The sequence below is a fragment of the Trachemys scripta genome, chromosome 13 (genome assembly GCF_013100865.1).
Source record: "Trachemys scripta elegans isolate TJP31775 chromosome 13, CAS_Tse_1.0, whole genome shotgun sequence".
Lineage (NCBI taxonomy): Eukaryota > Metazoa > Chordata > Testudines > Emydidae > Trachemys > Trachemys scripta.
In genome coordinates, this window is record NC_048310.1 from 5712618 (window position 1) to 5780499 (window position 67882).

The 67882-nt window shown below is 57.7% G+C and overlaps 4 protein-coding genes and 1 non-coding gene across 8 annotated transcripts in view; 3 read left to right on the plus strand and 2 right to left on the minus strand.

Moving 5' to 3' along the window:
• Positions 1–15492: 15492 nt before the first annotated feature.
• On the plus strand, positions 15493–15585 carry TRNAR-UCU. The gene is made up of 2 exons: positions 15493–15529; positions 15550–15585. It is a non-coding gene; the product is annotated as a tRNA-Arg (tRNA).
• Positions 15586–19189: 3604 nt separating this feature from the next.
• Positions 19190–31285, plus strand: MVD (mevalonate diphosphate decarboxylase). Its single transcript, XM_034788749.1, has 10 exons — positions 19190–19408; positions 20414–20484; positions 22291–22405; positions 23372–23518; positions 23875–24074; positions 24756–24830; positions 27041–27259; positions 28554–28669; positions 29304–29412; positions 30567–31285. The coding sequence occupies exons 1-10, from the start codon at positions 19339–19341 to the stop codon at positions 30645–30647; spliced, it is 1203 nt and encodes a 400-aa protein (XP_034644640.1). The 5' UTR covers positions 19190–19338; the 3' UTR covers positions 30648–31285.
• Positions 31286–33840: 2555 nt separating this feature from the next.
• On the plus strand, positions 33841–43857 carry LOC117886699 (cytochrome b-245 light chain). Its single transcript, XM_034788721.1, has 6 exons — positions 33841–34100; positions 38986–39055; positions 39878–39952; positions 41198–41281; positions 42390–42471; positions 43221–43857. Exons 1-6 carry the CDS (start codon positions 34043–34045, stop codon positions 43410–43412), a joined length of 561 nt encoding a protein of 186 aa, XP_034644612.1. The 5' UTR covers positions 33841–34042; the 3' UTR covers positions 43413–43857.
• Positions 43858–49894: 6037 nt separating this feature from the next.
• Positions 49895–53353, minus strand: IL17C (interleukin 17C). The gene is made up of 3 exons (XM_034788746.1): positions 53166–53353; positions 52128–52453; positions 49895–50874 (listed from the first exon to the last, which is right to left on the minus strand). Exons 1-3 carry the CDS (start codon positions 53181–53183, stop codon positions 50625–50627), a joined length of 594 nt encoding a protein of 197 aa, XP_034644637.1. The 5' UTR covers positions 53184–53353; the 3' UTR covers positions 49895–50624.
• A 6552-nt stretch (positions 53354–59905) lies between these two features.
• ZC3H18 (zinc finger CCCH-type containing 18) overlaps positions 59906–67882 on the minus strand; it is a 62500-nt gene continuing 54523 nt past the window's right edge. For 2 of the 4 annotated variants that reach the window (XM_034788456.1, XM_034788459.1), the window contains 5 exons: positions 67464–67618; positions 66611–66810; positions 65089–65185; positions 63280–63376; positions 59906–60843 (listed from right to left, as the gene is read on the minus strand). In XM_034788456.1, the coding sequence (XP_034644347.1) occupies positions 60639–60843; positions 63280–63376; positions 65089–65185; positions 66611–66810; positions 67464–67618 (754 nt within the window). In that variant the 3' untranslated portion in view covers positions 59906–60638. The remainder of the gene's footprint in view (positions 60844–63279; positions 63377–65088; positions 65186–66610; positions 66811–67463; positions 67619–67882) is intronic. The other 2 variants (XM_034788458.1, XM_034788457.1) reach the window with 2 other exon arrangements.

Genomic DNA, 67882 nt, shown 5'->3' on the forward strand with positions numbered 1-67882 from the left:
TGGAATAAATATTGAGGAGATATATATACACACATACAGAGAGCATAAACATCTCCTCAATATATGTTCCATTCTATATGCATCCGAAGAAGTGGGCTGTAGTCCACGAAAGCTTATGCTCTAATAAATTTGTTAGTCTCTAAGGTGCCACAAGTACTCCTGTTCTTTTTGCAGATACAGACTAACACGGCTGTTACTCTGAAACCTTGTTTCTGTAGGCCCTACTGCCAGTGTGTCATGCAACCCCTGCTGTTGCTTCACTGGCAGTTGTGCTGCATTCACAGCTATGCTCGGAGGTAGCCTCCCAACCATAGCCAACCTGGCACCCCACCTCTACCGTGATGAGGGAGGGGCTCACTCCCTTGTACCTCTTTCGTGCCTATAGGGCCAGATTTCCAAGGGCTCGGTGCCCACAACCAGCCCCATCTTTCCAAGCTGCTCCGCTCTTGTCGTGATATTTTTATAGCCAGATCTGTCTGAACTTCTGCACCCAGAGCTGTCTTGAAAAACCTTCAATACTCTCTGATCTTTTCTTGGAAAGAAATCCTAAAGCCAGGAGTGCTGCAGAAGCCCCTCAAAGGGGCTGGGGCTCTTTCTTTTGTATCAATTTTCCTCTCTCTCCCTGTGACTTGAGCACATGAGCCTTTCCCTTGGGGAGGAGCAAGAGAATGATCAGGTGTAAATTCTTCAGCTAAACTCTCAGCATTCAGAGGGGCTGTCAGGGGTCAGCCATCCTGAGTATAATTTGTTATAAAAGTTTACCGACTGGGAGAGGGGGAATGGGTCCTAGGCAGGGAGGGATTTGCTGCAGCTGTGCACCAGGGATGGCACATGGAGTCCGAATGCATTATATTGTTTTGCCCTATTCAATGTTATGTCTTCATCTCTTAATTTTTTAAACAGGAAGCAGAGGGCCTGGCCCTGAGGCCGCGTCCACGCGGGCAGTATAAATAGACACAGGGGTGTTCGTTTTTGCTGATCACTGAATGTAACTTGAGCGGGAAGGGCTCTCAAATATCAGATTCCTGGCCCTGTTTTCTTTCCTCCCAAGCTGCATGCGTCCCTCTGCCCTGCCCCAAACAGGGGCCTGACACAGTTGCTGCTCGCTCTCTGGGGCTGGATGAAGGCAGAGGCCCTATATTGCCACTCAGGGTCCCAGCTCCTGGTGTCAGGATTGCACCACAGTCTGTTTCATTTTTTAAAAAAGTGTCTCGCCCTTGTGGTTGCAAAGAAAAGCTTGAAACTGGGGGTAACGAGAGCAGTGATGTCTGCCTGTGTCTGCAGAGAGCCTGAAACAATAGCTCCAAGAGCTGCTGACTGCCCTGGGCATCTCAATGGGTGTTCACACCAAGTCCTGCTGCTCCAGCTCTACCCCAGCAGAGGACTCTCCATAAGAACGGCCGTACCGGGTCAGACCAAAGGTCCATCTAGCCCAGTATCTCGTCTACCGACAGTGGCCAATGCCAGGTGCCCCAGAGGGAGTGAACCTAACAGGCAAGTGATCTTTCTCCTGCCATCCATCTCCACTCTCTGACAGACAGAGGCTAGGGACACCCTTCCTTACCCGTCCTGGCTAATAGCCATTAATGGACTTAACCTCCATGAATTTATCCAGTTCTCTTTTAAACACTGTTATAGTCCTAGCCTTCACAACCTCCTCAGGCAAGGAGTTCCACAAGTTGACTGTGCGCTGCGTGAAGAAGAACTTCCTTTTATTTGTTTTAAACCTGCTGCCTACTATCCATGTGGCAGCAGGCTCCGCCCACCCTCTAGCAGATACATCTTGACTGCTGGGGTATGTACTGGGGCTCCCCTGCTGTCCCTCTGGCCTCTCTGACGATGGGCAGGGGACCCCCTGCTGCTGCTTCTGTGGGGCAAGGGGGCCACGTGCTACTGCCCCGGTCTGTCTGGGAGCAAGGGAGTGGTGACTCCTGCCACGGCCACTCCAAGTGGGGGTAGGGCTGTGGGGCAGGGGCAGTGATGGGGGCCTACACTGTGTGCATGGGGCCCCAGGCATTTTGTATCCTTCAGCTCCTCCTCGCGTCCTGCTCAGTCAGGGCGGCATGACGCAGGGCTGTAGCCCTGTGGGATTTCTGGGGGGCTGTGTGGAAGCTGCATGTGGGAATGCCCCAGAGATGAGCAGGTGTTTGGACTGGCTCTGGACTTACCTCTCTACCCCTTGAGCAGGTCAGGGCAAGCTTCCCCCCTTCTCCCCAGGAGCTAGGGAGGGCGAATCTCTCTGTAGCCCTGTTCCTAGCCCGTCTGCCTGCTCCTCCTCTTCCCTGGGGTAGCTGTAAGCTCTGCAGGGCAGGGACTCGGCTTGTGTTGGACACAGCTGAGCGTGCTCTCGGTGCTGGTCGCTGCTGGTTTCGGAGCCTTGTGCGGCTGGTTAAACTTCCAGGCCCCTGGTGATCCTAGTCAAAAGTTCCCCCAAGCCAGTGGCTCATGGGGCTGATGCAGTTATGGCACATCAGTTTCATAGCCAACGGCCCACAAGCAAGTCCGGTGGCCAGCATCACGTCCACCCACCTCTGCCTGCCCCTAACCCGAGGGATCAGGTCTCCGTTTTGCAGCTGGGTGACCTGGCACTGTGAGGTGGACAGCACCTTCAAGCTGCTGCGGGTGGATGATCTGAGCCAGGCAAGTCCCCCCCAAGCGCTGGGAAGAACAGGGGCCCGGGTTACATTGTTTCAGCACAGACAGCAATGGGCTGGGCACTGCATGCAGTGCCGGAGAGGTATCTTCCCCCCCGGCCCCGCGCACATCGGAGATCTCAGCTACCCATCCCTAGCTGCGTGTGGCTAGATGAGACTTTGGCGCGGGGGGGGGGAAGCTGCTTCGGCATTTTCACGGGTCTGGGCTGCTCCCTGCCCCGTTTGCTCTGCTGGTGGCAGAGAACGGGTTTGAGACCTGCCCGGTGCCAGCTGTGGAGAACATTTAAAAGCCGAGTGGGTAGCTTGTCTCCAGGGGCCTGTTCTGTCGTCCAGCCAGGGCCCGTGTGCTAGGTGCTGTACGGACTCTTCAAAGGGCAAACCCTGCCCCAAGGAGCCTATAAGCGCCATGAAAAAAGGAACTCAGGGCTGTGGGGAGCGGACGTGACGCAGGCAGCAGTGAAACAGGCTCGGCTCAGCTCAGGGCCATGTCGTCATGGGATGCTTCTGGGTGCAGAACCCTGCGCCCCCCTATAGCGGCTATGTATAGCTCCTTATGAAAGAGCCCGCTTGTTTCCTAAGTGGAGATGGCAGCGTGTTTGGGTGAGCAGCGGGATGGCGGGGCTGCTGATGTCACCTTCCTGGCCCAGCAGAAAGGCAAAGCAGAGCTAATATTTCTATTTTGGGCACCAGGAGGTTTGGGGGGGGGTTATAAATAGAGCCCAGAGGCCTAAAGGAAGCTATATTATGAATTGTGTTCTATTTCCAGAGCCCAATGTCTAAATATGTCCATTGCACCTGTCGCCAAGCAGGGCAGTGGGGGAAAGAATCTTACAGGCTCTAAAATAAACCCGAATGTTTTCCCTTCTCCTAACGGTGCATGGAAAATACGTATAAATATATCACCGGGCTGGGGGGAGCGGAGCAGACGGGGGCCCTGGCAGCCAGCCAGCCCTGGGCACAATGAGGGAGAGCGGCAGCGGAATGAATGAATGAGATTTTCCACTCTGCGGTGGTTAGGCTGAAGCTGTAAACAGCACGTGGGGCCTTCTCCCCCCCCACCAGCTCTGGACCTCCTGCACCCCCAGCCCATCCTCCCCTTGGGGCCTCTGGGGCCCCACTCCCCCTGTTCTGTTCCCCTCTATTGCCTCTTTCCTCTGGGCTATCTGCCCTCCACCCCGAGCTGCTAGATCTTCCTCGGGGCTTGGGAGGGTAGTGCCTCGCTGGGCCATGCGGGTCAACACCTCTGCACTTCCCTCCAAGAGGACAAAATCCGCCATCCTGGGGGTTCCCTCTTCTTTTTCAGAGGCTGGGTGGGAGACGCTGGACCTGTGCCAGCCGGCCAAGCAGAGCCTGGGACCAACCCATGGGCGCCACAGAGCCCACGGACCAAAAACGTTACCAGAGCCCATTGCTGCAGGAGCCATTGTGCCCGTGCTCAGCACTTTATACCTTCTTCCTCGCCAGTGCGCCCACACTGCCCCTACTTTCCCCATCTTACAGCTGGGGAAACTGAGGCACAGCCAGGCCTCAGAAAGGGCACAACAGCTGGGCTGGGGCTAGGAGCCAGGACTCTCCTCTGCTGCTCCTTCCCCGTCCAGCCCATTTCTAACCCCCAGGACCCCCGTTAGAAAAGCGATGCCTTGCACTGAGGAGCTAGCAGCGTCACGGCTGGGCCGCGTGGAGCCAGGGGGTGGGGTGGTCTCTGTGACGGGGCGCTAGCACGGCTGGGATTCTCCTTTCTATCACTCCCAAGCCAGGCTGAGCGGGGCACCAGCTGATTGCTGGGCTCGCAGCTTGTGTGTGCGAGAGGAGACAGAAGCAGCTTGCGGCCTGCAGACGGAAAGCCAGCAGCTCCGAGATGTTTCCTGAGTGAGGTCACCAGGAACATACAGTGTCGCAGGGCCAAGTTCTGCTTTCGACGGCGCTGCACGTGTCTAGGCCGGGCCTCCTCCCTGCCCCCCAGCGGCAGAGCGGTGACTGTCTCATGGTACGGGAGGGAAGGGGAATGAACCAGGGCTGGGTTGCCCAGTGCAAGGAGGAGTGGCTCGGCCCATGCCTCCCCATGAGCTGGTGCACCCGCAGTCACGCGTGCTTCCTCACGGGGCGTTGCATGACTCGTCAGGGCCGGATCTGGCATGTGCACGTTAATCAGGAGCAGAGCCCGTTGTTCTGGGGGCTGGGAGCACTGGTCATTGATAGCCTGGAGCCATTTCTCTGAGTTTTATAGTCGGACAACCTGCCTGGCCCGTTTCACCCCCCGACACACCAGTCACCCACTTACAGTTTTCTGCAGCTTCGCAAAGCAGATGCCCGCTGCCGCACTCCTTTGGGAGGCAAAGGAATTCAAGGAGGGAGTCAATTTACGCACTGTGGCAGGAACAGGCAAACCAGTGGGGCTGCCCAGAAGGAATCCGGCAAGGTGGCCGCTGCACTCACCAGCTTAAACAAGATTTGATCATTAACCAGCTACACTTTTAAGACCAAACCACAAACCTTCCAGTCCGGGGTTTATCTCCACCTTACCCTATGGAGGTGAAAGCTGGAAATCCACCAAAGATTCAGAAAACACTTGGAATGCCTTCAGCGGCAAATGTCTTAGGAAAACACTAGTTATCAAATGGACTTTATAGCAAATGCCAAGATTCATCAGAGTTCAACAGCGCCTTATCTCTAAAGAATCAAGCCCGAGCAGTTGTGCTGGGGGGGCAGCTGGAGGAATATGCAAAAGGGATTGGCCAAAAGTATCCAGCTGCCAAACAGTGCTCAGAGGGAGAACTTGTGGGACTTAACCCAGAGAACGTGCAAAGAGCAGCCTGGGCTAGCCAGGGAAGGCGAGCCCTGTTCGTGCCCCCCATGATGTCTGACGGGGCGAGAGGGGTTCTGATCAGGGCCGGCTCTGGCTTTTTTGCCGCCTTAGGCAAAAAAGCCACTCGCTGCCCCGCGCCGCCCCCAGCGCGGCAGGGGAGGGCGCCGAGCCCGGCCGCGGGCCCGCAATCCCTGACCCACTGGAGCACCGGGAGCAGGCCGGAGAGCCCGGCTGGGGTTCTCCGCTCTCCCCGGCGGCCAGAGCGCCAGGGGGAGGGCGGAGAGCCCCCAGCGGCCAGAGTGCCGGGAGCAGGGCGGAGAGCTCCCAGCGGCCAGAGCGCTGGGGGGAGGGCAGCGAGCCCAGTCGCGGCCCCGCTCTCGGGCCGGAGCGCCCCGCCGCGTCGCCTCCCTCCAGGCGCCGCCCCAAGCACATGCTTGGTGGGCTGGTGTCTGGAGCCGGCCCTGGTTCTGATTCAAAAAAGATTTCTCCCAATCTGGCAGACTCTCCCCAGGGAGGGTGTGGCCCAAACTGCAGCAACCTGTCTTGAAATAACCAAACGGGAGTGTGGTGTGTCTAGGGGGAAGTCTGGCCCCTGGCGTCTTGCACCAGAGTGCACAATTACACCTACTGCCTGTAAATTATGCACTAATTGCTTGTGCAGATCCTCTCTCCTGAGGGTGAGTGGCCGGGGAACCGCCCCGTCTGTCTGCCTCACTCTTGTCAGAGTTCAGTAAATCTGCCCTTCGGAGCTGGTATTTCATTTACACATGAGCAACAATCCCGTTACTGTCCCATTAAGTGGGTGGCTAGTTTTGAGGGTGCTCCAGTGATGGTGACACTGCCCCATTGGGCGTTGAACTGACATCGGTTCAGACAGAGTGTTTGGGATCTAGAGGGTCGGGTTCAGGGCTCTGCCCATTGGAAAGAGGAGGTGAAAATTGCAGCTCCCTCCTGGCTCTGCACCAGCAGATCGGTGCGTGTCCCTTGAAATTGCCTCTCCCGGGTGCCTTGCGATGGGAGGTGCTGGTGTTATTTGACGAGAGTCTCAGGTTGGCGGAAATGCTGGGTGCAGAGCCCTGGGGAGCTGGAACAGGCAAAGCAGTGGGGAAGAGGGGTGTTTGGTCCCAGCACAGCCGAGACCCCCGCGCCCATTCCCTGGCCGTGCCCCCTGCCCCTCTACACACGCATGGTGGGATGGGGGGTAAGTGGCTAAAACCTAGGAGTGGAAGCCCGCGGCTCTCCTTGGCACTGGCACACTGGGCTGTGAAATAGGGACTGTGCGAGCAGGGAGGGAAGGGGCCGACCTGCCAAGCTCTTTCAAATGGTCGGCTGGATCCTCCTCCATCTAAGCCTGGCTGTTTTCTGGGACGAGATGCTGTAGCCAAGCCCAGGTTGCCGGGTTCGGGCCCGGGGTAACTGGGGGGAGCTCTGGGGTTACACGGAGGGCAGCCGGGTGGAGCTCATGGTCCCTTCGGCCCTTAAACCCAATCTATGCGAGGAAGGGTCTGGGAAGGCCAAAGTCACGTCCTCGCTGCACTGGCTCTGGGGCCAGGGGGAAGGCGGGGCAGCGCAGCTGCAGGCTGCAATGATCCGCTCGGGGGTGGGAGGGGGAGGGACTGGCACAGGGCTGGGACGGTTGGAGAGGCAGCACGTTTTGCTCCTGTGCGCCCCAAAGCACCAGCCCCTCGATCAACATCCCCTGCAGCGGAGCCTGGTGGGGGGAGGGAGGGGCTCCTCGGGCGAGTGTGACGACCTGTCTGAAAATAGCCACGCCGTTCCTATCTATAGCCAGCTGCCCTGGGCTGGGCCTGCCCTCCATGTACTATCTATAACCAGCTGGCAGGCCCCAGTGGAACCACACAAGTTTCCAAGGCTCTGTTAGCACATTAGTGGAAGCGGATCAGATGCCAGGGAGAGCACCTAGGAGCTGGTGAGGCAATCGCCGGCTGGTGCTGGGTGGTTTGAGCTGGATCACAGCGGCGGGCTATGCACCCCCACGCTGTGCAGGGCAGCAGGTCCCCGGCTGGGAACACCGGCTCCTCTCCTGGGTGCTCAGGGCCAGTGCTGGGCGTAGCCCTGAGCATCGTCCACCCTGTGCTGCCAGCTTTACTGGGTGTTCCCGGAGCCGGTGCAGCAAGTGGGTGAGGGGATCTGGGCTCTCTCCTGCCCTGCCAGCCCCAATGCCAACTCCTGCTGCTGTCTGGTGTGACCGGCTGGATTCCCAGAGCCCGGGGCAGGTAGTGGCACAGCCTTTTGGTTTGCAAGTTGCACGTGTCCGATCTGGGATCGTTCCCAGGGAACTGGGCCGGCGCTCCCCCACGCCAGAGCCCAGGTGGTGGCAGGGAGGGCTGGGTCCGGGACTGGCCCAGTCTGTTGGCAGTCCTTCATCAGGATCAGTCTGGATGGGTACCAGGCACCCGGGTCTGAGTCAGGCCTGTCTCCTATTGCCCCCCTGCAGCTTCTCCAAAAGCGAATCCTGAAAGCCTAAGGCAACGAGGGCGTATGGGACAAGCCACAGCTGCCACTGAATTCAGAGTGTGGATTGGTTGGGGGGAGGGGTCTACACTGCTGATGCTGGGGCTGAATTGGAGCCTAATAGAGAAACTGACCTCGCTAGCCGGGTGCCACAGGTGGCTTCTATTCCGTGGGTCAGGGCTGAGCCTAGAACTCCCCATGACAAAGCCCCGGGGTGTCAGGCTGGGCCGGCCCTAGTGCCTGCAGGGAAAGGCAGCCCTTCACCCCCTCCCCAAGACATAGAAACCCCTCTCCCCCACTGCACTGATCAGCAGCAGCTGCTGGGCGGGTTGCAGCTGGAGCGGGAGTGAGGCTGCTGCAAAGCTGGTGGGCTACCTGGGAGAGCAGAGGGCAAGGCTGGGGGGCCTGAACTCGCGTCCCCACCCAGGCTGTAGGAGCCTTGCAGAGAGGCAGGGGGCCAGCTCCCCCGCTGGGGTAAATGGCCTGGCTCCACTGAAAGCAGCAAAGCTCTGATGATTTACCGCTGCCCGTTGCCCTGGAAGGGGGCAGGCTGAGATGGGACAGCGACAGCCTCTTGAATCCTAGCTAGCCCACGCAGTTCTGTGGCCTTGGACTCACCGGCTGGGGAGGGGGCACCAGAAATGAAACCACATTTCTGGAACTCTTCAGTGCCCAGACACCACGGTGATGGGCTTGTGCCTTCGGGACGGAGCTGCGGCGGAGCCCAGCTGTAGCTCAGCGCACAGCGAATATCAGAGCTCCTGTGCCCCCCGCCAGCGAGAGATTGGTGGGTCCACCCTTAACTGCGAATCCGGAGTCGTGGGTGGGGTCCAGACGAGGACAAGAAAGGAACGGCCAAGCTGGCAGATTCAGAACCCACGCAGCGAATGTGTCTTCACACCACACGGAATTAGGCTGTGGAACTCACCGTCACAGGGAGCTGAGGCCAAGAATTTAGCCTGGCCATGTGTCCAGCTCTCGGGACTAGATGAGCCAGAGTTGTTATGATGAGTGATGATAATACTGGCAGGGAGATTACACCTCCCGCTTCAGGGCTTGAAACGATTTCTAACTATCCGAGACCAGATTATCCCACATCTGTTGCTGCGACACCTGCCTTTGGTGCTGGGACGCGGATCAGATGGCCCTTGGCTCTGATCTGGTCTGGCAGTTCCTACATTCCATACATTCTGCTAGGAAGGGCAGCAGAGAACCTGTGAACGAGTCACTCCAGGGGCAGGCCCGCAGGTTTCCTTGGCACTCCCGGTTCTGCCTAACCCGTAGGACAACGGGGCATCAGTCTGGAGGGATGTGGGGCTACCTGCAGGGCTCTGCTGGGACCAGCTTTGCTTCTTCAGTGGTTGTTTTACCACCTACACCAGGGTTTCCCATTCTGCCTGAGTGGGGTCAGCGCAGCGCTAACAAGTGCCCCAGCTATTAACCCACCAGGCAGGTGGGTGCTAAGCAAGGCTGCTATTTTTAGCCCGCCCCAGTGAATCAAGGCTGGGATATATTTATCCTGGGGGTTGGGTGCATGTGTGTGTGTCTCTCCTAGGGCTGGGATTTGCTGAATACTTTCCACTGTGAGTGACTGGCCGATAAAAATACGGGGGTTGGCTGGGTGAATGAGGCTTTCATGCACTTGTTGTCTGCATTTCTCTGCTAGCTTCATGTAAATATGGGGGCAGGAGGTTGTAGCTGCTCGGTTTGGAAATTCGTTAAGGATGCAGAGCGAGCCGGGCTCCTCAGAAGGTGGCCGGGGCAATCTCCCATCCCCCCATGACGCGGGAGCTTTCTTCATTAAAGGGGGGCAAGGACTGAATTTCAGCTGTTGCCCGGGGCATGGGGTATCTGCTCTTTCTGGGGGATGGGGGGAAATTTGGAGCTAGCCCTAATTGTCTTCCGTCTAGCTCTGATCAGCCGGCGGCTGGAATCCCATGTTCCTCAAGGCCAGGAAGATGTTGCAAAAGTCAAGGGAATTCAGAAAGCAAGTAAAAGATGCCGAAGAGATGAAGGCAGAATCAAGTGATCCTGTCTGGCATGGCCCGATGGTGACCGAGGGGTGTGATCACCCTGCGAGCTGCAGGAGCAGAACCCGGCTAGCTTGCTCTAAGGGACGGACAGTTGGGATTCCCCGAGCCGTCAGTTCCCCAAGAAGTCAGTCCGACTCCAGTCTCGTCACTCAGGTCCATGGGTGGCGGGTGAACCCCCCCCCCAGAGAGGCTAGCCCCTGGCCCCGCCCCTTCCACCGGAGCCCCGCCCCCTGGAACCCCGAGGCCCCGCCCCTGTGGCTGGAGGAGCCCCAGCTGGCCCACAGCAGCTGCACCGGCCAGCCCGAGTACCGGACCACCAACTGGAGCAGAGCCCCTGCCAGCTTCAGGGGAGAGGGGGAGCGAGGGCGGGGTGGAGTGTGGGCAGGGCTACAGGCCTGGCTTAGGGAGGCCTTTCTCTGGCATACAGCACTGCTACGCTGAGTTGATCAGACAGTGTACGGTGAGTACAGGGTACCCCAAGCAGCCAGAGTTACACAGCAAACCTCTTCCTTCGTATACATTTACACATCACATGGCATCTGCTGTGCACTGCATCACACGTGTCGGGATTGGCACGGCCCCTTGTGGGAACCAATGCCTGGACAGCACGTTCCGTTCACGCGCGGGCCGGGCACGCCTTACTCACATGCCAAGCTTATGTGATCCTCTGGAAATGGGTCCCTGGGTGTCCTCCCTTGTCTTAGCTCGTACAGACGTTCTGCTTCCATTGACCTCCCTAATTCTGTCTCCCAAGAAATGAGGCCGTGCCCGTGACCCATTACTCATGTCAGCCCAGGCCTACATGTACCCGGCTGTGATGGGATATTGGAAAAAAGGAAAATATGATAGGAATATTCATCATCGCTCAGGACTCTCCCCACTGGCCTGGACAGAGCCTTGGAGATCAGACAGTGGGGAACGAGGGCTAGAGCGGCCGGGCGGGAGCCATGACTTAGGGATAATTATTAGCATCCCCAGTGGATGGAGAGGAGGCAGGGGGTTGGTTCTGTGCTTTGCTGTGGACCCTGAACGTCATATAGAGACTTACCAAACCAACGGATCGTCTCACCGGGAATTACCCCCGTGTCAGGCGAAGTCCCTGGTGCTGCGCAACTGGAGAAAAGGTTCTAAGCTGTCCCCCTCCGGCAGGTCCCAGTGCAGGGATGGGGCCAGGGATGGGGGTGGGAGAGAGGGGGGGGGGCTTTGCTGCTTCTATTCTGGGCTGCAGCTTGGCCCCTCTGCACCTGTGGGAGGCCAGCACAAGTTAGAGCAGCTCCTGGCCTAGGCTGCTCTAATTTGCCCCAGGGGCCAGGCCAACTCCTGCAGGGCAGCAGGCCGGAATTCAGGAGGGGCAAAGCTGGCATAAAACCATCTCACCCGTGTAGCTGAGCTGATGGGGTCAAGATTCTGGGGTGGGAAGGAGGAAACCGCCCCCTGCCCCAAGAAGGAGAGTGGGATGGGACCTTTGGGGCTGGACGACTGAGTGAAAAGGGAGCATTTGTTATCAAGGAAGCCCTGGACTTCGTAGGTGTCTGGGGCTAATGGGCAGGCACCTGCTTCCTGGAGAGGTGACAAAATTGCCGAGAGGACTGTGTGTGTGAGACTGTGAGTGTGTGTGTGAGACTGAGAGTGTGTATGTCTGTGTGTGTGTGAAAGACTGTGAGTGTGTGTACATGTGTGACTGTGAGTGTGTGTGTGTGTGAGTGTGTGTGACTGTGTGTGTACTTGTGTGACTGGGAACGTGTGTGTGTGAGACTGTGTGTACGTGTGAGTGTGTGAGACTGTGTGTACGTGTGTGACTATGAGTGTGTGAGACTGTGAGTGTGTGTGCGTGCGTGCAGTGGGCGTGAGGTTAAGGACGAGCCTCGGGACCCCCAGCGCTCACCCCCATCCTCCGCACTCCATCGGCATGTCCTTCTCTTCAGCGATGGCGTGATGGGGTGAGAACTATGCCCGGAATTCAGAGAGCTGGGGAGGTATTTAAAGTGCATAAATAAATACGGCAGCTGGTTCGTGAAGGAGCAGCGGCACCGCAGAGAGCTTAGCGGCCCCTGCCCTGCGCTGGCCCTGAGGGGCGACCTGTGCTCCTTCTGGCACCTGCAGCCGGGCGCAGCGAATATATGGGCAAACCCAGCAAAGAACACTTCCCACAGCGGAAGCGCTCTAACCAGTGGGCATCGCTGCCTGCAATGCTCTTAATGTCTTTGCTGCTGCGTCCTCACCTGGGCGGCTCTTGTCTCTTAGCATTCCACTCCCATCCCCGGCATGTCAGCGCGGGCCCAGTGCTGGCAGCGCAGCTGGTATCACCTCCCTCGGTATGCCTGGGCCTTTCAGCAGCACGGCCGGTGTCTGTGCCCGTGCCAGGCGTGCACCCAGCAGCACGGCCCATGTCTTGTGCCCGGCGTGCACCAAGCAGCATGGCCGGTGTCCTGTGCCTGGTGTGCACCCAGCAGCACGGCCCATGTCTTGTGCCCGGCGTGCACCAAGCAGCATGGCCGGTGTCCTGTGCCTGGTGTGCACCAAGCAGCACGGCCAGTGTCTCCTCTTTAGCTGTGCCTGGGTACACCCAGCGGCTGGGCGGGTGAGTGCTGGGGACACCCAGCACGGGGTAGGTGAGTGCTGGGGACACCACGTGGCAGGGCGGGTGGGTGCTGGGGACACCCAGCGGCAGGGGGGGTGAGTGCTGGGGACACCCAGCACGGGGTAGGTGAGTGCTGGGGACACCCAGTGGCAGGGCGGGTGGGTGCTGGGGACACCCAGCGGCAGGGGGGGTGAGTGCTGGGGACACCCAGCACGGGGTAGGTGAGTGCTGGGGACACCCAGTGGCAGGGCAGGTGGGTGCTGGGGACACCCAGCGGCAGGGGGGGGGAGTGCTGGGGACACCCAGCACGGGGTAGGTGAGTGCTGGGGACACCCAGCGGCTGGGCGGGTGAGTGCTGGGGACACCCAGCGGCAGGGGGGGTGGGTGCTGGGGACACCCAGCGGCTGGGCGGGTGAGTGCTGGGGGGATTGGCCGGAGGGGCTGGTGCCAGGCCGGGGAGGAGGGGACACTGCCTGGAAGTGCGTTGGCTGCAAACTGCCCAGGCCTGGAGGCTGCAGTAGGCCGGAGCTGGGCCATTTGCGCTGCAGTTTTGCTCCAGCCCACGGGGGCTGCGAGGGAAGTGAGCGGTCAGCGGTTGGGCCCCGCTGGGGAGAGCCTGTTCCACACAGTCCCCCCTCCCTGGGAGCCAGACGGGGGAGATCTCCGAAATCACCCTGGTCGGCCTCGTCCTGAAAGGTGGGGAACAGGGCAGTCCATTGTCCGAGGGTCAGTCCCTGGGTCCCTCCCCAGGCCCTCCCGTCCCTTGCATCTGGCTCCGCTTCCATCCCCCAGGGACGGTTTTGGGCCCCGAGGGTGGTGCTGGAGGGGGACCGCTGCGTCCGTTCTGTGTGTTCTCAGCCCCTGCCCCCAGGCGGCCTGGAAAACAGGGCCTGGCAGCCGCGCCCATTCGTCCCCCTCTCCCCGAATCGTTGTGGTGCTGGCGAGGCGAGAGGGGCTGTTCCGTGGCGATGGGTGGCCGCGGACAGGGCTCGCCCGCGCGGAGAATGGTAGCTCTTTAGAGCCCTGCTGGGGGCTGTTGAAGAGGCTGACCGAGCTCCCGCCTGCCTCCGTGCCCGGTACAGTCAGCAGGGAGGGTGGGCAGCGCAAGGAAGGGCGGTTGATCTTCTGGAGGGGCAGGGCAGGGCACAGAGGGGCAAGCTGAGCGGGTCGTGCCATGCTCCTTGTAAACCCTGTGACCTCCTGTACTGTCGTTCTGGCCTGTCCGACGCTTCCCCTTCAGCTCCTCCCTGTGAGTGCCATTCGGATCGGAGAGCCAGCCCCGTCGCTGCTCTGACTTCAAGCCCTGGCCCAAGGCCAGGATCTGGGCCGGAAATCCCCCAGCAAAGCAGCCCGGAGAATCCTGCTTTGCACCTCTCTTCCTCCGGCGACATCAGTGCTTCCCGGGGGAAGGAGGGTCCGTGCGTGCCCACCTGGCGGGAGGGAAGGAACCAGAGGGGTGATCCTGTGGAGATTAGAGGGTGGCTGGGAAGATGCCGGGGGAGGGAAGGGAGGATTCTTGGCCCCCTCTCAGCTGTTTCCCTTCCACTTTGCACCTCGCTCAGTCGCCAGGTGCCAAGGGAAAACATCCCTGGTTCACAGCGAAAGCTGCAGCGCTGAGCCCGCTTCCCTGGGCAAGCCAGGCCCACGCCGCCACCTGCTGGGCAATCCCTGTCATGCTGCCCCCAGTACCAGGCTGCCTTGGCCCCAGTGGGGACCGTGTATTTGATACAAGGCAGCGTTTGCTATTCAATGCGCCCTGTAAGGCAGTGGTGTAGCTGCAATGGTGCAAGTGATGCAGGCGTACCAGGGCCTACGAGGTTACGGGGCCCCACCAGAAGCAGCAATGCTCCGGCACGTCTCCTGGCCCGTGGGGTCGTGACGCCACTCGCTCTCATTTGGCCCCATCGCACCCGTCGTGACAGAAGGGGTGGGCTGGGCCAAACCTGACCAGTGGCGTGACCCTGGCAGCAGGTCGCCATGCCAACCATCTCTCAGATTTGGTTTGTGTTGTGTGAGCGTGGGGCGGGTGAGGGGAGCAAGCGGAGCTGCTGGGCACCCGGGATTGGGAAGCGGTGAATGGCGTGCTGAGTGGGAGGGTGGGGAGGGGCGGCAGTGCTGGTGTCTGGCTAGGAAGTTCCCGGGCCTGTGGCCAAGTTGCTAGTGGGCTGTGGAGTGGAGCGTATTGGGGGCTGCAGGGCGAGGGGTTGGGGATGATGGGGTAGGTGGGGGGGCCGTGATGTCGAGAGTAAGCAACATTTTAGATTTCAGAATCAGGAAGGGGGCCCATAGCCTTGTCTTGCCTCAGGGCCCTCTGGGGCCATGTTACGCCATTACTGTAAGGAAGGGGACTGGCATCTCAGCTCAGAGCCTTCCTGTGGTTAACAGGAGCCAGGCGATCTGGGTTGTATTCTCAGTTCATTGCGTGAGCAGGGTGAGAACTCCGTGCCTCAGTTTCCCCATCTGTAAAATGAGGATAATGCTAGTGACCTGCCTCCCAGGGGCATCTGCCTCCCACTGATAGGGTGACCAGAGGAGATGAAGAAAATATCAGAACAAAAATTGCGTCCCGACCAGAGATCGGTCGGGACGTGGGACAAACAGCTCAAAATCGGGACGGTCCAGATTTTATCGGGACGTCTGGTCACCCTACCCACTGAGCTCCTTAATGTCTGTAAAGCCCTGGCAGGTACTAGACAGGTGCAAAGCATGCATCTAAGAAACAGCATGTCCCTGGCTTCCTTTGCCCAGCCTCCTGCCAAATAAGTCCTGCTGAAGAAATACATCAAGGCTGGCAGAGTCCAAACCTCCACCAGGATCTTTCTTCTTTTTCTTCGACTGTCCCTCCATGTGAGGGGCATGTCTGCCAAGGGGGTTCACTGGTGAGTTTTTAGGGGCTGAGGAGCCCAATTCACATACTGCAGATTTTCTCATAGCAGCAGCAAGGGCTCTGTGGCACAATGGATAGTGCTTTGGACTTCTAGCTTGCTGACCAATGAAGTCATTCAAAGGTTGTGGGTTCGAGTCCCACCAGAGCTGTTTTACACCCCTCACAGTGAATGTGTTGAAACTGTAGGATATTCCACTCAACAGTTTGACAATCCTGGCATTAATTCAATGGAAAAGAAACGCATCCCATAACTGACAAAATTATTCCTCTGACCAAGGAAAACAGGAGTCCTGTCACTTGCTTAAAGCCAAAGTCCAAAGGAAGCTATATGACATCAGAAACAATCAGGATCTTTCTCTAGCTTCAAAACCAGTTCTTGGGAGGGACTGGTCATTGTTAATTCCTGTCTAGGCCACTGGTCGAAGGTGAGTGAAAGCTGTTACCATTTGAGGGCTGGTCGCTGGCCCACATGCCATGGATTAGCACATCAAGTCCAGTTCCCAGCAGACTCCACACAGAGAAATGACAGCGGCACTGATCAGTCTCTGCAGACAGGTGGGTGACTTGATTTCCCTGGGGAGATGGCCAGATTGGAATAGTAGACAGATAAATCCATCGTGCGTGGCAGAAACACTCCCTGCTCGCCAGTCTCAACCTCCATTTGCTCAGTTTTACACCTTGTTAATTTCTAACATGCCCACGGAATGTTTTGCAATTGACTTTGATGGAGCAGGAGCGAGCCCTAAATCTCAGCTCACCCCGTTTGAGGGTCCAGCCGGATCCCCCAGGCTCTAGGGCTGGAATCCTGCAAAGCAGCTCCAGGCTGCCTGCTCGGAGGATACTGGCCAGTGGAATCTGAAATGTAGGTAATCACTGCAAACCATGAGAACGACCCAGCAGGGTACTGGCTGGTTCAGGGATGTGCCCATGGGCTACAGACCCTCTTGCCTCTCAATGACCCATTCAAACCAGGCTGGTACTAACCTAAAACCTTTTCATCTGGTGACCATTTGGCTGCCTCTATGAAACGCAGGGTTGCCAACCGAATACCCTAGCACTGCCCCTTCCCTGAGCCCCTCCTCCCCCCGCTCACTACATTTCCCCCTCCCTCAATGGCTTGCTCTACCCCACCCTCACTCACTTTCACTGGGCTGAGGCAGGGGGTTGTGGTGCAGGAGGGGGTGAGGGCTCTAACTGGCAGTGTGGCCTCCGGGGTGGAGCCAAGGGGTTGGGGTGAGGGCTCTAGCTGGGGGTGCGGACGCTGGGGTGGGGCCGGGAATGAGAGGCTTGGGGGGCAGGAAAGGGCTCCAGGTTGGCAGGTGCGGCAGAGGGGTTCAGGGTGTGGGAGGGGTTTCTGGGCTGGGGCAATCAGTTGGAGTGCAGGAGGGGGTGAAGGTTCCGTCTGGAGGTGCGGGTTCTGGGGTGGGGTTGGGGGGTCCAGGTGCGGGAGAGGGCTGTGGGTTGAGGCAGGGGGTTGTAGTGTAGAGGGGCTCCATCTGTGGGTGCTGGGGCTGGGGAGGAGGGGTTTGGGGTGCAGGAGGGGGTTCTTGGTTGGAGGGATGCTCAGGGCTGGGGCTTGGGGTTTGTGGCATGGGCTTATCTCTGGCGGCTCCTGGTCAGCAGTGCAGTGGGAGGGTTACTATGGCAGGCTTCCTGCCTGTCCTGACTCCGCGCTGTGCCCCGGAAGCGGCTCGCAGGTCTGGCTCCTAGGCAGAGGTGCAGCAGGAGGCTCCGCTCGCTGATTTCACTTGCAGGCACTGCCCCCGCAGCTCCCATTGGCTGTGGTTCCCGGCCAATGGGAGTGCGGAGCCGGTGCTCAGGACAGGGGCAGCGCGTGGAGCCCCGTGGGCCCCCTCACCCCTGCCTAGGAACCGGACTGCTGGCCGCTTCCGGGGCGCAGCACAAAGCCAGGACAGGAGGGACTAGCCTGCCTTAGCTCCGCAGCACCGCTGACCGAACTTTTAACGGCCCGATCGGCGGCACTTTTTTGAGCAGGTGTTCCGGTCGAAAACCAGACACTTGGTCACCCTAATGAAACGAGGCCTGGATCCCTGCCCAGTTCACAGGCCTCTGTATCAGACAGACCGTTCCACAAGGCACCAATCTGTCTCTTTGCTGGCAGTTGCAGCAAAGCCGCCAAAAAGTGAATGGGAGACAAAGGCCTTTGGGGAACCTCACCCTGCTGCCGCCCATGCTGCATGAACAGAGGCCCAGATGCTCAAAGGTATTAAGGTGCCCAACTCCCATCGGAGCCAAAGGATCTGGGTCAGAGTGCTGCAGCTGCAAAGGGCCAGACACACAGTGTCTCAACGTCTCCACAGTCAGCAAGCAGCAGTGCATTTCTCGGCAATGAAGGGTAAAAGAGCCTGGGCCAGAGAAGGGGAGGAAGCCAGCTGGCTTTAATGCCCGAGGATGACACATGGACCCGCCAAGTTCACTCATTTGCCTTCTCGCCACAGCTGCCTGTAGAACAAATGCATCCAGGTGTATGAGGCTCAGAACCAGCACCAGAGCCAGGCAACCATGTTCACAGAATCTGCCTGCCCACCAGGGCTGACCCATGCTTGGCAGGAGAAAGAAGAGGAACTAAAGGGCCAGGCTGAATGTTACTTCAAGGAACTCTGGTTACACATTCCCTAGTGGCTAAACTCTTGTGACCCAAATTACAGACAGGCTTCTTCCTCAGATCTCTTTGAACTGTCCATGTCCTGCTGACATTGCTGGAAGTTACCCAGCCCCTGAGGGGTGTGTAGTACTGTGCAGGAAAACAGGGCACCAGGGCTGACTCTCCTCTCTCATTGGTGTCAATCAGGAGTGACACCCTGGTTGGCTACACAGGAATGGGGCACTGCCAACCTCAAATGTTAAAAAGCCCCTCCCACCCCCATCACAAGATTGGCTTAAAAATCTCAAGAGTTATAAAAATAACAAATGTCTGGTTCTTTTTATTTGCCTGCTGGTGCCTGATCCTTGGGGGGAGGGCGGGAAGGATATTTTTAAGCTTTCCTCTGCAACCACAAAGGCTAGAAACGTACTAGTTTAAAATGAAAGCTGTGATTTCGCATGCGATCCCCTGACTCCAGAAGCTGGGGCTTTCCGAAATCTTAGGAGGTACGTAGATTTTTACAGTGCTTGGACAAGTCAGCTGTTAACCAGTAAGAGAGTCTCCGACTTGGCTAGAGTGCACTACTGCCTCACTGTGAAAACCCCCAAAAATCCCCCCAGCCTCCCAAATGTGGTAAATATCCCCAAACCCTCCCAAAGTCACATAAGCCACCATATAACATTGCGAGAGCTGGCACCCTGGGTAGTCTGGTGTGAGTGACCCCAGGATCAGGGCCCCCAGGCTTCTCAGCTGCAGGATCAGTCCCTAATTCTGGCCGCCCCCCCCCCCCCCCCCTTGGATTTGCCTATAGTGTCATGGCCGACGATGGAACCCTAGGGCCTGAATGACGGTAGCACTAGTATACATTGCGCATGTGCACGCTGTTCCACTCACTAATATGGCACCTGGTGCACCATAGCAACATTCCCCTCTTCGTGTGACAGCTAAAACCCTCCGGGTGGTAACGTGCACCCGGCGCCACCAGAGTTCCTCCTGCTGGGTGCGGAGGGGGGCGGTCGGCGTCCATCTTCCGATCCCTCCCATTGGTTGACAGAGCCAGCCGTGGGCGGGGCGCCGGTGCTGATTGGAAGCAGCGGGAGCAGCTGGTGTTCCGCTAGCCAATCCGCTCCCGTCAGCTGATGGGTGTGTCGCGCGGGGCAGACACGTGTGGGAGGGCAGCTGCCTGCAGGGGCTTGCGGCGCCGGGCAGGACCCAGCGAGGTACACGGGGGAGCCGGAGCTCGGTGCAGTGCTGGGGCTCCCCTGGGCTCCCTCCCTGGGCCTCTGCAGCCCCCGGCATGGCTGAGGAGAAGCCCCTCACCGTGGTGACCTGCACAGCCCCTGTCAACATCGCGGTCATCAAGTACTGTGAGTATCCCCCTGCCCCTCTGGCCTGCCGGGGGCTCGGTGCCCCGTCCCCTCTCCCGGGCACGCCCCCTTCGTGCCCGGCCCCTGGCCCTCCCCGACCCCAGGGCAGCGCCCCAGAGGGGGGGGGACCCCGTATCCCTCAATCGCCCCCAATAAGGCCCTGGAGTCGGCAACGGCTGCAGTTTTCTGAGTGAGCAAACGGCTGCGTCTCTCTGTCAGACTGTGTAAGCTCCTTGGGGCAGGGACTGCGCCTTCCAGCGGGCTGGTGCTTTCCACCCCAGCCCCCTCCAGAGAGAGCCTTTCCTCAAGGGCAGGGGAGTGGGTGAGGGGGGGGCTGGGCCAGGAGAAGAGCCCTGTCAAAGCCTGTCTCGTTGAGTCTGGAAGTCTTGGAGGAGCTGGAAGTTGCCAAACGCCGTTACCCAGGTGAAGTCCCTTCCAGACTCCGTCTAACAGGACTGGAATGCTGGCCAGACCAAGCACAGGATGGGGGCATAGCTGGGGGAAAGGCCTCTACGTGGGCTATTGCCATCCTGTTCAGCCCCGTGTTCCCTGCTGGGTGGGCCGTCAGGCCTGTTTTTAGTGGGGCTGACTTTGGCTTGTTCTCTGTTCCTGAGTTTGCAGATTTTGTCCCCGTTTATTTGTCTCAGTCTCTGCAGCGGAAGCACCTCCAGTTGTCATGGCGGTACACACTGTAGGGTTTAATAAATTAAAACAGAGGCCGTGGTAACTAACCAGCCCTGGGTGAGGCAGGCAGAATGAATTCTGCAGCCGTGATCTCGTCAAACCTGTTTCTTGTATCCATTTGTCTGTGGGCTGGTGAGGATTATTTGGAAGTGACTTGTGTGGCTCTGTCTTATTGCATTATTGGGCTCCTCTGATCGGTCTCCATGTGCCTGAGGGCAACTGCTGAGGCAGGAACCTGAGTGATTAACTGTTCGATGAGAGAGAGCCCTGTTCTAACGACAGGGGCTCTCGGTGCTGATTTTGCCATCTAATCTCTTCCAGGGGGGAAGCGAGATGAAGAGCTGATTTTACCCATCAATTCCTCTCTGAGCGTCACCCTGCACCAGGACCAGGTTGGTATGAACTTGTATTAAAAACCCAGGAAAGATGTTTCTCGGGAGTGAATTGGAGCTGAGGCTGCTAGAGAAGAGAGATGGTTAATGGTGGGACCGGAGCAGAGAGGGGGGGTTCATTGGGAGTGAAAAAACAGCAGCCGCTCTTCTTCTGGGAACAATCAGGCAAACATTCAAGGAAAAAGGTGGTAACTTTCTTCCCAAAGGGCTTGGAAATGATGGGCCACCATGGGAGAAACATCTGCCCCAAAGTGTGGTTTGCTATAAACCCCATTGTAAGCTTGTCATAGAAATCTTTCCCCTCTCTACTTTCTGTGGTGTTGTCTAGTGCATTCCCCAAGGACCCGTACACGGTTGTCCCCTTTGGCTCCTGTCCCTTCCCTTGGGAGAATATTCCACAGCCTCAGGACTTGTTTCCTGATATTTTGCCAACGTTTTCCCTTTTCTTATTTTAATCTGATTTGGCCCAGTCCATCCCTTGGTTTAATCATCAACTCCCGGGAGTTCAGTGAAGTTCCCTTTGGCCCTTCATTTTTAGATCCCTGTGCACTGTGATCTGGCCCTCTGCAGTGTTTGAATTGGCATCTGTGCTTAGAGAGATGTATCCAGCCACGTATTCGCGCAGTGCTTCCCCGCAGGGCGAGGTGGGTACAGCTTGGTGGAAAGGCGGGGACTTGGGATCCGAAGGGATCTCTGGTTGGCCCGTGGCCTGTGCTGAAGTGCTGGGTAGGGTGACCAGATGTCCCGATTTTTTGGGTCTTTTTCTTATATAGGCTCCTATTACTCCCCCCCACCCCCGTCCCAATTTTTCACATTTGCTGTCTGGTCACCCTAGTCTCACAACCTAGTGATGTGTTGCGCCTCAGCCCCGAATAGACACTTCTAGGGCCTTGGGAAGGTCATGGCCAGGCTCGCTCTCATAAAGGTGAGAGGTGCCAGCCCATCTGGTGGCTGTCAGGGATGCCTCTTCCCATGTTCACCCCGGAAGGAGTATTGCCTGGTGGCAGGAACACCTGGGTTCGCTTCCCACATCTGCCACTGGCTTGCTGTGTGTGGTCTTGGGCCAGTCACTTCCCAACTCCGTGCCTCAGTTTCCCTATGTGTAAAGTGGGGATGATAGTATTTACCTACCGCTGGGGATTACGTGGCTGTGAGATCCCAGGTGAGCGGTGGTATAAATAGAAACCTTTTCTTTTATTATTATCCTAGCAAAATGTGTAAGCTGCTGCCCCATGGGCTAAGGGATTGGGGGCGCCTAGCTTTCACTTTACGTACACTTGCAGTGAGAGTGGAGCCACTCTGTAAAACAAAGTAAACTTTGCAGAGAATCCGTTCACACATTCAGCAGGGCCGGATAGCAGCCTGTGTGGGGAGGGGGTGTTCGGTGGGCAGGGTGCTGGACTGGGAGTTGAAAGACCATGGTTCTAGTCCCACCTCTGCCACTGACCTCTGCTGACCTTGGGCAAGTCTCTTCCACCTGTGTCAGCTCTTTAGGGGATTGTGTCACTCTGCCTTGTACAGCGCCTAGCACAAGGGGGGCCTTTGGGTGCTGCCATGATAGAGAGCAATCGTGATGCGTTAGAATAATTCTGGGCTTTTGTTCTTCCTCGTCATAAATAGAACTCCCTCTGGGGTGGGGGACGGGGGCTTTGTGCGGCCCCGAGGGTGGTGCGAAGTGGCCACTGCTGCGGGGTGCGGCTCAGCGCCAATCTCCGGAGCTAAATCGACGGGCAAGCACACAGTTAGCTGGAACGCCCCCTGCGGGCCCTGGCTGCAGCTCAGCGTGCTCTGATCTCTCCCTCCCAGCTTAAAACCACCACCACAGCCGCCATCAGCAGAGACTTCAAAGAGGACCGGCTCTGGCTGAACGGGGAGGAGGCCGATGTTGGGCACCCACGGCTGCAGTCCTGCCTGCGGGAGAGTGAGTTCCCTGGTGGTGGGCAGGGCGAGCGCAGCCAGTTGGGCTGGTGGGGAGCAGCTGGCATTGCCAGGGGGCAGGTACCAGTTTGAGCCCCCAGCTCTCCCTGCCTCCCTTGCAAGGGCAGTGCCATGTGCCTCGGGGGGGGGGGGACCTCTCCTGGTTGATCAGGGAACTGCACGGTCTCTCCCAGACCTGGGACTCCATCTAGTCATGGTGCTCGCACCAGGCCAGTGGCCAGAATACAGGACCGAGGGGCGTGTAGGGGCAGTGTGAAGGAGGGGGCTTGTTGGGCTCCCAAAGGAGGCAAGTCCTGTCACCTGTGGGGAGGGCAGGCGGTCGAGGTCTGTCAGTCCCTTGGGTTTCCTGTATATTTCCAAGTTGCTGGGAGCATGATCCCCACCAGGCGTGCTCAGTACCTCGGCCATATGCAAGCTGCACGTGGGACTCCTGGGGTCCATTCCCAGCCATGCCACTGGTTCCCCATGTGACCCTGCACAGGATGCCACCCGGCTCCGTGCCTCAGTTTCCCCCTCTGTCAAACTCCCCCCCCCCCCATTCTTCGGGGATCGAAGGGCTGTATTTAAAGCTTGTGAAGTGCTTTGAGACCCTTGCTGATTAGGGGGTGGAGGCTGCTTCTCTGGGACATACCCCACTCCCTGAAAGTCCCTTGTGCTACCCCAGCCCAGGCCCTCTCCTGCCCTGCCCAGAACCCATCCAGGAGAGCGAGGAGGGGCATGCAGATACCTCTGGCTGGCACCATGGCCCTGCTGCTGCCGCCGCCAAGTTTGTCATCTTCTCTCCAGCGCCCAAGGGGTTAATTCCCAACACAGGCAGCTGGTCACTGCTGGGAGGGGGTGTCAGGTGCTACCCATGGACCTGACGCCTCCAGCCCAGCCCCTGTGGAACCCACTGAGGCAGGTCCGATGCCTCCTGGACATCTAAGCCCCGCTCTACTCTGTCCTGCAGTGCGCCGCCTGGCCAGGAAGCGGAGGGGCGGCAGTGCTGGGGCCGCGGCCTCCCTCAGCCTGGCCTACAAAGTGCACGTCGCCTCGGTGAACAACTTTCCTACGGCAGCCGGCCTGGCGTCTTCAGCAGCGGGGTACGCCTGCCTGGGTGAGTGCATGGGTGTGTATGCGCTGGGCTGTCCCTGCTCCTGGCTCTTGGGAGGGGGTACCAGGCTGTCCCTTCCCCCACACACACCCTGCCCCCGGCTCTGGAGGGATTGGAGGGTGGGCTGTTCATGCCCCCCCCCCCATGCCCTGCACCGGTCTGCTGTGGCCCCCCCTTCCTCCCCTGTTGCTGGGCCGTGCCAGAGTGGGGATGGGAGAGAAACTTGGGGACCCGTCAGGGGACGGGCGACCCTGGGATAGGTCCAGGGGGCTGGATGCTGGCAGAGCCCTGGGGCTAGGCCCTGTGGGTGGGGAGCGACTCCCCCAGCCGTGCTGACCTCGCCCCGTCTTGTGTCCCAGTGCACACCCTGGCCCGGCTGTACGGCGTGGAGGGCGAGCTCTCCGAGGTCGCCCGCCAGGGCTCGGGCAGCGCCAGCAGAAGCATGCTTGGGGGCTTCGTGCAGTGGCTGATGGGGGAGCGGCCCGACGGCAAGGACAGCATTGCCCAGCAGGTGGCGCCGGAGACGCACTGGCCAGAGCTCAGAGTACTCATCCTGGTGGTGAGTGAGACCGGGGTGATGGCCCAGGGGGTCTGGTACCCCTCGGTCACGGCATCCATCCGGCCTGAACCCGGGGTTGGGGCAGGAAAAGCATTATGGGATGGCGAGGAGAGAGCGAGAGCTAGTGGCTGCTTCCCCGCTGGGACTCCTGGGTTCCCTTCCCAGCTCTGGAAGGGAAGTGTGGGCTATTGGTTAGAGCAGGGACCTTGGCATCCGGACTCCTGGGTTCTGTGCCAACCTCTCCTGCTTACTAGACCTTGGGCGAGTCTCTCCCACTCCCTGTGGCTCATTTTTCCCCTGCTCCCGACGGGGCGGGAGGTTCGTCTGCGGGGGTACGTTCCAGACGGGACTCTGGCTAATAGGGCTCTCGCAGGCAGTCGCTCTCAGGTTCTCAGGCTCAATCGGCCCAGACCTGGACCCTGAGGTTTGCTGTGCCCTCCCTTGGGAGGGAGAGCAGCGTCCGTTCCTGGGGTGCTGGGGGGCGTGGAGTCAGCGTGGTCTTGGGGGTTTAGGGGTGAGATACTCCCAAGAATGTCACAATTCGGGTGGGGCAGCTGACTGCTCCCAGGTGGTGAGATCTGCTCCCCAAGCATCTGGGGGCCGCTGCACCTTCCTCTGGGTGGGGAGAGCCCTTCGGGATGCTGATGCCAAGTGCTTTCTCGCCCCCCCCCCCCCCCCCAGGTAAGCGCTGAGAAGAAGCCAGTGGGTAGCACGGCTGGGATGCAGACAAGCGTGGACACCAGCCTATTGCTGAAGGTTTGAGGCGGGAGCCCTGTTCTCAGCCCTGTGCCACACAGGGGTGGCGGGCGGGCGGGGGCAGGGGTTTCTCTTGCTCATGTTTGAACTAGCTGCCCCTGCGATGCTGCTGGGGCAGACAGGGGCGCCGGAGTTGGGAATAACCCCCGAATCATTCAAATAAATCCCAGAGCACAGGAGGGCTGCTGCTAACGCCCCTCTCCCTTACCTGCCCTGGAGCCATGCTGGGGGGCGTTTGACTCCTGACCCTGGAGACTGGAATTGTGGAATTTGGTGGAATCTAAACTCTCCTGCTTCAGGACCTGAGGTGACCTCTAGCTAATGGCAGCTGGGAAGGGGTGGGCTATTCCGTCCATCCTGTCTGCAGAGCTACCGGGCCTGATGCCCTGCTCCCTTGCAAAGTCTGCCGGACCTTTGAGTGCATTCGTTGGTGTTTTTCCAGCTCCTTCCAGCACCATGAATCCATGTCAGTGCAACGTGGGCTCTGGTCACCAGCGTGACTGAGCGCCTTGGAATGCACTCAGAGAAACAGCTTATTGCTGGCGGGCTGTAATGCAGCGTGGCTGGAGACCCTGAGACCCGCTAGCTTTGAGGCTCCTCCTCCGGGGCTGCTGGATCCGAGGGTATGGCCTGCACGTCGGGGCGGTGACCGGGCTCTACCCACGTGGCCATGGGCTGAGATTTCAGACAGCTGCCGGAACATCACTGACTGTGTTAACAACTCAGCCAGCAGCGGCATTGTGATGTGACTGGAGACCCTTTGTAGCAGCAGCACTAATTCTATTCAGAGGGTGGCAGGGAGATTTGGGAGCCCCCCCCTCCTACCCCCGGCATCCCCTTCAAAACAGGATAAAGCAGCCCTGCACAGCCCGTGGGGAGCAGCCGTGCACTGGCCCCTGGTGGGGAGGGGCTGTTATCCGTGGTTCACAGTCATGCTGGAAGGGCATAACGAGTGGGGTCCCGCAGGGATCGGTTCTGGGTCCAGTTCTGTTCAGTAGCTTCGGCAGTGATTTAGATAATGGCATGGGGAGAACACTTATAAAGTTTGCAGACAATACCAAGCTGGGAGGAGTTGCAAGTGCTTTGGAGGATAGGATTAAAATTCAAAATGATCTGGACAAACTGGAGAAATGGTCTGAAGTAAATAGTATGAAATTCAATAAGGACAAAGGCAAAGTACTCCAGTTAGGAAGGAACAATCGGTTGCACACGTACAAAATGGGAAATGACTATCTAGGGAGGAGTACGGCAGAAAGGGATCGGGGGGGTCAGTGGATCACAAGCTAAATGTTATTCAACAGTGTAACACTGTTGCAAAAAAAGCAAACGTAATTCTGGGATGTATTAACAGGAGTGTTGTAAGCAAGACACGAGAAGTAATTCTTCCGCTCTACTCTGCGCTGGTTAGGCCTCAGCTGGAGTATTGTATCCAGTTCTGGGCACCGCATTTCAGGAAAAATGTGGACAAATTGGAGACAGTCCAGAGAAGAGCAACAAAAACGATTAAAGGTCTAGAAAACCTGACCTGTGAGGGAAGATTGAAAAAATTGGGTTTGTTTAGTCTGGAGAAGAGAAGACTGAGAGGGGACATAACAGTTTTCAAGTACATAAAAGGTTGTTACAAGGAGGAGGGAGAAAAATTGTTCTTAACCTCTGAGGACAGGACAAGAAGCAATGGGTTTAAATTGCAGCAAGGGAGATTTAGGTTGGACATTAGGAAAAACTTTCTAACTGTCAGGGTAGTTAAGCACTGGAATAAATTGCCTAGGGAGGTTGTGGAGTCTCCATCACTGGAGATTTTTAAGAGCAGGTTTGACAAATACCTGTCGGGGATGGTCTAGATAATACTTAGTCCTGCCTTGAGTGCCGGGGACGGGACTAGATGTCCTGTCGAGGTCCCTTCCAGTCCTATGACTCCTCCAGCTCTCCTGGCTCTGATCCTCTCCTGGCTCTTTTCCCGCCTTTGTAGGGGCATGTTGGTGGGTGGGGCCTTGCTGGGAGCAGCCCTCCCAGTGGTTGTGTGTTGGGGGGCAGGATTAGAGAGGGTGCAGTCCATCCCCCGTGCTGTGATGAGGTGTCCCCACTGGATGATGGTGCCGAGGAGATGGCACAGGTGCCCAACGTAGTAATGAGACTTTGTGGGTCTCCCCATCCCAAGGTAATGGGGTGCCCCCCAGCCCAACGTAACCGTCCCTGTCGCCCCATTGCAGCACCGCGCAGAGGCAGTGGTGCCAGAGCGCATGGCCCAGATGATCCAGTTCATCCAGCAGCGAGACTTTGAGGGCTTTGGCCAGCTGACCATGAAGGACAGCAACCAGTTCCATGCCACCTGCCTGGACACCTTCCCTCCCATCTTCTACCTCAACGACGTCTCCCGGCGCATCATCGCCCTGGCCCACCGATTCAACGCCCACCACGGCAAGACCAAGGTGGGCTCAGGGCGGGATATGCGGACGGAGCTGGCATCAGGGGTGCATAGCCTGGCACTTCGGGCAGGGCCTCCTGGTTCAGAGAGGGGCTTGTCCTTGTAGCAAGGCGACAGGGTCAGAGCCCCATGATTGGAGAGTGGTGTCTGTCCGCTCAGAACATGTGCCATGCACCGGTAGAGCCATTGGCCGCCCCTTTGAGATCTCCCGGGGCCGATCTGCTGTGCCAGGCACTACATGTGCTCAGGCAGGTCCTAGGGAAGCTTGGGATTTCCCCAGGAGGATTGTGGGAGTTGGGAGACTTTTTCCACGTTCTCCCCTGGCACCCAAGCGTCCCCCACAGCCATGTACAATTGCCCACCATGTGCAGCATTGGGAACTCTGGGGTATGTGCCCAGAAGATGCCGCTTCCAACCTAACGGCAGCGCGGTCAGGGGGCCGGACAGCGAACAGGTATAGGGCTGCACTGACTCATGACCGCTACGCGGGAGGTCACTTCCTAGTGGAGTGATGCCCCATTGAGGGTTCCGGTGTGTGACAAAAGGCTCCTTGCTGCCCCAGAGGACCTGCCCCTAGGAAACCAACTAAAATCGGCCTCCCCGTGTGAGTGATTTATCCTGCCCGGCTTCTGCCACCCACCCTGCAGCACCTACCCCCCTTCCCCACTGACTAGCCTTCAGCAAATCTCCATCACGCGTCCCTGACTGTTTGTGGGAAACACGTGGGATCCCGCAGCCCCGCTCCCTGGGATGTGATGGAGGCGAGCAGTTGGTGGATGAGCGGACGAGGTGCAGTCGGCTCACATGCTTCAGGGGGCCCGTTGCGCTCTGCGGGGCTCAGGAAGGGATCCCCACCCCAGATGCAGCTGTCGAGGGTGGGGAGGTGGTTCCTTCTGTGGCACCGGGCGTTGCCCATGAATACTGGATCTGGTGGACCCTGGGGCAGGATCTGTTTGCCCACCCAGCCGTGCTAGCACCAGCCCTGTTGCATGGCAGGGGGAGGGAATGTGCATCTCGCTGAGGGCAGATGAAACAGGAAGCAGCTGCTGTTTTTCACGCTGCCTTCCTCGAGCAGGTGTTTCTCTCTGGCCAGCCCCATTCACCCGCCCCCTGAACTCCCTGCTCTGGTGCCAGCGTGCTGCTGGGCACCAGACTGTGGAGACGTGCCCAGGGCCAGCAAAGGCTGCAGCTGTTGGGCCGGGTGAGCATTTAGGACCCAGGGCACTGAGCGCTGGAGCCCGCTGGGGACAGGTAGCCCTGCTCCGGGTGCTGCGCTGACCACATCCGCTCTGTCGCAGGTGGCCTACACCTTCGACGCTGGCCCCAACGCTGTGATCTTCACCCTAGCGGACACGGTGGAGGAGTTTGTGGAAGTGGTGAAGTGCAGCTTCCCCCCTGAGTCTAACGGAGACCAGTAAGTCGCACACGCCCCGTTCAGCCAACGCGGTGTGCTGGGGACTGGGGTAGCAGGGGCTGTGGGTCAGGACTGAGGGGCACCAGCAGAGGGGCGTGGGACAATGCTGCTCCGGATTGAGGGTATCGGTAGGGCTGTGGAAGGCTGGGGTTCCCAGGGCTGGGCTAACAGGGGAGGGGGCTGCAGGCTGGGACTGAGGGGCATTGGCAGTGCTTGGGGTGGGGATGCAGTGGGGCACCAGGAGCAAGTTGGCGGGCAGGGCTGTTCCCTCTGCCCTGCCCCCTTGATTCTGGTCCATCCAGGGTCTCTAGCTGCTGCTCTCAGCTCTGCCGCTGCGTTCCCGGAACCCAGGGCCTGCAGCAGCCGGAGGGTTTGGGGCTGTCAGGCAGCACTAGTGGGGTCTGCCCGCGACGGACTAAGGCGGGAGCTCTAGGAGTTTGGTCTCAGCCTAGAGTGGGCATTGGTGAGACAGAGCCAGTCTGCAGCAGATGAGGGGGCAGCCCGAGGCGTCCCGGCGCAGGGGGAAGATGACTGAGAGGGCAGCGACTCCCAGCCCCTCTTGACCCCCCATCTCCCCTCTCTTGGGGTGTGCACCGCGTACCCCCACCGATACCTCCTTTGTGCCCCCCCGCAGGTTCCTGAAGGGGCTGCCGGCCAGGCCCGCCTCGCTCTCGAAGGAGCTGCTCTCCGCTGTGGTGCTGGAGCCTGTTCCTGGGGCGATCCGGTACATCCTCCTAACCAAGGTACGGCGCGGGGCTGGGCCTGGGGCCGGTTGGGGGTGCTGTTGCAGACCCGGGCCCAGCCACGCTGTGGAGCTCGAACGTGGCTGACGCCAGGCTTGGCTGTCTGCAGTGGCAGAAAGAAACCATGTTTGCACAGCCTGGAGTGGGGAACGAGGGGGGCTGGTCTGTTTGACTCTCCTTTGGGTCTCGGGCCATGCTCTGAACCCCAGAGTCTGAATTAGGGGTGGGGAGGGGGGCTTAGGTCCTCCTCCCCCATCCCCATTGCAAAGGGCGCCTTTAAGGACAAGCCCTGTGCCATGGGAGAGCGCCCCAAGATTCATTGGGCGGGTCTGAGCACTGTGCAGATAGACTCTCTCATCGAGGCCTTGTCTACACTGCCACCTTCTCGCTCAGGGGTGTGAAAAACACCCCCCACCCCCTCCCGAGCGCTGCGAGTTTTAGCGCTGTAAAGCACCAGTGTAGACCGTGCCCCAGCGCTGGGAGCTGCGCCCCTTGAGGGGATGGGTTTTTTACAGCTCTCTCTCTCCCAGCGCTGGTGCCGCGACAACGGTTTAACATTGCTATTGAAGACAAACCCCGAGTTCTTTCCCGGCAGCTGGCCCCGCCCCATGCCAGCACCTGCTTCCTCTTTCTCTGAACTAGCGAAACGCCCAGCGGTCCCCTAGCTCATCAGCTGCGTGGAATCAGGGCCTGGAGGAGTCATGTGGCTTCCAGCCGTGGGGTTGGCCAGTGCTGGTGTGAGAGGAAAGCTGCGCGTGATGCAAGGTGTCCCCTGGCATCCCAGGGTTAAATCCAATGTACCCACCAGCGTGCAGACCTGGGGGCAAGCATCCAGTTAAGGGCAGGAGGCATTGGAGGGGGAGCAGGCTGCTGGTGCAGACTTTGTCATCCCAGATTAGACCGTGAGGTTCGCAGATCTGCAGTGGCAGGAGACAGACCAGCGGCCTGCCCATCTCTGGCAGTGCAGTACTCAAAGGGGGCTTTCTTCTAACTTCCCCCATCGATAGGGCACCTGGTCAGCTGTTTGGTGCTGTCTAAACCCTCTGCTGTGTACGTAAAGCCCTGTGTCTGGGTCCCTCGCCCATAGCACCCATGGGGTCCCAGCAGCCCTCTCCAGCTCCCCTCTGTAATGTGTGGCTTTGTTCCTCTTATAGCCAGGGCCGGGGCCTCAGCCTCTGGACGATCCCAACCTACATCTGCTGGGAGCAGATGGGCTACCCTGCCCAAGGGCCTGAGCAGCTGTCCGGCCCCCTTCAGCCTCAGGGAGACACGCTGAGCCAAGACGCTTCCAGCCTGCGGGGAACGTGGATTGTGACTATGCCGTTTCAGTCGCTGGCTCTCAGGAGAGCGGAGAGGCATTCGGGGCTTGGCCTTGGGGAATCGATCCCAGCAAAGCTGGGGGATTGCCGGTGAGGTACAGTCTGGGAGAAGGTTTTCAGGTCCTGCTGTGCCTGCTGCTCTGTCCTGGGGGATTTAATGCTGGGGAAGAGCGCTGGTGACCAAAGCCCCCTCGCAGAACACGTGCCACCTGGCCAGTGGCAGTGCCAGTGACCCATGCTGCCCAGCCAGTGTGCTGCTCCCCCCATCTGCCGGGGCCCCTCGGGAAAGGAGGGTCCCATCTCCATGGCCAATTCTGCCAGCAAAGGAGGGCAGTTTGACGAGGCCTGTTCGTCTGCTAGGAAAAGGACAGACTCCACAGCAAACCGCTTCCAGATGGGAACAGCTCCTGGCGCCAGCTGCCCTGGGCTCCTTTCTGGTGGGGCCTGATCTGGACTGACCTAGAGATGAAGGGCTCACCCATCCCCTTAGCCAGCTGGTGCCGCTCTCCAGCACAGATCACCCCATCCCAGGCTGCGCTGAGAAGCTGGTTTTTTTAAGAATGGAGCAATAGGAACAACTTTGAAGTGTCCCTGCTTACTTGTTGTTGGTTTTTCGGTGTAAATGCCCATGAATATCACTTTCTGAACCCAGAAGTGTCTGTCAGTTTTTTACATTCCTACCCTGCTTCCCTTCGATCTGTTAAGGTCCAGCGGGAGACACCCAGAGGGATGGAGGAGAGGGTGTTGTCCAGGAAGAGGCTGGAAATGAAGCAGGTAGATTAAATTCCTGCATTACATTAGCAGCACTAACCAGTCCAGTCCCACCACACATGTAGGACTGTTTCTTTCCATGGTGATTCCACAGCTACTTTATCAAACGTTTGGAATAAAAGCCTTGGTGTCGGGAGGCAAATTCTGGTTACTTTCTGCCTACCTCCCTTTCCCTTATGCAGTTCCACTTGTAGGAGTTATTCTTCACTTCCCCTCTCAAGAACGACCCCTCCACATGCTCCTAGTGGAATGCTGGTGCGGTGTGCTGCTCAACAGCTGCAGTGTTCCACCCCAGAGGCAGCTGCATTTCAGAGGTGGGTGGGTGAGTGATCACTAGTGTATACAGCAACTACAGCACTTGAAATGGAAGACACGTCGTATCCAACAGTTCTCTCAGCTGTATTCAGAATCTTTTCCTAATGTCCCATAGCTGCTCCTGGTATCAGAGCCCGCTTACTCATGAGGAATTGGCTACAGGCTGCTGGGTTGGTTTTTGTTTGTTTGTTTTTAAAAGTCTTTCCTCATAGCTCATTCCAACACCTTGGTGGCTCTTCTCTGCGGTGCTTGTGACCTATTTGATCCTGATGTATGGTGGAAGCTCTGGGCTGAGGGTTGCTAGAGAAAGTGTTGCCCATTCAGGGGGGGCTAGGGCTGTCAGTGGGGTAATGTGTGTGTGTGGGGGGGGGTTGCATCACTTCCCGGGTCCGAGTAAAAGTTGAAGGGGCAGGCCCAGAAATGTGTGTAGAAGGTAGAGCTCTGCCCGGTGCCTTTGTATGGGTATTTCAAAGGCTGGGGCGGTGGAGATCTTGCTGGCCCAGGAGGAAAGTGGGTGATCCAAGAAGGGAGGAGACAGGAAGCGTTTGCTGTAAATCAGGGGTAGGGGGATAAGACGAAGGGAGCATGGGGGTGAGATGGCTTTAGCCGGCTCCGGGGGGCAAGGAGGAACTGCCTTATGAACCCACAAGCATGAGGAAATTGATCAATTTCCTCACCAACTGATGGCAACCGTGACCCGTCAGCTGTAGTTTGCAAGCCCCAGGCTGGGTGCTGTAGCCAGAGGCTGGAGTGAAAGCATTTCAGGCCGGGCCCAAGGGTCCTTCCCCGTGCCTCACCCCCAGAGCAGGAGCAGGGCTCTGCTGGCGTCTGAGCGGGTCTGGACACCCAGCCGCTTTCCTCTCGTTCCCCACCCGGCTGGAGAAGGGGAACCGGGCAGCAGGTGCCTCTGCCTTGGGCTCCTGGCCTTCACGCAAATTGTATCTCAGCTGTCCCGGCCTGAGTGAAGTGATTCTCCCCCTGCTGCTGTGGGTGAGCAGGGCTGGGCCTGCAGAGAACCTGAGTTCAGTCCCTGCTCTGCCACTGCCATGCTTTGTGAGTGTGGGCAGGTCTCTGTGCCTCGGTTTCCCCAGCTTTAGCCTCCTAGGTGAAATGCTGCGAGATTGCCTGAGCGCGGTCGTCTTCCTACAGCCCTGCCTGCTGGGCCTTTTGCCAAGCGGTACGGCTCACGGTCCCTACGCTGCACCCGGTTTCTGCTGAATGCAAAGAGCACAAGTAACAAGGAATGTGCCCTCCAAACAACCTGCTTCCCTGTTGCGCCCTACCTGAGGAAGGTCGGCCTAAAGGTTAGATGAGGCCCTGCAAGCCCCGCGTGCTGGATCCCGTTCCAGGTCCTCGCGCTGCCTCCACGAGTGATGCTGGGTCATACGGTCACCGTGTTTAATGCCGGAAGGGACCACTGACCCCCTCCAGCCCCCCCACCCTAAATGCAACAACTGAACTGAGACCAGTGTACTGCAGGGAGGTGGGGGGGGGACAAGCGGGGACTGAGTGGGGTGCACTAGTGCCTGAGCCCACGCCCCCCCCCCCCCCACACACACACACCAGGGGCAGGAAGATGTGTGATACACCTAGATAATTCGGGCAAGTGACCCACACCCACATGCTGCAGAGGAAGGTGAAAACCACCTGCCAGTCTGACCTGGCCCTCCCCACGGTCCGTCTCCAGCCCCGGCCCTCCCTACGGTCCTGTCTCCAGCCCCAGCCCACCCCGTGTCCTGTCTCCAGCCCCGGCAATCTCTGATGCTTCAGAGGAAGGGGATTAAAACAAAACAAAACAAAACAAAACCAAAACCGGGGTGGGGCGGGGGAAGGAAATCCCCTCCAGACCCCTGCAGGTGGCTGGCTGAAAGCCTGCAGTCGCTTCACTTTGGTGCCTCAGTTTCCCCGGTGTGGCCGGGGGCTGGCTGAGCCCTGCCCTTCCCCGCGCTTAGGGCGGGTGCCCCCAGCTGGCGCCACCCCGGGCCCGCTCCCCTCTTTGAAGGCGGGTTTTAAAGCCTCCGAAGCAGCGACTCGCCGGGGACCGAGGGCCGGGGCCGCATCGCCCCCGCCCGTGGCTGGGCTGGCGCCTGTCCCCGGGCGGGGGCGGGGGTCCGGCTGCCCGGGGGTGTGGCCAGCAGCGGGGCGGGCAGAAGCCGAGCCGTGCGGGGCCAGGCCAGTTCCCGGCGGCGGGGCGCAGTGTGTCCCCGGCCGGCAGCAGCGCAGCCATGGGGCGCATCGAGTGGGCCATGTGGGCCAACGAGCAGGCGCTGGCGTCCGGGCTCAGTGAGTGGGGCGGGGGAGCCGCTCCGGGCGGGGCGCTGGGGGGCCGGGGAGCGGGGCGGGGGCGATTAGGAGAAGGGAACTGGAGGGGAGCTGGGGGCCAGGGGAGAGGGCGATTGGGGGCTTAGGAGAAGGGAGCTGGGGAGGTGGTTGGAGGAGGGGGGCAGGGGAGTGGGGCAGGAGTGATTGGGGGGTTAGGAGAAGGGAGCTGGGGGCCAGGGGAGAGGGCGATTGGAGGATTAGGAGAAGGGAATTGGGTGGGGGGTTGGTGGGGGTTGGAGGAGGGGAGCTGGGGGCCAGGGGAGAAGGTGATTGGGGGATTAGGAGAAGGGAATTGGGTGGGGGGTTGGAGGAGGGGAGCTGGGGGCCAGAGGAGAGGGCAGTTGGGGGGTTAGGAGAAGGGAGCTGGGGAGGTGGTTGGAGGAGGGGGGCAGGGGAGTGGGGCAGGAGTGATTGGGGGGTTAGGAGAAGGGAGCTGGGAGGGTGATTGGGGGGGTGGCAGAGGGGAGCTGTGGGCAGGAAGGAGATGGGCTGGGGGGCAATCAGGGATTAGGGGAGGGGAACTGAGCTGGGGGAGAAGGGAAGAGGGTGAGATGGAGAGTAGGTGGGATCTGGGGGTGAAAACTGGGCTAAGGGGAGCTGGGGGTGGGGTGGAGAAGGGGGTAGGAAGGAGAGCTGGGGAGGGGGTATGGGAGGGATGGCTGTGGGGCAGGGGTGGGGGGGTAGGGTTTAAGAGAAGGTCTGAAGTGGCTGCCTTTCCCCAGGGTCATTCCTGGGGGAGGGACCCTCCCTGCCCTGCAGGGTCTGTGATGAGCAATGCCCACTCCTCATCCTGGTATTTCCCAAGCTGCTGTGTTCCCCCCCGGAGACCCAGTCTCCTCCCCAGTACCAGCCTCACGGGGCCTGGGCAAGCATCCATCACCCTGCAGCGCGGGGCATCCCCAGTGGCTGAGGCCGAGGTTGAGGAAGTGAAAAGAATAAAAAGGGGAAGGAAGCGTCCAGGCTGTTTTTCTTCTGTTCTCCTCTTGCTTAATGAGTCTCTTCCATTGGCCTGATCAGCATCTGGTGATAAAATGTGCATGAAAACTCCCACTGCAGAGTGGGTACAGGGCTTGCGCCACCAACTTCACTTCTCTATAGAAATCTGAGTGAACTGGGTTTCTCTGGGGACTTGCTCCCATGAGAGAGCTGCTGTTCAGCCCCCTAACTTGAATGCCGTTATCCCAGGACAAAAGTGCTTGGAACCAGTATCGCTTTCCTGCGCAGGAAGGGAAAGAAATCCCCCTACTGCTACGGCACCTTTATCCTGGGATAGCAGCGTTCACACTGCGAATGCCGACACAGGGATATGGTAACACATGGCAGTGGAGCCAGGCCTCAGTTTGACACCCGGCGTGGGGCTGAGTCCCTTGGGAAGAGTGTTTGTACAGGGATTTTTTTCTTCCAAAGTGTTCTCGAGCTAGGAGCTGGGATCCCTCCAATGCAGTGGTTCTCAACCTATTTCTCATTGCGGGCTGCATCCAGTATTACCTGTCTGGCCCCGAGGATGTCACATGCAGCCCCGTCAGCACACTGCTGCGGCCCACAGGCCCCAGGTTGAGAACCACTGCTCCAATATATAAATTAACTAGATCTGCCCTGCTGGCACCCCCCAGCTGTGACGTGGTTGCAAACTTTGCGGCCAGAGAGAAGAACCTAACTACATTACAGCATCATTGTGACACTTCAATTGTTGGGGAACTCACTGGAAGGAGAGAGAGAGTGGGTGGGAGGGCTGGTGGGAAGAGAGGGATGAGCTGGGGAGCCTTTTGCTTCTCGGTTACTGGGTATTGTTACCATCAGGTGATTGTAGCCACCAAGTTACATTTACCGTCTAGTTCCCATGGACAGCTCGTCATCACAAAATCCACCGTCAGCCTGGCACCCAGGCTGGCACTGGGATTTCACCTTCAGGGTATATCTTCACTGCAGCTGGGAGGGCAGGCAGGGCTGAGCTCGCTTGCTAAAAAGAGCAGGGTGTCTGGGAAACGAGGGGGGGCGGGATCATGGGCTAGCCTCCCACGGACTGTCTCGCCTGGGCCCTGGGTACGTACCGGGGCATCTAACCCACTGCCACGCTGCTATTTGTAGTGAGCTGGTTGGGTCTAAGATAGCTCAGTTCTGCCTATGCAGACTGCCGTCCGCCTCCTGATTGGGGTGTGGTACCCTGTGTCTCCTGCCACCTCCATGGTGGTGCCGCCAGGTTGTGCCGATGGGGACGCGAGCGTGGAGCTAAGTAGCTGGGGATAAATGAAGGAGCTGGGAGCTGCCAGGCCAGCACCAGCCTGGAACTCAAACCCGCAAATGGCCAGTTGATAAATGCGAATGTGCAACGCTGCATGCAAAATACTCGCCTGGTGGGCCAGGCGCGTAGGAATTGCCAGTCTGGATCAGACGCAGGGGCCAGCTGGCCTGGGAGCCTGTCTCTGGCAGTGGCCAGCGCCAGATGCTTCAGCACAAGGTGCCTTGTAGTAGGCAGTGAGGGACTTGCCTGTCTGCAGGGAAGGCTGCTTCTCAATCCATCACTTAGGATTTGGTTTACGGCTTGAAGCCGGCGTGGTTATAGCACTTGGCCTTTAATCCTTCCACCTGCTAGCTGGGTAACTATGCGTGGCAGTGTACCTAATTAGTGATTGGCGCCTAATTAGCGATGTGTGCATGTCAGTATCTGAGTTGTGGGATCTGCTGTGGTAACTGCAAATTAGACACGCCTAACGAGTTCAAAGAAAGGCCCCAAAACATGCAATGGGGGCAGGGAGCATTGCATTTTCAGGCTCACAAGTCAGGCCAGGTTTTGGAGAGGGTTGAAGATGGGGGTAGATTAAACTATTTATTGAGCCTAGGGCCTTTTGGGCTTATTTTTTTCTGCTTAGACACGAAAAATCCCGAAGCGTCTGTTAGTCTAAAAGGAACCGAATCCAGTGACTGGATCCTGGCTGTTCGGTTTGTTCAGCTAGAAATCGCTCCCTCCAGCGGATGCTGCGCGGCAGGTTAATCGCCTCCGCTAGAGGCTTTGAGAATGTCAAGGCTGCATTTGTTTTGGTTTTTTTAAGCAAGGAAAGAATGTGATGGGCTGTGCAGGAAACAAGGAAGTTTCTTAACTTTGGGCCTGCCTCTGTGAGTAGCACATCCTCCCTCAGACCTAAACCCTCCTCTCTGGCTGGCTCTGGGCTTTCACGCCAAATATGCTGGCCCGTGTCTAGTCCAGTGAAGAAAGAGCCAGGCAACTTCTGTCCCTCTGCTCCCACTTCTGCCTGGCTGATGGGAAAGTGCAAAGTGGGCGTCCCAGGTGCACTAGCTGTGGCTTTAAAAAGCCGTCTCTGGACTGGCTTGACCAGAGCGAGAGCTGCATTCCTGCCCAGGTCACCATGGATGCGTGACCTTCACAGGGGACCACTCCTGCAAAACTGGCTCTGCTTTAGGGCAATGTGAACATGCCCTGCCAGGCTGCTGCTGTCTGGCAGATTCAGGTCCCAGCTACTGTGACAGGGCAGCTGTATCCTCGCTGGGAGTGGGGTTTTCTGCTGTGCTCTTGCTGTGTGAGTTGGCGAGGCTCTGGCTATGCTGGTGGCTTCTTGTAACACCTGGGAAAGTCCCCCCTGCTGATTCCCAGCCAGGGCGTCTGGGTAACCAGCGAAGTCTCTTCCTCCTTTCCCTGGTGAAGAATCCAGCTGGGTTCAATGCTTGGCTCTGGGCAGGACTTACTTCCGGGCAGGGGCCTATGCAGCGATGGTTACTGTAATACTGGGTTAGCGTATTGATGCGATGTGCTGCGGAGTCCCTGCAGTAACTGGGGCTGATGCCCTCTCAAGGGGCCCTTTCCACTGGTGCCTACGGCTGAGTGCTCCCCGTAACTCTCACCCATGTTCATCCTTCTTCACCCTCCTACCGCCTCACCCCAACCCTAGCTCCAGCCGAGGCCATTCGGTGTCACTTTCCCTTGCAGTGACGCGTGCCCGCCCCAGCGTGCCAGACGCAGCTACGCATGGTGCCCTCTTCCCAGGCGGCGTTCTTACCTTTAAATCCGTCCTTCAGCTTCGGTTGAAGGTGGTTTGCAGGTGATTTCTCCTGTCCGTGGTGGCTGGCTCAAGTGGAATTGAAACCAGCATAGCTGGGGCTGTGCTGAAATGCCATGGCCAGGCCAGAGGCTGGAGTGTAACTGACCAAACAGCGGCGCTTGTGGTGTCAGACTCCCTGGTGCAAAGACCAGCTCTAATGAGTGTCCAACTGACCTGGCTTGAGCCCCAGAGTGTGTTTGGATTGTTATTTCTCCTTAGGGTGACCAGACAGCAAATGTGAAAAATCGGGACAAGGGGTGGGAGGATAGGAGCCTATATAAGAAAAAGACCCCAAAATCAGGACTGGCCCTATAAAATCAGGACATCTGGTCACCCTATTTCTCCTGCTAAATTTGTCACAAGTTGAGGTGACCTCTTTTGGCGTCACCGGATGGCAAAAACCCTCTCAGGTTGGGTCCTGTTTCCAGCTCTTACCTCCCGGGGAGAGGCTTTGATTTAAAATCTTCCCCAGGCTCAGTCAGTGGCGTGATACGGGCCGGGGGAGGGAGCAGCAGCGGGGGCAGTTTGAGGTGTGCGGCGTGTTGGGGGCTGTTTCTCTAATGCATGAGAACTGTGTCTCTGTAAACAGATAGAAACGACCTGCCGTGGCGTGTGGGGCGCTCCATGAATGGCTAGACCTGGGATTAACTATCGCTCTGGAGCAGAGTACCATGGGGACAGAGCCTGTTCCGGGCTCAGAGGAGCTCAGCTCTTGGGTACCACGAGGACAGAGTGTGGGGACGTTCGCTCTGGTTTATTAACCTCCTCCCTCTCTCTCCCTTGTCTCTTAGTTCTAGTGACGGGAGGGATTGTGGCGGTAGCTGCTCAGTTCAAAGGATGGCCGTTTGCTGCCTATGCCATGTATCCTTTCCCAGAACCGCCATCTGTCCCTGGGCTCCCCAGGCGTCTTGCGGGGGAAGATCTCCGGAGGCTGCGGCGTCCTGGCTTTGCTCACCACAGCAATGGTTTAAAAGGGGACCCGGCTGTCGAGAGGTTGAGAGTTGCTGGAAAAGCTTTCGCAATGTCACAAAGTCAAAATGAAGAAATCGGGGTGGGGCATTTCAACCCCTCTCCCCCTACGGGACTAGAAACCCAAAAGCAGCCGCTTTGGGGACAGTGTATTGGAACCCAGAAGCGGAACTTACTATAAACAAACAGTGAAACTGACTAGCCGAGTTCCATGGCCTAAGCGCTGAAGTGCCCAGCCGCCGTGGCTGGGTTTGTAATGAGGCTGGGGAATTGTCCGCTGGTTGATAACCTTTGTGGTCCTGTGTGCTAAAGCAGAGGTAGCCAATCCTGACGCTTCAGGGGCAAACTCCCTTCCGCCTGCTGGGGTCAGTCAGCTGTTGTTACCCTCTGCCTGTCATTGCTTAGCTGGCCAGCATTATGGGCTTTTTCTTGTGTCCCTCTGGAACATCAGGCATTGTCCACGGCCACAGGTGGGATCATGGATTTGATGGGCTGACGGGCCAGTCCTAGGCTGCTGCAGCTGACCGCAGAAGTTCCCCAGGGTGGATGCTGCCGTCGAGGTCCCATCCAGGCAGCGGATGTGGGAGGGAGTCTGAAAAAGGCTTCTCCTGACCTTGTGGGTCTGTGCTGTACGTTATGGGCTCTCCAGATAGGCAGCATAGACCAAGGGGGTTTGGGCACTGAGAAGCTATTTTCCTTGACTGGTCCTCTTAGAGCGGCTGGGGTCTTCATCTGCTTGCTGGAGTACCCCCGGGGGAAGCGGAAAAAGGGTTCCACCATGGAGAGATGGTAAGTACTCCCCCGCCTTCGCCTCCAGCTGTCGGGGGGAGGAGGGTGATCTCACAAAGGGGATTTTCTGGCTTTCAGTCCAGGCCCAAACTGACTGTTGCGGCCCCTCCTGGCAATGGAATGGCATGGAGAGCGGAGGCAATATGCTCAAAGCTGAGGAAAGGAAATGGTGTCTTAAGCCATGGATAAGTAACCTGTGGAACTCACTGCAACATGTTACGAAGGCCAACAGCTTAGCAGGGTCCTAAAAAATGGATTTTGACATGGGCAGGCTTGGAAAGAGCATCCATGGTTAGATTAGATTGGATAAAACCCAATACATCCTCATGCTTCAGGGCATTAGCCAGCAACTCACTGACAAGGGTTAGGAAGGAACTCTCTCCTATGGACGGGGTGATCCTTAATGCCCACTATGGAGTTTCTCATCCCTTCCTCTGAAGCAGTTGGTGCCGGTGGAAGACAGGTTATTGGGCTAGCTGGACGTCTGGTCAGATCCAGTCTGGCAATTGCTATGTTCTTCAGGCCTAGAAGGGCCAAAACGTGCCTCTTCCTGCTCCAACAGCACGTCTCCAGTCTGAACTACAGGAGAATCTCCGAGAAGTATGAGGGATATGACACATGGCTGAACAGCTTTATTCCGCCAGTAGGACGGCGTGCTAGATAAGGTCTCACCCTGCCAGCAGTGGGGCGTTTCCATGGCAGTGAAACATGGCTCGGCTGGGGTTAAAAAGCTCCAAATGCAGTCGTGGCCCTGAAATTCATGGCTGGAGGGGCTCTGCTGGGGTTTTGGAGAGGAAGTCATAAGGGAGCTGGAGTGGCCGAACTGGGCTGGGGTCTCTGGGTATCGCAGCCCTGCAGCCTCATGTCCAGGGTGCTGACTTCCTCCATAGCAGCAGGGTTTTCTGTGCCCTGTCTGACTCCCTGTCACATCGCAGTTCAGATCCCCAGAGTGCCAGGGGCTGCAGCTCACTGCCCTGTTCGCTGGTCATTGGTGATCAGGTGGGAGGAGACTTCTGCGCTCCCACAATGTTTTCAACTGCCTGGGTGAGCATGTTAGATCCTGATCAGGATAGAGGGGGCAGAGAGAGGGGCGTGGCACAGGGCAGATTGGGGCATGTGATCGGGAGCAGAGGGAGGGCTGCCCTTCTGTGTCATGTGCCTCATCCTCTGTGGGAATCCCATGCCTTTCTGACCCCCCCTTCCCTGTGTGCTCTCTCTCTCTCTTTCTCTTTCCGCCCCATGCAGTGGCCAGAAGTACTTGACAGCCGTGGTGAAGGTTTTTGGGCCGATCACTAGGAATTACTACGTCCGGGCCATCCTGCATGCTGCGTAAGTCCGGTGTCCGTGTCCGTGTCCTTTTCCACAGCCAGCTCCTACCCGGGGTTACATTTAACCAGGTCTCAGTACACATATGCCTGATCCCGAGTTGAGGCCCGGCTTGGATCGAGTGGCGGCACCGAGAGGGTGTGCATAGCCAGCGGGGATGGCTTCTCTTCGTAAGCACCAGGTTTGAAATCCCTCATCCCCTCTCACCATGGGGTCAGTGTAACCGTCACCCTTCCAACATCGATCTGAGCCCACGACTGCTCTGGGTGAATGAGAGCGCCTGTGTGCACTGTCCCTGTCTCTTTGTTTTTAAGCAGCGGTTCTCCCATGATCTGGCCCAAAGTTTTCCCTTTCCGCTACTGTTATGCAACACAGAGTGCCGCAGTGAGCTGCTGCCCTCCACCCCAGAGGTGGCTGCATTTCAGTGGGGCTGTGTGCATTGCATGGAGTTTGGGATGTGCTCTGCCAGCCTTCAGAATGGGAAGCATGAGACGGTTTCGTTGATTTGGGGATGGGAAGCCACCCGTTGCTCTCGGCAGGGGCTAGATTCGTATCTGTTCCTGCCTCCTGGATGTCAAGTGGCGGGTGTCTCCCCAGCTTCAGTTCACAGGGAGTTTGTGTAAACGGACTGCTCCGCCCGCTCAGGAATTCTCCCAGGTTGTGTGCGGGGCTTGGGTTTGGTTCTGAGCCCGGGGTGGAGAATCTGCTCCAATCGCCCAAAGGTTACAGCAGGGAGAATCCAGGAATGGGCAGTGAACTGTTCCTGCTAAACCCACGCTGGAGATTTGGGGTTGGCACCCTACCCAGCCTGTCCCTGTGCCCCCTGTGCCAGGCACCATCTCCCCCATAGCAGACAGGCTCTTTCTGTCTGGCCAGCCACAGAGAGAACCAGGGATTTGACCTGCCAGCTGAGGAAACGTTTGATTTCTGGGTGAACAAAAGCCTGGATTCTGCGGAACGCATCGGAATCCACAGAGAGAACCAGCTCCCCGGTGCGCTACCCACAGACCTTTGCTCCCCTCTTGCGTTACCCACAAACCTTTGCTCTTAATTTATTTGGAGGCTTGTCTTAAAAAGGTTTCGGTTGGAGTTAAATCTCTCTCTCGCTCAGTCTTGCAGTGCCTGCGGGTTTCCTGTTATCCACCATTCTGGGCACGGCGTGTTTGGGCATCGCAAGTGGCATCTATTTGTTGGTAAGTGCCCAGTGCTGTCACCTCACCTACCTTGTTAGCCCTCTGGGGGTTATTCCTACAGAGCAGGTGCTTGGGGGCTTGGTGCCATTCTCAGAAAACCAGGCACCATTTGTCTTTCGACTCACCCGGCATGTTTCACGCCTCTCATCATCTTTTGTTTGCTTCTGCTTTAACCAGGGATATAGTTGATAGGAATGTATTTGCCCCCCAGTGATGTGGTCTAGTGGTTACAGCATGAGAGAGGCAGGACTCCTGGGTTCCATTTCTGGGTCTAGTGATTAGAGCAGGGGACTGGGACTCCTGGGTTTGTGTCTTAGCTGCCACTGCTTCTCACCGGATCGGTGCATGCCTCAGTTTCCCCATCAATAAACTGGATGGTGTTTAGCTACAGTCCCCCACGAGGGGTTAATTAGTTAATATTTGTACAGAGCTGGCAGGGTGCCAGGTGGAAGGTAAGAGATGCAATAACCTCCTTTGCTTTCCCTAGGTCTGACGGAGAAGTTTCTCTGCCAGGCGCTGAGTGCCCCCTGCTGGCTAACTCGAATGCTGAGCGTTCTGGGTCCCTAAAAACCTCCAGGGTGCATCGAGTTAGGTTGGCCAGCAGAGGCGCCCGTTGTGTGAATGGGAGGTGGTGGGGGGTGATAGCTGTGTCTGTGTGGACGGGTTCCTGGGCCTGAGGGAAGCTCTCTGAAGGGGGGGACGGGAAGGGGTGACTCGGCTCTCACTGCCCTGTGGGGGCTGCTTTGCAGGCTGCGATCCGCGGCGAGGAGTGGAACCCCATCGAGCAGAAGCCCCAGGAGCGGCCGCAGGTGGGAGGAGGCACCATCAAGCAGCCCCCCACCATGCCCCCGCCGCGGCCGCCCGCAGAAACGCGCAAGAAGCAGCCGGCGGAGGAGGCCAGCCAGGAAAATCCCATCCCGGTCATCGTTGAGGCCGAGTAACATGTCAGCCCCGCGCTTTGCCCGGCAGGAGGGAGTCGGGCACTGAGCACACTCTGCCTGCAGCCGGGCGCCCCCACTGCCAGCTCCGTAGCCTCATGCCCCCTTCACAGATGCTCCCTCCCAGGGTCCAGCCTGCTCCCCATCCCCCCTGGACAGCCAGTTCTCCCCCCCGCCCAGCTCTAGAGCCCAGTTCTCTCCCCATCACCCCTTCACACTACAGCCCCCTCAGGACCCCCCGGCATCACAGAGCCCAGCAGCCTCGGTGCTCCTTTGCACAGTGGAGGGGTGTGGGGCCCACTCTGCCCATTGGGATGTGGGGGAGTCGGGGGTGGCTGGCTCCTGCTGGGCCCCTCCCCTGGATGGGGGCATGGTCGTGCTGAATGGCATCGCTTCATTGGGTTGTCTCCTTTTGATACCGTAATAAAACGAGTGAAGCAATCTCGGATCTCGCTGCACGGGAGGGGGTGTGGGTTGTGCAGGAAGGCGGGACCCCCCCAGGCCTTGCAGTTTGCGCCTCGCCTTGTTGTGCTGTTGGTGCTGAGACGCCCGGACCCTGCCCCATCCCCCTCCAGTACCAGGGCATCCCATCCGCGCCTCCCCTGCGTCTCCTCAGACGCCAGCTGCTGTCGGCATGGCCAGCCTCAAAGCACGGGTTACAAGGAGAGCCCCTTTCAGCCTGCCAGGGTGCTGCCTGAAGTGGTCACTTGCTCCCCTGGCTCTGGCTTTGCTAGCATCCAAGGGGATCTCTATGGGGGGGGGGGCTCCTGTAGGCAGGGGGTGCTGTGAGGCAGTTGAGTGTGGTCCCTGCAGAGGGTGTCTCTCGCACCCAGCTCCAGTGCTGGCTGGGAACCCCAGGTCCACCCTCCTCCTCTGCTGGCGGCCTGAGGGGGCTGGGGGTGGGTGGGGAGGCAGAGAGTGGGGTGGGGGCTGGTGCTGGGCTGGGGGTCAAAGAGCCAGGTCAGGGGAGGAAGGGGTCCTTCCTCAGCCCCCTGTGAGGAAAGCACCAGAGGCAGCTGGGCTTCCCCTGGGGCCTGAGCAGGGTCGGGGGGTCCCCCAGCCCCAGGCGCTCGCTGGGGCTGTGCTGCGGGTAGGGTCACAGTCTGGTTGAATTCGTGCAGCAGTTGGTGGTTCTGGGCTGCAGGGGGCGCTGTGGGTTTGCGGCTGTTCAGCCAGGGCAGCCCAGCTGTGAGGGCAGCGGAGCCCAGACAGACGGGAGGGGTGTGGGTGTGTGTGGAAGGTGGGGTGTTCTGTGCCCGGGGCGAGGCCTGGTTTTGCCAGCTGTGAGGATGCTGGGGTGAGAGGCCGGCTGATGTCCTGTGGGCCCAGGACGGATGGTGCATGGGCAGTAGGAGCCGTGGAGGGAAAGGCAGCCGGCCCATGGCCCCCGAGGGCGAGTTAGCTCCCACCTGGGGCTAGTATCTACGTGGGCATGGCTGTGCTAGCCCCTGGTTGCTACGTTCAGCTGGGGCACTGAACGGCTGGCACATCGCAACCACCTTGGGCACTTCGGGCCGGGAGGGGGGGTGGGGCGGGGCAGGGGGGCAGTGGATTTCCCCCCCTCCCACCCAGATCTCGGGTCGGCACTGGTGTCCGGCAAGTGACCTGCACTGTGGCCCAGGAGGAAATGAGCCAGGTTTCCTTTCTTATCCCCCAAGGCAGCTAGTATATCTCCTTGCACCAGACTGAAATCAGTGCCCGAGCCATGGATCACCCCAGGTTCCCCTCCCTGGCCTAGCCCGGCCTCCCCTTGCCCAGGCAGGGCTGGCCTGGAACAGCTCTGTCTCCCATTCCCTGACCTCAACCCTCTCACCCCGCTGCTGTTTTTGCCAGTGCTCCGTGCTGAAGTGGCACCATTGTGCATGTCGGGGTTGCACCAGGCCGGTTTCATCGCGGCCCGGATCTTGGCAGGAAGGGCCCACGCAGCAGTTGTTGTGCCAGGGGTTTGGGCTGTAACCCACGCAGCGCGGTGCAGGCCCTGTGGGCTGGCCACACACCCAGCCACCGTCCTGTGGCAGTGTCAGCTCTGCCTGGGGGTACCTGCACCTGCCTCAGAGTCACACACGTAGACACCGGGCTTAGGTACCACGTCAGCAGTTGGACGGATTGGGGGCAGCCGCCTGAGCCAGCCCGGGGGGGGGGTGATACTGGGGTGGGTGCTAAGCCCTCCTGCTCTCTGGGAGTTTGGGGTCTGGGCTGCGTGGGCTGCCCCCTCGTAGTGCCTAGGACACTGGCCTCCTTTGCCTCTTAGTATTTAGCCCAGTGTGTGTGGGGGGTGTACAGTGGGAGCCCCCCCGGTTAACACCCCGCCCCACCGGAAGGGATCGGCCCTGTCTCCACTTGGTGCCCTAACCACTGGGCTCTGGCGGTGTGCTGCCCTCTTGCAGCTATTGTACTGGGGCTAAATAAAAAAGGCACTAGTGGGGAGGGGGGGGCGGGGGGGGCTGGCTGCTGGGGTTCCCCCCACCTCGCTGCGTGTGCCCACCCACCCCCGGCTGCAGCCTCCTGCTTGGACACACACACAGTTGCGCGGGACTCCTGCCTTATCCACCGTGTAACAGCATCAAAGGAGCACTTGCGGGAGCCCCACAGCAGGTTATTCTATACCCAGTGGCTAGCGCACGCAACGGGGGGGGGGGGGCAGGGGAGGAGCAGCCGGTGCTTCAAATCCCTCCTCCCCTGCAAACCGAGGGGAGCATGAGACCCAGGGCCCTCCCTGCCTGTCCTAACCCTGGGCTGAGTCATGTGGGCGGTTGCCCCCTCACCTCAGCAGTCCTGCGAGCGCTGCAGCCCCTGGCTGTGGGTGAGCTAGGAGCCCAGCGCAGGCCCCCATGGGCAACTCAGGAGTGTGTGTGTATGGGGGGGGGACTACACCCATCCTCTGGCTTCGTGCAGTGCTCTGGGGCGTGCGAGTCGGGACATCTGGGAATGAGGCTGTGCAGAGACCGACCCGGAGGAGCCATGTGACTTTAGGGGCCTATGATGTGCAGTGGCTGCTGAGCAAGGGCCCGATTCTGGGATTTAGACACTGAGGCGGCAGGTGCCTAATGCCCTTTGGGCTCTAGCCCTAACAAGACAGACCTGATTATTCATAACAGTGACAGTCAGGCTTGCACGAGGCCCCCACCAGCACCTGAAAGCCGGGCACTAGGCCGTCCGCGGCAAAGCGTCTGGTGCATGGTACGTCCTATCGCCTTCTTCCCACTGTCACTAAGGCCAGCACCACACCAGGCTTGGGCCCATCGCCAGCAGACACTTCAAAGCAACACGGCCCAGTGGGTAAACCACGCCAGACGAAAGGGCCTTGTGGGTGAGCGGCGTTCACGTGACCCATTTAGGGTAACGGTGTGACCATACCTACCGCAGTCGTGCCCTGTTCGGCGTCAGCAGCACAAACAGAAACAAAACCTAGAGCCTTTGGAAACTGAGTGGAGCTGCAAAACACACCCATCAAAGCCCTTTTTTATAGCGTGCGGCTGGCCGTTCGCGGCTCTGACCCCAACACCCCCGCCTCCTTCGTGGGAAAGACTGGGGCGTGCTGGTTACGGGTCCTGCTCTTGACAAACGTGTGCGCCACGAAGGGGCACAGAGCCGGGTAAGAATGGTCGGGGAGCTGTGGCGTTTGTTGACGTGCGCGTGATACAGGGCAGCTGGTCAAACATGGATGGATGCGCTTGGCTAAAGTATGTCGCCATACAGCCACTGCAGTAATTAACGTGGTGGGTCACAGCCTCACTTGCTCCGTCTGCTGGCAGTGTGCGGGGCCCCCCCCCCAAGGAACGCTGCCACCACCGACTGACATGGGACAGTGCTGAGACGAGGGGGCTGACAGCTGGAGCCCGGCAGCTCAGGGGCTGACAGCCTCAGCTGTAGGTCACAGCTGGTCCACCCCCACCCCACCCCCAAAGCTGTCAGGTGGGCACCAGCTCACACCTGGGCCTGGCCACCCCAACAGCCTGAGCCTCTCAGCTGGGTGTGGGCTCACAGCTGGGAGCCTCCCCCCCCCCCCCCCTGGTACTGACAGCCCCGGCTTCTGTTTCACAGCAGGGAGTGTACTATTTCCATCCCTTCCTGGGAGACAGTAGCAGGGGCTGGGGCATGCTCACAGCTGTGACCTCCGCGCCCTGCTGACAGCTTGGGCTGGCAGTGCCAGGGCTTGGGACTGGGAGGTCAGCCCTCTAGGGCCTGACAGCCGATGTAAGTCACGCAGGGGCTACACAGATGCTGCATCGTCCTGACCACACCAACGTGAGAGCGACGCGGTAGCGTCATGATGTCGGTGTAACGGGCCACTTACTTCGGCAGACGCAGCATCGTAGTGGACGCGGCCATAACGAGGGTGCCGTAAGCGGGCTGTCGGTGCCCAAAGGCTGTAATGTAGCCCCCACCCTCTGGCTGGGCCATGTCATGCTGCTGCCATATGATGCCACTGGGCTCCGGGGCAGGCGAAAAGTGGCGGGAGCACGGTAGGCCAGGAGGGCGCTAGTGGGCTTGGACAGGAGCAAACGAGGGCGGGGAAGCCGGAGCAGGCCCTCACGTGTATCAGGTGGGGTCAGCGCTGGGCTGTGGGCTCAATGCACCGATGAAGGACAGACTGACCCAGAGGCCTGCTGCCCTTTCCTGAGGGACTAGCCCAGGAGTCGGGCTCACTGTTTTGTGCCCCCCCCCACACAGACACCCTCCATCTCGCCCTGGGTGGAATAGCCCATCCTCTCATTAGTTCATTCCCGAATTAGGCCGGCTTTCCAGCACGCCAAGCTGGGCCCGTCGTTCCTCGCCTTGTTCCTCAGGCCCGGCCCTGGGATGGCCTCCAGAGCCCCTTTTGTTAGACCTGAGCCGGCTCTCGCCTTTTCATACACCGCCTCTCCCCACTCACCCGCACAGGCTGTTGCAGCCAGAAGCACCGTCCAGCGGCTGAGCTCACAACCTGGGTAGAGATGCTAGACCCGCCTCCCCCTCAAAGGACAACAGCAGTTCTCCAACTCACCCCAAACCTCACTGGCGCCCTCTTGGGCAGCACAGCTGAGTGTCGAACTCTGCCCAGCCTCCCTGCGGTGCCCACGCCCCCGCTTGCACTTCCCATGCTCGGATGGGGGCAGCGCAGGGGTGCATGGGCCAGCCCCACACGGCGCTCCTATGCCAGGGGTATTTTCCCAGCAGTAATCGCACAGGGAGGCAGCATCTCACCCCAGGGCTGTTCCGCGCTTGGGAGCTGATTAGCATCACCCTGGGACATGGCCACAGAGTCACTGCTGCCTGGTAGCGTAACAAACAAGGCTGAGCCCTGGACACTTTCCAAAGGGAAATCAAACTTTATTGGCTGGCGTTTCTGCCACTTCCCCAGCCGTCCACACCAGCGAAATTACATCCCAGGAACAGCAACTGCGTTCAACAAATCAGCACCGCTCCAATCCAGGCAATATTAAATAGCGCAGCTTAACAGTGACACAATAAATAATAATGGCTTGGCATAAATAATAATAATAATTAGGTCTTATCGCACACTCACCAGACTTCACAATAAATGGCGTTTAAATAAATAGATTATCGCGTGTAGGCTGGGGCGAGAGCTGCCACTTTCTAAAGCAACAACAGCGGCTGCTGCAAAAGAACTGGCCCATTCTTGGGTCCAGCTGGACGCTGGGCTGGCCCGATGCTGTGGGGACTGAGCACACGTGTGGCCACTTGCTTCGCTCTTTACAAGCCACAGGGGTTGCTTTTCAAGGGCATTTTGATGCTCATGAGGGACTATAAGCACTGCCCAGCGCCAGCCTGGCCGGAACACCTCACTGACGTCCCACTTGCCGGGCCTGATTTCCAATGCAAGACTTCAGGCTGTGGCTAGTGTGAGACAGGCCAGGGGGTTGGATCTGGCTCAGTGTTTTGCCAAAGAAAATGTTTCTCGGTGGAGGAGGCCTAGCGGTGAGCCCCCCCCCGGGAACAGTATCACCGGCATCTCATTGCCACAGCATTCCCACCTCGCGGTTACAAGCACCTCCGTCTCTGGGGACAGCATCTCCCAGCAAATAGAAATAAATAAATAACCAATAAATACACAGAACAAATCAGCGTCACGGCTGGCTGGCCCCGACCCCTTTCGGCCCAGCTGGGGGCCATCTGGGCTGGACGCAGCCTTGTACTAGCCCATGGTTCCCTGCGTTGCAGCGTCACGGACGGCTGCAGGGGACTGCAGGTCTCCCAAGGGGCTGGGAATGCGCAGAGCACAGGCAGGCTGGGCTCCAGAGCAGGGCTGATCGCCCCACGGCACAGCTTGCTGGCCAGCCAACGTGCTTGGGTTTGATAGGAACGTACATGCGAGTCCCTGGCCCAGAGAGCATCGTCAGGCTGCAAAGTGAAGCCGCAAGGACAATGCTAGTCAGTATGCACTGCTTCCTGCAGGGCAGAGTTAAGGATATGGAGGCAACCCCCCCCGCTTGGCCATTGCTTCACTGTGCAGCCTTTCCTGCCAGGTTTTTCTGGCTGGAATTTCATCTGTTTTGGGGTTTTTTTTTGTAAAGAAAAATGTGGACACAAAGAAGAGCCCTGGCCTGCTCTCTGCTAGAGAGCACCGAGAGGCAGTGTCCGGCACAATGTGTGCAATCAGCAAGGAAGACATGCTTGCCTAGCTCCATATGACCCCTCCTCCTCCCGTCACATGCACCTTCTAGCTACCGTGGGGAAGGAGGCAGGGCCAGCTAGGCATGAGGTCTGTAATAAACACAAGAGCATTAGAATGAGCCCTCCAACAGGCTAGTGGCCAGTGGCTACTGCCAGTTGCTTCAGAGGAAGGAATACATTCCCTCTCGCTTCCCAAGAGATGCACCTCACTGTGCAAAATTCTAGCCAGGAATAAATTCCTTCCTGACCCCTCTAGCTGACAGTCAGGCGATGCCCTGAGGCATGAGGATTCACAGCTCTTTTCATTGCATTTCCAGCTTGCAGAGCACTGCAGCTCAACCTTGGCAGCTGATAGTTTGGATTTCAGGATCACCAGGTGGCAGGCTGAAATGCAAATCCCAGGACAGCTAGCTGGTTGGCGGGTCTCGCTAGGGACAGGGAAACGGTTCCATAGGGCCTACAATTTAAATAAATAGTAAGTGCTTTAAAACAAACATACTGGTCGGTGTGACATGGTCACACTACGGGTCTGGGGTTAACATGCTGGAAACCAGCTCGCTCCACGGGAGCTCGGCTGCTCCAGCATCTGTCACGTGCTCAGCCGCTGGACCTGGGGAGGACACAGGTGCAGCCGACTGGCACCTTGATGTACTCCACCTCAAAGGCAAAGGTCCCAGGGCTGGTATTGTGCGGGCACGGCTTGCGGCGAAGCACCATCATGGTCTGGTGCATGAGCACAGAGTTGAGCGAGGACGTCTCTCGGCCCGTCTTGACGTCGATGCAGCCGGTGCACAGGCACTCGGCGAAGGCCAGCTTCTGCGGGTAGCGGTTCTCATCCTCGTCAATGCTGCGGGAGAGGAGAAGGGTCACACCATGCTCTGGGCAAGGCAGAGCTAATACAACCCCATCCCCCACTGGCAGCAGCCTCCCTGGCTGCCTTGCCATGCTCTGAGCTCAGCTGGCACCTTAATGGGGAGCCAGAAGCATGAACTACCCCTTTCTGTGTGACCTGGGGGGGGGGCACAGGAGCTGGCCACCCTCCATCCCCCATCGACGTCAGTGAGAGCTCCAGGTGCCCAGCCCCAGAGCAATATTTCCAAGCGTCTCCATTCACCCAGCTCTGCCCCAGATGTCCTGCGTGACCTTGGGCAATTCACTTAGCATCTCAGGGCCCCGCCTGTACAATGTGGCTAATCTCTCACAGGGGCGCGTGGGGATAACTACATGAGATGCGCTGGTGATGGGGCCATGGAAGTACCTTCAGTAGATAGTTCCACATTGCTGCACCATCTGGGGATTCGTTCAGGGTCTATTTAAGGCCTGTTTCCACTGGACAGACCCAAGGAAACAGTTTTAATGAACATTTGGGGACTCAGTTTCCACATCTGTGAAATGGGGACAGCCAGGGCAGGAAGGGAGACAGTAGTTAATGGTGCATCAGTGCTAAGCACCAGGAGAGGGGTCCAACCCTGCCCTGGCTGAAGGGGATGGCCGAGGTGTAAACAATCAACAGGTCTTCTGTTCTGTGATTCTCTTGCAGAGATTTAACAGCTGGGGAGATTTGCTTCAGGGCCATCCCCTGTGTCTCTCTGGACCGGGGGTTCCTACAACTCCAGGCGACTACAGATCAGTCGTTCTTTAGCAACTGTCCATTCCCTGGCTGGGGAGGAGCAGGATTGGAGTGTTTTGCTCCTGTTTTGTGCGGGTGAGAACCCACAAGCCTTGTTCTGCGAGGGAACCCTTTCCACTGATCAGCCCTACTGGGGATTTTCATACGGAGTCGGTTGGTCTTTGAATGAAAAGGACCAGCGAGAGCCATGCTTCCGGTGCGTTCGTGGGGCTGTGAGAACACAAGTGAGGGACAGCTAGCGTTAGCCTGTTCCCCAAGAGAGGAAACTGAGGCACAGCCAGGGGAAGAGGTATGCCCAAGGTCACGCTGGGTGGAGGGGTCAGGAGCTGAGACTCGAGCCCAGGAGAGCTGAGCTCACTAGCCCGCACGACTCCTACTCAAGCCCGCTAGGCACAGAACGCTGCCTGGTATCACGGTCTATGGTTCCTCCCCATGCAAACCCTGCCCAGCCAGGGGCCACCCATGCCTACCGGTATCTCCAGGGAGAGAGGGAGCGCTCATTGGGCTCGCTGTTGATGGTAGCCTGGAGTTGCAGAGCCGGGCACCCATCTACTTGGCGTTTGCGTCTCTGGCCTCCTTCCTGCTGCATCTTCTCCAGGTGTGGCACCAGCTGCACGGGGGCGTATCGGTCCCACTTCATGGTCCTGCTCACAAAGTGGGTGGGCAGCTCCCCGGCCTGCAGCTGCTCCTGGCTGAAGCAGTGGTGGTGGTGGTGGTGGTGGCGGTGGTGATCCTTTGCCCGCTTCTGGGCTTGGCCGGCCGGCAGCGAGAGCAGGAGCAGGGCGCACAGCACCCCCTGACAGACAGAGACGGGGGGGGGGGGAGATAAGCGCATGTAGATGAGCAGCCTGCCCAGGAGGGACGTCCCACAACAGCCCGGGGGACACCTCCAGAAACCGCACTCCCCTCTGCAATCATTGCCGGCTTCCCCAGGAGCCTGATTCCCATCCCCCCAGGCCCGGAGAACGGTTCCCGCTGCCATTACATTTTATCTACACAAACATCTAAACACAGAGATACACAATGGACTGTGCATATCCCCCCAGGCCTATACAAACATGCAGCGTGTTGGGGTATACACCCCCGCCCCACACAAACACACAGCTTCTATATGTACCCACACACCGCTACACATCGTGTGTGCATATATATGTACACACCCAAAGCATATATATTTACCCCCACTGCTCTACACAAACACAGTGTATACGTATGTACACACACCCCGTCATGCACACACACAGTTTCTACATGTACCCACACTTCTCTCCACAGTGTGTATATCTATGGTCACACAGTTCTACACAAACCTACAGTGTGAGCATAGCCTGCTATGTACCCACCCACCCAGGCTAATTCTGCTTAATTCCTGACCCTCTTTGGCACTCAGCCTTGCTGGCCACTGCCTCCCTCACAGGGTGCCAGGAGAGCTGCACTGGCACGGGTGCCGAGCCAGCCCAGGCACTGTGCATCCCTTGGCTAAGAGCTGGCAGAGGCAGCCCCCTTACCACGCTGGCTGAATCCATGGAGGAGTGGGAAGACCAAGTGGCTTGGAGCAGGTGATGCGTCCTCAGGCTGGGGAGCGTCTTCTCTCCCTTCTCTCTGCTGTGGCTCTCCCTAGGCCGGCTGCTCCTGCCCTCAGGGGTGGTAGGTAGTGACAGGTGTTCTCTGGCCAGGTCTCTTGCTGCCTGAGTTTATATAGTGACCCGTGGAGGTGATGTACACACACCTGGAAACTCCAAATACTCAGCCTCACTTCCTCCTCCCATTTCAACGCACTACTTCCTCTTGGGCAGGAGCAGGATAGCAGCTAATTGATTGTAAGAGTCTTTTCCTTTATTCTGCAATCTGTTAATCATTGGCGCAGCACTTTAGGGGCGAGGTGGCCCAGGGCAGGAAGGTGGGGTAATGGGGGGGAAGGGGGCGTCCTTGTTACAGGCTCTCCCCTCACTGCTATTCCTCACAGGTGGCGTGTTCACTTCCCGCTGGAGCTTGCCCCAGGACCATGTGTTTGATTCAGGAGGCAAAGGACAATACGCCCCTGCTGAGCTTGCGGGGTGTGTGTGTGTGTCCCATGGCTCATTCCCCCCCCCCGGCTTTGGAGACGGCCACTTGGGACTAGCTGTCTGACTCTCTGCTAGGGCTGGTGGGCGCCCAGAGCAAGGGGTCTGGGTTTGTGTGGGCAGGGGCCTGGTTGGGTGGCACATTTGCCTCAAGGATGAGATGATACAGGATCTGCTCTTCTTACTGCTCTCCAGGAAGACACCTGCCCGAGGGGAACCCACTTGGCATTACAAAGCCAGCAATAGCTCCTTTGCACGCCCCTTTGCGTCAGGCCTGCCGGTTCCTGCCCAGCTGTAACCCATCCCTGGGGCAACGCTGTCAGCCGCCCGGTAGGCGTCAGAGTTGGCAAAAGGAACCAGTCAGCTAATGCCGCTGTACAGGCCTCATCCGGGACATTCAAAGTGCTGCACAGATAGGGAAACTGAGGCACAGAGCAGTGACTTGTCCAAGGTCACCTAGCAAGTCAGTGGCAGAGGTTCGGCAGCTGCCAAGGCTCAGGGTGGGACAAAGGCCCAACGTGCAGGAAGGGTCAAAACCCTCACAGGACTGGCGGCCCCAGGCTGCTGCGAACCTGACCCTCGCATTGCTGCAGTGGGGCACATACAGTCAGGAAGCCAGGCTGCCCCACGACGGAGGCCATTGAAAGCGCCTGGGGAGGTCGACATGCCCCACTATGGCCGGCTGGCCATGTGAGAGACGAGGCAGGGGGCGGGACGCTGCCACACGCCTCACGGCTGGAACAGGCCCCATCTCTTCAGTGAAGCCCCCTCCCCAAAGATAATGCATTGAGGCCTGACCACGTGGCACAGGCAGCGTTGGACACACGTAGTATGGCTGATCTAGGGGGCTCTTGTGCAGCACCGGGAGATGCCAGAGAGATGGGGTGCCCCCCGCCCAGAGCAGCCGGGGAAGGGTTAACATGCAGCCTAGCCACGACTGGTGAAACGTCAACCCGCAAAGCAGGCTCTGAACTTTCGACTGGAGGATCACGGGTTCCCTGCAAACCGGCCTTACCAGGCACTGCTGACAGCCGGCTCCTTGCTACCGTGCACTGGAGTCACTCGTTCACCGCGGCTGTCACATGCTCCCGCCCGCTTGGCCCTGGATTGAGGGAAAACCCCCACGCCGCATTGCAGCTCGCTGGGCCACGCTGGATTGAGGGAAAACCCCGGCATGGCAACTGCAGCTCGCTGGGACCGGCCCCGATGTTACCGACGGCTGGGAAGCAAGCTGGCCTGGAGCCTCGCTGAGCGGCTGAGCCCGGCCCCCCTGCTCCCCTGCGTGGTGACGGGGCGGTACTTGGCAGGAGCCCCAAGGCCATGTGCTGCTTGGAGACCGAGGCTGGGCAACCAGGGTTTCCAGGTACCAGCCCAGCACCCGCGAGTTCAGACAGGGAGGGAGCAGTCCCTTTCCCTTGTGTCCACCGGGGCCACGCGCTGCCAGGGGAGATGCAGATCTCTCTGGCAGCGGCAGGTGTGTTCAGCGCATGCCTGGGGCTCTCTGCGCACCCCTGCGCGTTTGACTGCTGGTCTGTCCTGCTCTGGGTGGGCACGGGGCCAGGGCTGCATACTGAACTGCAGCATTCGGCATCGGGAGCAGTGAGGCATGACCCCCATGTCCTCCCTCGGCACCTCCTAATGCCTCTCTCGCGCTCTCCCCTCCAGGCAGCACCAACCCCCAGTTCCATGGCTGGTGGATGGCGGGGGGGAGAGCAGTGCTAGCAGGGGAAGGTGCAGGCGGTCGCCCTTCTGTCCAGGTCCTCCCACGACCCCATTTCTCAGACCCTAAACTCTCTGGGGCAAAGCCTGCGGCTTGGTTTGCCCTGTCCCCTCCTCAGCTGATGTGTCCCTATGACTCTTCCCTTATCCCCGAGCTGGGCTGAGACAGCCGGACGATCTCCAGCCCCAGAGCAGAGACGAGATCCAGCCCCTGGTGCTGGAGAAGATACCCCCCCCACCCTGCTTCTGCTGGGGACGCAGCCTAAGAGCCATTGCAAAGCACTGCTCAGCACCTCCATGGCCACCGCTCCTTGCAGGGACTCCCTGGGGCCCGACTGCTGTTCCCCCCTGCGGCCCAGGCTTCCCCTTCCCACGCCCCCCCTTCCATTCAGAGTGATGGGGGGGCAACTCATTAACCTGCCTGCTGAGCAGGTGAGACCCCCTCCCCACTCCCCTAGGGCCAAGGACAGGTGCTTGATGCCGAATGGAGTCTGTGCTTCCCCGAGAGAGTTACCAGCCCTGGCTGCCAACAGGGACGGGGCCTGCGCCCGGTCTCTGCCCACTCAATGCAGTGCATGCAGGTGAATTGTTTACAGGAACCCAGAAAATAACTGCAGGGGCCCCAGCCTGGGAGAGAGGTAGCAGCTGGCCACACGAGGGTGCAGGGCATAAGCCCCGGCGCCTCGAGCTGGCAGCAGCGTCAGGCTCAGCGGGCAGAGAGCTGGCCCTTCGCTCACGTCCCAGCAGCACCCAGCCAATCAGCGCGAGCCGGAGGCCACGCACCCCTTGCGTCAGAGCCGGCGATGACGTCCCATACCAAAAGGCGCATTCCTCAGCGGCTGCTGAGCTTGGGAGCTGAAGCAAGGCGAGAAATCCCAAGTTGGGTAACACTGGAAAGGGCTGCCGGGTGACACCTTTCACCCACGCACACGTGAAAGGCCGGCCTGGTGGGAGCGGGTTTGAGACAGGATGCAGCGGCGGGCGCTGATGGGCCAGAAACCCACGAGCTGGGCGTCTAGCAGGGCCTGCGTCAGAGCAAACATTCAAACAAGTCACTGCCTTGCCCCCCCACCTCAGGGCCAGGGGCAGACACACCTCCACAGTCATGAGGCCCCAGCCCTCTGACAAGGCTCAGGGCAGGCATGAAACAAAGGCAGCATGGAAAGAATGCGAAACTCGCCTTTGAGGCGGCCGCTAGCCCAGGGACTTCCTGGCTGACATGCCCTGGTGCAGGAGGCTGGAGCCAGCCAATCCAGGCGTTACATGGCAAACCCGGCCTGAAGGGGCACTAAGGGGAACAGAAGGGAGTTTTGTGGGCAGGAGAGGGGTGGGGACTCGGAGATTGGGATCTCAGCTAATGTAGGAGCAGAGGTTTTCAAAGTCTTCCTGCTGCCGGGGAGTGAGGGGAGAACCAGGCTGAGTCCACCCCGTCTGCAGTTCTCTGACGGGGGCAGCACCGTGTGGGCTGCTCCCTGAGCCGTAGCCGGCCCTGGCTGGATTCACTCGCTGGGCGCAGTAGAGATATGACCTAACCCTGGCTTTAAACCGCTGGGGCTACACCAAGGAGCGAGCGCCGGGGGAGAGAACCAGCAAGGGTTTGGCTCCCCTAGGAGCCCCAGGAGTTTCAGGCCCGGCTGCTCCGACACGAGGCCTTTAGGCCAAGGGCCACCCCAGGGAGCCGGCCACTCCTGAACAGGGGGTGGAGCTGCTCCACTTTGTCCCAACCCCCTTTCAGGAGGCGATACCCAAATAAGCTTCTCCCACCTTTCTGGGGGAGGGGGTTTGCTGCCCCCTCTGCTCTGCGAGCCTCGCTCCCAGGCAGTTCAGAGCAAAGGGCCCATAGCTGCACCCCAACTAAGGGGCTCGTTAATCCAGAGAGGCCAGCAAACCTTCGCCCGGCTGGTATGCAGCTGCTCACTTCTCTGCACTTTGGCAAAACAACGCCCCCGCCCCCCCGGTCACTGACTACTGCACCGTTACTCCATTTCTTACCCCCCTTAAATGCGATCTGGGGGAGAGAGACTCTGCAGACCTGGCGTTCCAGTTCTGGGCGGAGGGGAAGGGCACTGATCTCTGTGCGCTCACGTATCTGAAATGCCGTGGGATCAAGGGCTGGAAAACGTTCCCCAGTATTATTGACATGTGCACAGAATCAGGCAGACTTTGAGAAACTAATACAAAGTGATCCTTGTAGCTGTCCCCGCGGAGGCTTATGTGGGGGATAGGCTGGACTGCCATGCCTTCCAGAGGGGACAGATCCCAGGAGACAGGCAGCGGCGAGCAAATGAAAATGAGCATCTTTAAACACACTTCGTACGAACTGAAAGTGCCTTGAAACAGCAGCGGCCACAGCCGAGAGCTGTTTAGCCGCAGTTTCACGTCACAAAGCCGGGGTCCACCCTTACCAGGCCTTTCCCTTGGGAATCTCAAGCCCGGACAGTCATCCACCTTGTGCTGCCAGCGTGCTCCATTTTACAAAGAGCGGACGGGTTTTGTACTTAGCCCTTTTTCAACCAGCAGGTTCATGCCCTCTAAATAACTGGCCCTTGGACAGGTCACTGCTGACCCAAGCCAGACTGCTTCTGTCCCCAGGAGACGGCAAGGTTTCAGCAGCGAATGTCTGTGAGAAATATGCACTCCCTGCCCTAGGTTAGGAAAGTCAAGGTAGAGCAATGCTACTGGAAGTTTAAGAATGTGGCAGTTGCTATGGGGAAGAGGTCATTGGTCCAGCAAGCCCAGCCTCCCAGCGATGGCTGAAGATACAGGGAAAGGTGCAGCCCTATGCCTTTAACACCCGTCACCACCAGCTTCGGGAACATGCTCCCACCCTGTGGCACTACCAGCCAAGATACCCAAGCAGCAAATCAGGCCTTTTCTTTTTGGCAAGGTCCACTTTTTTTTTGGCCTTCAAACACCAAGGCAAAAATCTTTTTATCTGGCAATGAATGAAACGACTCTAAGAGCAGCCAGTCAAACCTGAACTGCCAGCAGATATTGGGAAGAGCCACTTGGGCAGTGCCCATCTCCTCAGTCCAACGTAGCCCGAGTGGCATCCCCAGACTCTCTAACGTAGGGCTAGGGAAGGCTGGAAAACCAGGAGTTGATTCCAGAAGGCTGGTGTCTCCTCCCATCCCTCCTCTATGACTATACTAGTTATTGTCACTAGTAAGAGTGCTGTGCGTCAGCTGAAAGTGGCAGACGTGCAGGAGTCTCTCGCTTCCCAGCTGAAGGGCTATCCAGCGATTGAAATATTGCTCCCGGCCTGTGTTCTTTTGGGTCTGTTTACTGCTGAGCTCGGAGTTTCATCTCATGAGTATCGCTGTACTAGGGCCTTGGATTTAAAGGCCCCTCACCCTTTGACTTGTCATTAGATCACAGCTCATCACCAGGGAGCCTAGTTTTCTGAGAATACAAAATTCTCCGATAGAAGCCATAAAAACCCATGTTTTCCCAGAATTAAAATGAAACACTGAACTTTTATAGAGAGGTATCAGTTCAATACCTTTTTATTGACGGTTATTGGAGCCTCCATTATCCGGCTCTCTGTATTAACTGAACCACCAACCACCTGGGGCTGACAGTGGCAGGCCTCGGGCGGTCAGCCCCACCCCCGTCAGAGCCGGTGGTTTGGTTAATACGGAGAGACTCATAATGGAAGCGCGGATAAATGGGGTTCTAGGGTATGTTTTTTCATAAAATGTAAAAATAAAAAATTCTCTGTAAAAACGCAAGTTCTGCCTTTTTTGTCGGCAAATGCATTTCTAGAATCCCTGTTCATCACTAGAAGTAGTGGTGGCTTCTCCCTCGTCTGACATCCTTCACCCCTTATTTGATTGTGCAGCAAACACCGATGATGCTAAGTTTGTGACATCAAATTAGCTCTCAAAGTAGTACAGCAGGGTCAGGAGAGGAAGCACAATCTGGTGGTTAAAGGACCGGCCAAAGCACCATGAGTTCTGGGATCCACTCAAAGCTCTACCACTGATTTGCTGTGTGAACTTGAGGCTGTCACTTAGTGCCCGTGCCTCAGTTTCCCCATCTGAAAAATGGGGCTAGTGCTACCTTCCTGATGGGAGTTCTGCAAGGGTTAAACAATACAGCTGATCTTCAAGGGAAGTTCTGGCTGGAGCCCAGCATTTATAAGGCACTACGAGCTTCCAGAAACAGTTCTGGAGCATAAGCGGTGTCACCACTAGGATGTTAACACTGACATTAAGCAACAGCCCAGCCATGACAGGAGCTCACATGCAGACAAACCTTAGAAGCAGCAATGCCAGCGCTGGAAGATTAAATAGCTCTGTCACTTGACCGCACTAGACTACGCAGGGACGTCAACCTGGCTGAAGAGCTGACAGACAGAGGGAAGAAATACCCAAAGAGACGAGGGCAGGTGCCCAGAGACCACGGTGAGGGGTCCACCCTGGGATCGTTAAGAGAACAAACTAGAAAGGAAGAACTGTTTATCAAAATACTTTATTTCAGGGAGACCCCTCAAAAAAAGACCCTCCTCAGACAGACATCCCAACAATACCTTTGCTTTTTTTTTTTCTGTTTTTTTTTTTAAATCAACTAAAACAATCTGATGCTTAAAATAAAAGACAGGTCATAGTTCCCAATCAGACTTTAGTCAAGAATATATATATATTTTTTTGTTTTGTTCCTGGGGGAGGGAGGGGCAGGGGAGAGAAGATGATGTTGCCAGTAGTTCACAGCGGTTTTCGGTTCTCTCGTTACACAGTATATAGAACTGCATTGCTGAAGACACTCAACACACAGCAAGGCTAACTAGAAGAATACAACTTATGGCTAGCAAAGAGGGGAGGGACGGGCAGAGAGAGAAAGTGAAAGTATCCGACAGGGCTGGAATTTGGAGTCCTCTGTGCATAATTTACAGGGAAAACGAGGTGGTGTGGGCCTCCATCTTGGTGCCGGCTCGGTCTGTGTTGCATGGCTGATGCAGAGAGGGGATTATTCCCCGACTCTCCACCATACGGGTTAGGAGCCAGAGTGAGTCGTCTCGTCTGTGGGATTTTTCAGCTGACAAACTTTTTTTTTTTTTTTTTTTTTTTTAATTTTTAAAAAGAATTGCAGCCAAAATCAGACAGAACTGCAAAATCCAGCGTGGCCGCTTGTATACTATTTATAAAAACATAGAAGAGTCTTGAATCCAGGTGGAGACAGAGCTCTGCACACATTGGACTATACTTTCCCAGGGATTTTGGCCCGTTTACGAGCAATGGCGTCTTCCACGGCTTTCAGCTGCTTCAGGAGCTCCTCCCGCCGCGACAGCGTGCTGGACTTGCCCGATTTCGCACTTGCAGCGGTTGGGCCTGGCTCCGTTGCTTTGCCTGGTACACTTGTGACTTTGCTGGAGCTCTTGGACTGGGGCGACAGCTGGCGCTTCCTATAGGGTGGGGGAGAGAAAAAGCCAGAATGGGGTAAGAGGGGATTGATGGGTAATAGAGGGGGCTCCCCCCTCCTGTGGGGGCAGCTCTGAGATCAAGTGGTTTTCGAACAGCAGCAGGGGTTAAATAGCAGGGCACATTTTCCCAGGGATGCAGGAACATTAATGAAGCAATCAGGTTTTCGCTGGAGGAAGTTGCTCCACTGCTTTAAAGGCTGGCTGAAATGAATGAGTTTTAGGATTCAAGTGCCAAGCCAGCCGAAAAATACCTGAGGAACGGTGGAGTTTAAACCCACCACCCTCATGACTTTTCCTGCAGGAGCAACCCAGAGGCCTAGGTCAGCACTCCAGCATGCTGGGAGCAGAACAGACACACAGGAAGACATGGTCCCTCCCACAAGGAGTTTACAAGCTGCTTTGAGATAAGAGCCAACAAATGACTGTAACAAAAGAGGGGGGGGAACCACATGGTTAAATACTGCACAGCTTGATGGCTCCAAAGAATCCCCATGCTGAATGAACTCGGCTGCCCCACCTAACCATCCACACTGCCTGGCTTTTTCCAGGGACTGGCAGAGGTGGAGTTCAAAGAGGCGAGTCACACTCTTTACGGATGCACTCCACCTCCCTCCCTGCTCCCACCTACTCGGGGCCACAAAAATCCAGAGGAAACCCCCGGCCATTAGGTAAGGCAGTGATGACAGACAGAAGCCAGGAAATGCTGTCACCCGTCCCACGCCCCCCCTTGCAGGGACTGCAGAACAGTGTATATAGTCCTCGGAATTGCACAACGTGCACATGACTGCAATGCCCAAGCTCAGCGGGTCACACACCAAGGGTGCAATTTGAGCCTCACCTCCCTTTCTGGCAGCTGTCACGTGGGGTCACACTCGTGCCACTTTGTGTAGCTGCTTCTGGCAATCTGACAGCAGCATGTCACATGAGCGGTGAGACTCAATCGCCCAGGTTACAGAGACAGCCTGGTAATCCTTCTCCTTAAACCGAGCAACTCCTCACTTGAAGCCCTTTGATATTAATCCCTGAGTAAGAGGCAGGCTTTTCAAACCTCAAACCCAAGTTCTGGGAGAGCTCGGCCTGACTGTCCTTTACTCCCTGGCCAGGCCCCGAGCTCAGGTTCTTGTGATTTCCTGGCCCAGCTGATAGTGTTACCAACCCATCAAACAAGAGCAGGTGGCAGAGGGTTAGGAGCTAGCGATGCCAGCTCCAGACGAAGCAGGTACCAATGCTCAGCTTCGCCGTTACAGCTTCGAAACAGAACCTCCTGGCCACAGCAGTCGCCGGTTAAGGCTTGTGGTTAATGCACAGGACTGAGCAGTGAGAGACCTGGGTTTATTTCAGGCTCCGTCCCACTTGGCAAGCTTCGATTTCTCTGTGCCTCGGTGTCCCGATCGGCAAAGACCCCACGGCCCAGGAAGGCCAGGCGTGGGACAAGGCTGGCTGAATGTCCGCAGAGATCTCTGAGGGAAGTGCTAGAGGAACGCAAAGCAGTGTTACCTGGCTCCTGCCAGCATCGAGTTGGACAGAGGCCCTCTCAGCTGTACCAGGAACAGCACTCCCTATTTCGCTGAGCAAGGCGTGGTCCTTGCTCACTAAGGCAATGAGCCCCCTGGCACGGCATCTCGGGTTCTGCTCTGCACTGTTTCAGTTGAGACTCCAGGAAGGAGAACAAGCTGGCCCCAGAGCCCAGGGCCTGGACAGGTGTAGACGGAATCGGGGTCATTCACTCTAACTCCAACCAGAAGCCACATCTTGGCAGCCTACTCTGTTCTTTAAGTGTCTCAGCTTGTGCGAGATTAGTCAAGAGCCATGGACTGGTGCACACTGGCCAGGAAAGACGAGAGGTCACACCCAGCACCTGTAGCTAGGATTGACCCCACAATGGGACAGCTGACGCAGGGAGCCCACTGGCTTCCACGCAATCTGCCTCCGCCCCGCAAACTCCACCGGCCGCAGTTCACACTGAAGTAGTTGTATAGAGTTAAGATCGTCACTGCTAGAACTTTGCATTTCCAGAGCACCTTTTATCCAAGGATCTCAATATGCACTACAAATAGCTTCCTTGAGAGGTCCAAATTAAACCCATTTCAGAGGCAGGGAAACTGAGCCACAGGGGTGAAGCAACTGGTGTCAGGGCAGTAGCAGAGAATTCATTGCTTGTCAGTACTACCTTAAGCCACTCTATCGTCCAATTACATCCCCATCCTCCCAGTTTTCTTTAACAGACCATGAGTGAGGCTCCTGCTTCTCTCAATGGTGAGACTGCTAGAGAAGGGAAAGAGAGGTCTCCCTCCATAGGTCTGAGGCCAAACAGCTCTTTCCCTAGCCAACAAGCCAAGGCTTTTGCTCTTCTGCAAACCATGCTGGCCAAGAGATAACAAGTCACAGGTGGGAGCTGATGGCAGGATACACACTGACCTGTCTGTCTGAGCAGGAGATGGTTTAGGGTTCTGGCCTCTCTGTCGATCTTGTTTGGGTGAAGAGATTCTCCCAGCAGTTTTCCTATCGCGAGGACCTATTGCAGAATGTAAAGACAAAAGGTTTTAGCCCTCGCATGACCCATGGAGTGTTACCAGATTGCACAGCACCGCTTTGCCATTTTAAACAGAGCCTTTCCCTAGACGGGCTAGGCTGCATCAGGGAACGGAACGGTCCAGCTGCAACTCCCTCAGCTCTGCAAAGAGACACGGCACTTGTGAGGAAGAAGAGTAACCTAGGAGTGTGCGATGCACAAAGCTTTGCCCTCTCGCCCTCCGCCGGGAACTGCAGCGAGCGCTATGCCCTGTGCCTTCCAGACTGAGATCCTTCCATTGGCTTGCAGGCCCCCGGGACATCTTTCTGTTTGCCTGGGAACGGCATGCATGCCTGCAGTGCTATATACACAAATGAATCGTGAGGAGAGGTGAAGCAACACAGTTTTGATGTACTCAGGCAGTATGTCCGGTGCATTCTCCTTCACGGGCAGTCAGGCACTAGGAGGGTTAGAACAGCAGTGCTTATTAGCCTGGCATTCCCACATCCATCCAGCAATCCAAGAACTAGGCTAAAACGGCTATCTTTGCTTCACAGCTGGCTGAAGGCATGAATATCTGCTCTAGCTGCACTGTCTCACTGAGTCCTAGTGATCTCAAACCTAGCCGAATCCTCCAAGCCACTTTCCAGTAGTGGGATGGGACAGGGTTATTAGCACTCAAAGGATTTTTGCTGGCTCCAAGCCACAGTCAATGTAATACGCCTATGGTGAGAGCTCAGAGAAAACGTCATCACGTGTCACAGCCCGCTTCTGTACAACACAAGGCCAAGCTGCAACACCTCCACCATTGCCTGCTTCTTTGTTTTGCATTAGCAACAGCCAGGCTGAAAGCAGGGTAATACCTGGTTATCCGACAGGCTGCATCTACAGGGCCCTAACCGCTATAAAAGTGCTAATGGACAAGTGTACGAAGAGCTAGGGTTCAGTGCCAGCAAGTTACAAGAGACAGAAAGAGACTGGAGCCCTGGTGTATTTTTATTACAGCCCCAGCCTAGATTTTGTCACACACAAGTGGATGGAAGTGAGGGAAGTATCTGTTTCACAGGATTTAAGTGGGGTTAATACTACGTTCCGGCCCCTCAACCTTCTGTGCCCCCCTTTAAAGCCTGGGGCAACACCAAGAGCGGGGAGAGAGCTGAAGATGTGGCGTTTCTAAAACCGGCCAACTCAAACAGCCGCATCAATAACAGGCAGCGAGCGGACGGCAGGCCTGTGTACGATGAACGTTTCCCCAGGACTCCTGGGAGACTAAAGCACGGTACTCCATCCTTGGTCTGCACTGACAGGAAGTGGGGGATTTTACAGCTAGTAACTGAGGCAAGATAATTATCTTGCTGTAAAATCTGAAGCGGAGACCAGGCACTGGTAGCTGGGGAGGCCAACGCTATACTCGCCCCCGGGGTTCACCTCGCAGTAAATGAAAGTTCCTCCTCCCCACTATGTTTTGCCAGCGGGACAGCACGGCAAATACCCCTGTTTTTATTGGAGAAGACACAGCCCCGGTTTGGAAGGGGGTGTGCCAGAGGTTCATTTCTCCAGCTACTGGAGACAAAGGCACCGATCCCTTGGACTCTAACCTGCTGACAGCCCCATGACCAAATGACCTCCCCTAGCAGTATGGGGCAGCAGTTAAACTGCATTCAGGCCATGCCAGAGAGCATTTACCCTATCGCTGCATCTCTCAGATTCCTCACCTCGGTCAGGTGACAGGTTAACCCGTTTGGCTGGAGGAGAGCCCTGTCTGTCTTTGTCTGCTGGCTCGTATCTCTTCCTGCTTCCTTTGTCAGCCGCCTGAAATGGAAGGAAACAGATGATAGATCCGGATACATATATATCCCTTAGGGAGGAAACCGAGGTAGCTAGGCACTTTTCCTTTGTTGTGGGCATCACAAGGCTCCCGCGCCAGCGACACACACTGCCCCAGTACTTAAGGAGGTTTCCTTGAAGCAGGCTGGTAAACTGCCTCCCCGCGTACTTGAACAGCAAAGTGATCCCTTGGAGTCACGTGCCATTACAATGAACAGGAACAGCTCTTCGAGGTCAGACTGCGTTTCTGCTAACGGGGCATTTTACATCCAACTGCGGGAAGAAAAAAGCTGCATTTTGTCCAGTCTCTTTTGGCTTGGCTCAGGATGATGACACGAGTATTAACAAGATCTACAGGGCCATGTTTTTCTCTAGGACATGCCCCAACACAAGGGAGGGGGGAGTCTATCACCACATTATGTGATGCTGCAGCGTCTGTGTAACATTTAGTAAGTCATTTATCGTGTCCCCTTCACCAGAGAGGAGCCTAGCTTGCTTAGCGAGCTAGCTGTCGGAATCCCATCACACACAACACTCCTCACTGCAGTTGAGGGAGGAGAAGTAGAGGGAATGTTGCAAGCAGAATTCAGGATAGTAGAAAATGACCACTCCAATTGAAATTATCCAGGTCACTTGGGCTACCTCCCTCCTCCAGCATGAAGCACCATGAGGATGAACCACCACATGTGGTCGGGATCTTGACCGTGCTTCTCAGCCAAAGGACGGCTACCTCTAGGAGCACATTTTCTCCAAACGGCATGCTGGGGTATCAAGCCCAGCACTAACTAGGAGGGAGTCACACCTAATGAGCCACCAACTCCACCTTCTGCAACCCCCAGGACAGTCCTTTGGAGTCTCCACATTCATGCACTGACCCATTTTAATCCCTTTCAGGGATCACTTTTAGAGCCAGCCGGGCTAAGGAGAGCTCATTCCCAAGGCAGGCTCAGCACCCTTAGGCAACAAGAGATCATGCTGCCATTTGGCTGCAGGTTGGCGAGGCTCAGACAAAGGCAGGAGAAGTTGTAGTGAAAGGCACCACATGCGACCCTGCCTAGCTCAGGAGATCTCACGCTGAGATCTCAGGCCAAGGTGCTATATGGCCACAGGCCTAAAGAATGTGGCTCAGGGAAAGCAGGCAACAGCCCCTGATGGGGTAGGAGGAATGTGCCCCAGGGAAGCTTCTGACACAGCCAGAAGTCAAGACATCGTGTACGCTGCCCAACAGGTTCTGTCATTTGCCCGCTTTCCATAATCAGGAGAACTTCAGAAGCAATTGCAGACATACCCAGCAGAGCTCTCCTCAGCAAGAGGGCAGCAAACTCTCCTCCACAGGCCAGAGAGCCAGCAATGGTCCCTTCCTCCCCCGGCTCTGAAAAGCCCACCGAGAGCAGTCACCCCACCTCTCACCTTATTCAACAGCGTCAGTTTGATCTCTTTGTGGGCACTGAAGCCCCCTTGCTGAGGCTGGGGCAGCGGGGGCTGCTGGGGTGGGAGCAGCTGCTGCGATTTACTCGCTTGTGTGGGTTTTGTTGATTTCAGGGGCTGGGCAGGCACCTCCCGTTTCCGTTTCTCCTCTTTAACGCTGTCTTCTTTTTTCGATTTTCCTGCTGAAACCAGAATCCCAGTGTCAGCGATGCGCAATAAATCTTGCCCTGCCTTTTAAAAAAAGGCTCAAAGGATGGAAGGCGCTGCAGGGACCCATTCTGGTTAGCAAAGCCGACGGCGCCCAGATTAAAACCGGTAGGAAGCCAGAATTCCCCAGGGGAGAATAGTTAACATATCAGCAGACAAGGAATGAGAAGCTCTTGCATCAGACTGTGATGGGGTCTCGAACGAGCAAATGGGGAGTCTGAGAGGAAATAACAGTCCCCCAGGAAGAGAGAGCTGCACTGGCTCGTCATCTCAGGAGGGTGAGAGAAAACAGGATGGGCAACGGCAGGATGATGGGGGAGCGTGCACCAAAGCACACACAGGGTTCGTGAGGAAGGGAAGACCCCTTCTCAGACAGGTAGCCGAGCAGACATGGACAACGGCACAGAAATGATGCATAAGTATTCCCGTTCAAGCTCGTCACCTCTGCCTTCTCAGCACTCGTCCAGGGTGAAGCCTTTGGACTCTCCCAGTCTATATCAAACCAGAGTTGCTCCCCACACTTTTATCTACCTCCGTGTAATGGGTTCCATGCTGTTTGCCATATCACCAAGTGAGCTCTCTGCAGATCTTGCCCCACCCCGTTCCCTCATTCTCAGGATACCTCTACCTTTCTTCTGCTGGGCTGGGGTCAGGGATCGGGAACTGGCTGAGGACACTGGACTGGCCAGGTCAGCGTACATGTCTTCTGAGTCCGCACTGCGTATGGAACTGCTACTGGAGGAGGCACTAGAGACAGAGGAGACACTGCTCACGCTCAGGGACCTGGAAAACAGACACACACACACACACTCACAATCTCTGGCAGCGGAGAACACCGCGAGGCTGTCTAGAATTCACACAAGCGCCTTCTCCCTAACTCCCACACCACACCGGAGGAGCCGTCACAAGGGCTGCAAAGGGGAGTGGTACTCATGACGAGATGAGACGGTTGTCTGCATCTCCTGAGGCAGGGATGACATCACCCCCTCAAATGTGTTGTCAGATGCAAGACGACAAAAACCTTCAATGTAATATTATACTCAGAGA

Coding starts and splice junctions, on each gene's coding strand:
- LOC117886699 (XM_034788721.1), top strand. CDS start 34,043: ATGGGGCGCATCGAGTGGGCCATGTGGGCCAACGAGCAGGCGCTGGCG. Junction 39,056..39,877: donor CCGTTTGCTGCCTATGCCAT/GTATCCTTTCCC, acceptor TGGTCCTCTTAG/AGCGGCTGGGGTCTTCATCT. Junction 41,282..42,389: donor CGGGCCATCCTGCATGCTGC/GTAAGTCCGGTG, acceptor TCTCTCGCTCAG/TCTTGCAGTGCCTGCGGGTT.
- IL17C (XM_034788746.1), bottom strand. Junction 50,875..52,127: donor CTCTCTCCCTGGAGATACCG/GTAGGCATGGGT, acceptor CCTCTCCCGCAG/CATTGACGAGGATGAGAACC.
- MVD (XM_034788749.1), top strand. CDS start 19,339: ATGGCTGAGGAGAAGCCCCTCACCGTGGTGACCTGCACAGCCCCTGTC. Junction 19,409..20,413: donor CATCGCGGTCATCAAGTACT/GTGAGTATCCCC, acceptor AATCTCTTCCAG/GGGGGAAGCGAGATGAAGAG. Junction 20,485..22,290: donor TCACCCTGCACCAGGACCAG/GTTGGTATGAAC, acceptor TCTCCCTCCCAG/CTTAAAACCACCACCACAGC.